General features: G+C 45.1%; 2 protein-coding genes across 4 annotated transcripts; one reads left to right on the forward strand and one right to left on the reverse strand.

Annotated features, from left to right (window-relative positions):
- Positions 1-8039: 8039 nt before the first annotated feature.
- On the forward strand, positions 8040-10756 carry LOC135397953 (uncharacterized). 3 transcript variants are annotated; one of them, XM_064629437.1, is made up of 7 exons: positions 8040-8141; positions 8206-8311; positions 8366-8390; positions 8466-8576; positions 8642-8709; positions 8764-8940; positions 10515-10756. In XM_064629437.1, exons 4-7 carry the CDS (start codon positions 8467-8469, stop codon positions 10712-10714), a joined length of 555 nt encoding a protein of 184 aa, XP_064485507.1. In that variant the 5' UTR covers positions 8040-8141; positions 8206-8311; positions 8366-8390; position 8466; the 3' UTR covers positions 10715-10756. The 3 variants fall into 3 exon arrangements, with proteins under 3 accessions (XP_064485507.1, XP_064485505.1, XP_064485506.1); XM_064629435.1 differs by having other exon boundaries at positions 8206-8301; XM_064629436.1 differs by having other exon boundaries at positions 8206-8301; positions 8642-8703.
- LOC135397952 (uncharacterized) lies at positions 10753-14607 on the reverse strand. The gene is made up of 6 exons (XM_064629434.1): positions 14499-14607; positions 14385-14444; positions 12059-12181; positions 11837-12007; positions 11613-11780; positions 10753-10974 (listed from the first exon to the last, which is right to left on the reverse strand). Exons 1-6 carry the CDS (start codon positions 14581-14583, stop codon positions 10781-10783), a joined length of 801 nt encoding a protein of 266 aa, XP_064485504.1. The 5' UTR covers positions 14584-14607; the 3' UTR covers positions 10753-10780.
- Positions 14608-72089: the final 57482 nt, after the last annotated feature.

The following is a 72089-nucleotide window of genomic DNA, read 5'->3' on the forward strand; positions in this document are numbered from 1 at the left end:
AGTGCAAACGCAATAACGTGCCTTCTACGCATAAAGACCCCGAGCTCACAATCGCACCATTCAAATCCAACTACCATGAAGCGTCGTTTGCTGATTAACGTGTATTCGCGACTCTGACTGGTAATGAATAATTTCAATTACTTAAATGACTTAGGTTCAGGTAGCAGGCTTGGTTGACTGTTATTTCTGGTGAGATTCTGCGAACAACCCGGTGGGTGAGTTAACTCCCGCGACATGAGCTACGTGCGGGGAAAGTCAACCCAAACCAGTAATTCATGGCTATGCTCCTCTTGTAACCGCTACTAATCTTATCTTACTACTACTAATCTAATCTAATCTTTCATATCGCACAACCTCTTTCAAAATTCTGAAAGACCACTGACGCCTTCGGATCTTCGGCCGAAATGAGACTACCTTCGGCCGTAATGAGACTTTGGCCGTAATGAGACTTCGTCCGTAATGAGATGTTACCGCTGCAGATACATCTTAGGAGGTGAACTGGGTCAACAATGTAAAAAATGAGTTGGATTTCCATTTTGTCAAATAGATTTGAAGAGATTGTGATGTCGTTGACTTTCTCACCGTCATGAAGCTGTCATGTCTTGATAGTATTTACATAACAGCCTATCAATAGGTTATTCTGACAAATAACTGTGTTTGTGGGGAATCATCACCTTGAACATGTATGAATATTATGAATATAATATTACTTTTTTTTTTAGTGGTGACGGCTCTCCAGAATGTGGAGAACTTAGGTGAGTGAACAACATTCAGAGGCTGCTGAAATGATGCACCCCTCTTTTCCTTTCCTTGTTCATTGGTCTTCATCGACTCCATCACATGATGTCGCAAAGCATTTGCTTCAGTACTCGCTTTTTTATTTCTTCTCAGGTGCCTCTTATAATGTGCTTGCAGTAGACAAATAACTGGGGCCAGCGGTGAACATATACATGGCACACATCAAGAGTCAGCCTTGGGAACTTCAGTCGGACTATGACTTCCTTCCCCGGTCAACATAGCTTGATGTTTTTGTGATTGGTTCTGTCTCGCAAATGGAGCTCGCAAACCTGTGTAGAAATGTTGAATTTTTTCAACTGAGGCCTTGTATGCAGTGCTGTACTTCATGAACTAAATATGTATTAATATATGTGTGCACTTCCTTATTTTTCTTACAAGAGCCAGTGACAGTTGAACAAAAAGAACATCTCATGGACACAGTTGACAACTTTTATGGTTACTTTTGTCATTGAGGCTTCTGAAGGGGGGGGGAGATATATTTATTAGACGAAAAGGAAAAGGAAAAAAAACTGGGAAAGGTCAGCCAAACGGGACGTCGGCTTGCTATTCCAGAAATAAGAAATAATAATAAATAAATAAAAGGAAAAGATAAGAATTAAAGAAGGATTAAGATTCCCTCGTTTCGGACACGTGTCATAATTGCTCTGGCACCCGGTCTCGTCGATCAAGCGTGCCACAACGCTAAAAAGTTCATTCAGTCATAACATAATCACGCACGCAGTGCGACGCGGGCATCTAACAATGTAAAATCTCGGGGCGTCGGCAGCAGCACACGAAGCAGCCTGACGAGGTTGTGTGACGTCATGGCGCGGGAGAGGGAAGCATGCAGAGGCCTTCTCCTATCTAGGTGGTGTTGCTATAGTGCGCCAAAACAGTGGTGGAAATTGTGACTAGTTCAAAATTAAACGAATATGAAAAAAAAACAGAAAAACAATATACTAGGCAAGTTGAGACATAAAGCACGACATCATACCATATAACAGATAAATAGCCAATGTCTCTGTAGTCTGTATGTAATTTATCTTGCAATTAAGTACACATGCAATACATAGGTATGCAACATGGCCACCCTGTTGTTTACTTCTGTGCTCCACGCGCAGACAGAAAGCAAGCCTCAACAAAGAGACAAAAATGAATGTTTTCCTTTTCTAGTGTAGTACGTCGTCACGATGTACCTAAGCGACTTGTACCATATCACCAAATTGCTGACTTCGTTGACCGGATTCTTGCCCGCAAACTTTTGCATCAGTATAAGCGCCAACGCTGTTTTTTTTTTTTTATTAATAAACATATAGCTGCCCCCCCCCTCACCTGTATGCCGATCAGAGGTGGGGAAGTTACTTTTATTCTGTAGTGCCCTACCGTTACTCACTACTTTTTCAAAAGCTAACGCGTTACGTTATTCGTTGCTGTTGCGGTATCAGGTAACGCGTTACTAACGCCTTTACTTCTGATAAGTAATGCCATTACTTTTGCGTTACTTCACCAGGGTCCTTATAATATGTAACACATTTTGGTTGGGTCACATAAGGGCATTCCGCAAATCAATCCAAGCAACGTTAGGCACAAAAAGCGGTCACATGAACACAACTTACAAGGAGGATTTATTACAACACAGAAATAGTTGGTGTTCAAAATTTTGCATTTGTGAGCTTTGCCGACCTTTGCCGTGACGTGATGTTTTATCTCACACAGTACAAATTTAAACACCCAATCCCTTCGTACTTTGTCACTTGTTCAAGGGGTAGAGGCTATTTTTCTGTCGCTTTCGCCCAATTCGTCCAAAAAGAATTCAAATGCAAATTAAAAAAAAACAAAGTGCGCTTGTCAGGTGTGGTATCTACGGCTCAGTTTGTTGGTCACGGTATCGCCAATTGCTTGCTTGGATCAGCCTTGTCATCCCTGCCGTAATTGATGGCATAAATTGTTCAATGCAGGTTCCCTCACAGCCGCCCAGAACATTTAAAAAAGTGTGTGGTGAATGTCAGGCGAAGGGACTGGACGCCGTCGAGGACATCACTGGTCTGCAGCAAACATTTTAAAGACAGGCGCTTCGACTGAACGGGGCAGACCGTTCGACTGAGGCCTGACGCTGTGCCCAACAAGTTCGACTTCCCAGAACACCTCCAGAAAGTAATAATGCATGCGTCATATGTAGAGGCCGGATTTATATGCACTAAAAGCTGGTTCAACACACATGCATGAAAAATTCATTAATCTTGCTCAAAATATGCACATCTAGAAATTCACGTGCATGCATTTAAAACACGCAACAAATTCACTGGGGCAAAAGTATCTTACTTTATGCAGTGTACAAAAAGCATGCAGAGTTGAAAGCATAGACCGAGAAGTTACTCGTCAAAAGGAACTTGTTACGAAGTGAGCGTGTGAAAAATGTAACTAAGTTAATAACGAAGTTATTCAGCCCGAAACGTAACTCGCAGTTACGGAGTTACGAAGTTACTTAAAAAAAAAAGAACGAGTTATTCCCAAGTTACTTCGGACACAAAACAGCACTAAACATGTGCAGCGCGTGTGAACAGTTGAGTTCGACCCTGCTCAAGTTGCCTGCGTTGAATTTTCGTTTATGTCCAACAATGCGAACGCTTTACATCTTATTCCCTGTGGGTACACAATGGTTCAGCTTCATTTCAATAGCAGCGGTTCTTACTTCCTGAACAGAATACTGTCATTGACTGAACATCACATTTTATGACATAAAATGCATTGGAAGAACCGGAGAGAAAGCAAGAAAACAAGTGGACGTGAGTGAAAAGCGAATTAAAAGTGACTTGGAACGTAGCTTAAGTTAGTTTGGCAAAGTTACCTGACAAAGAAGTCAGTTCCTCTGAAAGTTACCACGGCGCAAAAGTAGAGAGTTAAGTTATAAGTTACCAAAAAAAGGACCTTAGTTACAGTAATGAGTTGCCTCGAACTCTGGTTGAAAGTGTGTATTTGCATGAAAGTCTAGCCTCTATGAATCATGTTCCCTAGTTAAGAGTTTCAAGCGATGGTTGATGATTGGAATCAGCACTGCATGAAGGGCACTTTGCAAAGTAATAATGCATGCGTCATATGTAGAGGCCGGATTTATATGCACTAAAAGCTGGTTCTTTAACTTGGTTGGGTAACTTTAAAGCTGCAACTAGTCCAATATATGAAAACACTCCTGAATTATGCATTCATATGCAGTTAAAAGCCATTCTATATTGGATAGGACAGTACTAAGATGGGCAAAAGCACATAAAGAAAAGAGTATTGCATGAAAATTTTGCCTAACATACAAACTCGTATTAGTGAGACATACAAACACACCAGCCACATGTCTCTTTGGTGCGTTCCAGCATGTTTACTTTACTTAGAGACAATAAATAATTGTTCAACCTCGAATGTCTACTCATTATTCTTCCTGCTTAAGTTTGCGACAATATGTGTTTGAATGCAGCCCAAATGAAAACAATGTAATCCGACTGATCGAAGAAGTTTCCAGTGCTACAGCAGTACCGGACTGTACCACATTGCCAAGGAATATACATAGGTGACAGCCATGCCTCATCTGCGAAAGAAATTGTCAAGGTTGATCATATTCAACAACCAGTAATGCACTCTGCCCACTTACCTGGTTGACTGCTTCAAACTTGCTGTTGCAACTGGACTTGTGATACTTTGATGTTGGAGCTTTCACCACAAGACCTTGCTACTTAGCCTTTTTTTGACTTATTCACTCTACCTCTAGTCATTTTGAACTGTCTTTATCGCCATTTACCCCCCCAGTGCACATATTTCTAGTCGATATCTTTTTACCGTCATATTGCCTTTATATCACATAATATCATTCTAGTCCTTTGGAAGCGCTTTAGTGCCGTTCGGCATTTCGTGTCATAACTAGTCATATCTAAATTTCCTGAGCAAAGCATAATGTTTATACCCAAGCATATTAAGGTGGTTACATAAACAAACGTGCCAAACAATGCTGAATGCCGAGAGTCAATTCTGAGAATACTTCTCCCTGGCATTCCACCCCACCCCCCCACCCCCACCCCCCGCGAGCAGAAATGGAATGGGAGAAACACCAGAAGCAACACGCTGCACACGCTGACAGACGACAAAGGAAACGTAACACAACAAATACAGCACCACACAAAACCAGCAAATGACATAATCGAAGTTCAAAGTACAAAATTAGAACGACACGACCTCACACGAGTACAAAATAGACAGGAAATAACGCCTATGTGACGGGATTTCACACGAAAAACGTAAGGAATCCAATCACGAGGGATTTCGGCAGCCTACCGTGGCAAAACTTTAGCGAAGCAGCAAGGGAAGCGCTCACAAACAGCAAAACTTGTTACAGCTTACATGCATTCCAATGGGCTGTAATGGCACTTTTGAGCACCGTAATATGGCGGCCGGTTGGCGTACCCTTTCCCACGATACCCTCACGTTATCCAGCCTTTATACATAGAGATCAGTGGTTGTACTCGTCCGTATACACGATAGGAGCCACATGGCCACACACTTCTATTAAACTGTAAGAAAATGTACACCGCTTCTTCTATCTGGTGCACGCATACACAAACAAAAAAGCAGAAGCACAAGACTGCATATTTCAAAGAATAAAAAAAGCTACAGTGAAATCCTATGACAACATTTTGTGAATGACAGTAACAAGTAATCAGCTTTCTCACCCGGCTTAACACGTGCAGTGACCGATGAGTTCTTGACCCGCGGCGCTGTCCAAATAAACCCAGGCTCCATGTGGTTCACCAGACACTCTTCGCGAAGGCCTTGCCCTAAAGAAGCAAACATTGGCTCCTCTCGTAATCTGCGTTCTCTCACTAAGTCTCACAAGGAAACACGTTAACATGTTGTAGAGTGTTGCACGCTAACCAGACCAGACAGACGTTGGCAGATACGATACACTAAGGCAAGTCAGGAAGTACTGAATAAGTTACCCAGAAAAGCACTTGACGTACGATGTGTCATGAGAAATGTATTCAAGATGCGTGCAACTTTGTCTGGAATTTCCATGTATGAAAGCATACTTGGTCGGGGAGAGGAAAAAAAACACACACACACACACAAAGAACCAGAAAACTGAGGAATCGATTTGAATACAGAATCGGAGAGGCAACTCTGATGAAGTGCGTCAGGCGAGCTAGAGGTCGTACAAGTAGCGAATTACTGATTTTTATCAATCTAATATAATATTACGTGACTGCTTATTTTGAGGTTGCATTGTCGATTGAGCCATTCGGTGACGACGATAGCTGCTGGCAGCACTCTCTACGACGAGCGTCAGCAGCGACCTCTGGAGATTTCGGTGTCAGTGCCGATGCCAACGATGAGATGTCGGACACGGTGGTATATACTTAGGGAGCGACTTTTTCGGGTTCAATGCCTTTCTCAGATTCTGGGGGTAAAAATCGGGCGCTATTTTTACATCTGTAATTCGGGGAGAAATCGGGCGATAATTGTGCCTTCGGGTGTTATCGAGTGTTTTGTTTCTCCTCTTGTCTACTAAGTCCTTTCCTACTTTCTTTTTTTTTTTGTGTGTGTGTGTGCCCTACCAGCGATAATCTCCAAAGGCATCGACAGTGCTGACACACATGGGTGTATTTCTGGGAACGTAAGTGAGCCATTCTTACATGTGTGACACGTGGCGACCTTTGTTCGTCTTCAGTGAAAACGTCACTTCAGGATTTCATAGTGAACCGAATTCGGGGTTAAATCGGATTGAACCCGAATTGGTCGGAGGTTAGTTCGGGGGGGACTCAGGTTTAACCCGAAAAAGTCACTCCCTATGTATACACTGAAGGCAAGCCTTAGCCGGCCGAAGAGAGGCCTTGGTAGTCAGTGAAGTTTCACATCGCAGGAGCTCCAGCTACTGAAGCTCGTGGAACCTCATGACAAGGTCACGGAATCCCGGTCGAGTACCACTGGATTACATATAGAACCTAAAATATTTCAATGTCATTTCAGTTTACATATATTGCTTCTGCAATTATAAAAAAGCCACTTGCTGTTTGCTGCTTTATATACTCTGTGAAGGAAAACTTATAGAAAAAAAAATTCTGGCAAGGGAGTGAAAATATCTTCTTTCGTTTCCTTGCTGTCTGTAAAAAGCCGAACTACAGCACATGTTATGCTTGTTTGCATAGTGCGTATCTGCCAAAACATAGAACACACTGTCTGCCAAAGTACACAAATGCCATGTGACACGTGATGTTGCCAATCAAACTGCAGTTATTTTCTACTAAAAATACTGATGCGTTCTGTGAAAGCGTAGAAATTTTCTGTAATCTGACCAGCGTCATAACGGCACGGACTTAATGACAAACTGTTTAGTTGTTGACCTGTGGTGTACTTCGAGGTCCTTGCGTGCTGTCAACAGCTGGCCTTATGAAATGCAACTGAATCGCCGGAAACGTAACAATTTTATTGAATGTAGGATCCAAGGTGACAGTAATGTTCAAAGGTGACACTCGCTTGCTGTTTGTGAAAGATGTGACAACGAGGTTTCAGAGATATCCAATTGTTCTGGTGCCTAGGAAGGAAGAGTGGAAAGTGGCACTGGCGGGCGAGTCCAATAATGTATTCTACGTTGAAGGAGGTGTTGGACTCTTGCTACCAATTGTAGCGCCAAAAAGAAATTTGGAAACATCTCTGCTCGTATTCGTGCAAAAGGTATCAGCCCAGCCTGAGTCGAAAACACCTATTGTAATCATAATACGTGTCTTTAACCTGCGAGAGAACCATTATCATGAGCGATGCCACAAAGGTCGGTCTGGATTAATTTCGCCCACTTCAGGACACGGCACATCGTATTTAATGTCCCTCGCGGAAGACGACGTCTGAAGCATCTCGTACCCCCCCCCCCCCCCCCCCCCCCCCCAGGAACTTCGATCAGCAAACGGAGACGCTTCCAACTGATCTATCGGAGCCGATTTGAACACCAGAAAGATTGCATGCGTAGGAAAATGTGGACGGCATCTGTCATTGTTGAGCATCGCAAAAGTTACTTCTATGGGGCCATGTCAGTATTCGAGGGGTCTGGACAGAACAAAGTATATTCCTCTTGCATGCGTTAACACTTTACATGTCTAACATGCCTTAACAGGAGAAGATCACCACGTTCTAGGGCCATGCCATTCTACTAGCAGTCGTAATAACAGCATTGAATCTTCGTCGCATGGACACTTCATATTGCCTACATTCATCCTCATCGTTGCAGTCATCAGTTAGAAGAGAGAGCCCATAACCACAGTCAATCCACAACATAGCCAACACATTGATATATAGCCGGAATGCAAGGCTCCTATAAGGAGGACTGTTCTCAGGTGGGTATAGCTTTGGGCTTGCATGTATTTGTGATCATTACGGTATGTTGCGGTTCTAATCCAGACAGAAGACACGACGAAGAGCATAAGGAATTCCACAAGATGTCGAGCGGAGAAGGCCGGTTCACGGATATAAAGGAAAGGTTTCCAGTAATCGAAGGTGTGTGCAGGTATATCCTATTGACTTCCTTAACTTACGATATTGAACACTGCATTATTCGCAGAACATCTGGGCCACAGTGAACCCGAGTAAGTATTCTTGATTGTGCGTACTCGCATTCTTTAAACGGCATCGCACAGCGACTGGTGGTTTTTCGTCGACAGGATGTACGAGCGGCCTTTGCGGCTTATCATCTACGGTATTCTGGCAGTGTTCACTATCGCTAGCGTCTTGGGACTAATATTTATAAAGATGAGCAGCGACGCCACCAGTAGGTCTGCAATATTCCAACGTAGTCGGTTATGGGTATACTGTAGTGTTGACGGTGTGACCCTCGCAGGCCTCCCACAGTTGCAGAAGTGCCAAAGGAAGCCAGGCACCTTGAAGGCACCCTTCCTCAGGGTAGAGGCAAGCGACATTGAATACGAATTAATAGAACCAACAGGCGGTACCTGATCGCAGGTTGCCAAGGCTCCATGTACTTCCGTTGCGTGAACGACTCAAGCAGTGAACAGTATGGCATGGGGGACTGGTTGTTCGAATCAGGCACATGCAAGCAGTGGAATCCGCATCGACTGTGCTTGTCCAAATCTAGCTCTCATTTTCGTACTCAGAAGAGTTGCGTGGACGCATGTGAAGGTAAGCAATGATGCCGCTTTGCTTTCCGGGCACTCGATCCACAGGAACAGTGTCTCATACTCTGCTGGTACCGAACACTTCGGGAAAAAAATTATTCCGGGTATCCTATCTTGTACTACATGACAAAATATCACCTAATCACCAAAACGAAATGTTGTAGAGGAGAGTAATTCTGCACTCAGCAGTTATTTTTGCTTTTCTCATTCTGCACTTTAGTTGCATGACGCAGATGGCTGCCAGGATAGCAGACGCATCGTAAAGCATTAGGAGAGTCGTGTCACTGTTAGTAGCATTTGCAGATTGCCCCCGTTGTGCCTGGTGTGGACGGTTCGCAATTGTTTCCAAGCGTTGACCCGCGGACGAACGACTTTGCGAAAGCTCGCGGTACTCACAGGTAAAATGTACGGAAAACGCTTAAGGCGGACTCATGCGATCTAGTTACGTTCGCTTCCTGCGAGGGATGGCGGCACCGTCCAGAAATTGTTTTTTTTTTTTTTGCTTTTCTCCTGCGCTCTAAGGAAGTGATGTAATCGGCGCCAGCGTGACGAACGTGCTAGCAAACGACAAAACCATTATTTTCATACGCAGGGATCTGGAAAACTGCAGTAAGTTTCTCAAATTTGTTGATTGCAATCAATTCCTAGACTGTTACTCTAGGGGATGACATCAATTTGGCGCACATGTCGCTGCCGTGCGTACCTAGAGAGCGATTTTGTTGCATCTCGCATACTCCATTGTATTGAAAATTTGACAAACTATCATTCGCCAAAAATCAGTGGATCGCTTGCGGCCTTCAAATGTGTTCATTCCGTAGATAAACTCGAGAGGAACACACTTGTACCTGTTTCATGCAGAAATTTAGCGAGGCTTACGAGAATCCTGTGAACAAAACTGCCCCAGAGACATTCTCAAGAAGTGAGTCCGCCTTAAGCGCCATTCGAAAATGACGGCGACGTTGTTTCGCTGAACGAGGTTCGATCGTTACTGCATACCGAAACCGAAACCGCAGATGACAATGAACGGCGAGATAATACTGTAAAAGAGGTTTCGTCCGGAAAGTGCCCGATTCTTTTCCAGTTAGCCCTGAACGACAGAGTTAATAAGGATAATTTTTCTGAATTTTCGTTTGTCTTTTTTTTTTGCATTGACATCTCTGCACAAGGCCTGTTCCTATTGACCCCCCCCCCCCCCCGAAAACTTGTGTCATAGTGCGCCAGTCACGTGAACCCTAAAAGCGGAACATGACAGCAGAGCACGCTCTGCGCCAACCACTGGGCCCACTTATGGTTATTTCTTCTGGTTTGAGGAGAGAGCGGGGCCTTCGCATTTCGGGGCACGCATCCGATTTTCAAGAAACAAGGAGAGAGAACGACGCCTGAACGACGGCTGGTTTTGAACGTGATTTACGGTGAAAGTATCTTTTGAGAGTGAACGTACCGAGCCGTCAGAGAGATATGCCTGGACCATGCGGTAGAGATAAGGATATTAGTCACGATATAACGGTGGTAGCGGTACGTTTGGTTGTGTATGAAGTTCCTTAGAGGTGGTCTAACATAGTGCGGTACTTTTCACAGAGGAACAAAGAGAGCCGCGCTGCTTAGGCGATGTGACATCGTCTATGTTGGGTGAATGTTCCCCTTCTTCAACGGAATGGTGGTACTACGACAGACTGCTTCGGTTGTGCGTTCGCTGGGAGAACGTCTGCCTCTACAATGCATTCCGGAGCCTCGGCCATTGCAAAATCGCTTGCATTCTCAAGCATCGCCACCTCTAGCATCGTCGTCTCTCAGACACAATAAAGACTACTTCGTGTGCACCCATAGAAGTTATCTTTAATATGTCACAAAGTACGTTTCTGGAATCGGCAGCGTCGCTCACAGTCGACTCTGGTCTTGAATGAGGTCGTGGCACAGAAGTTGTACATCTCACAGACGCGAGACGCGTTGTTATAGTAATATAGGTAACGCATGTGGTCGAAGGCACACGGTGATACACGCATAGGATCCATGCACCGGTTCGACCTTGTCCTATTGTCTGCAAACGGAGTTTCATGCACTTTACCAAGAGGTAAGTATGATACTGGCATGCAACAAAGAACGTTAACAAATCATTAGATTTGAACAATCCAAAGACAACCACAGCGCGCTAATGCCATCGCTAGGACTATGGTCTTGGTGACTCATTGAGCAACCTCTTCAGGAACAGCGTAAACACAGTAAAGCGTGGCATCTGCGAAAATTAACTTTCAGCTGACTAATATGTAGTGCGCCGAACAATATCCCGTCTGTGCGTTACACACAAAAACATGCTACCATGACGATTAATTACGAGCGGACCTCATCCCTTCTCCGACACATTTCTCATAGCAGTATTCATAGGCAAAAAGTACATTCTCATACTGGCTCTAGGTCTTTCGTTGACTCCTTACTTGCAAGCACCATTCTTGATTGGGACCACCTTCCCGGTTATTTGACATTAATTTTTTCAACTAATTTATTCACAGGTGCCATTTACGATTGTTTTTCGACATGCATATTTCGTGACCCCGTAAGCTTTTGCTACTAACCTAATATTTCTGCTGATTCTTCCGTTTTTGTGCTCCCCTCTGTAACGTGCTATGTCGTGAGGGCGCATAAGTAAACAGTAAAATTCACGTCACAAAAGGCACTCACTGTTGCAACTGGCGAGGCATTCATCCACTCTTTCGAATCGATTCCATCCATGTAGGCAACCGTTCTCGGAGTCCGGTAGGCTGTGACACTGGCCATTGCTGAAATAGTACTGGAACACCTTGTCTTCTGTGGTGCAAAGTCGAAAAGATGGGTAGTCGCATTGGCCACCTGCGCAAAAGTACCATGCGGTCGGTAAAAACAAGCAATACGGATGAGAAACCAACCTCTGCATGCCGTGTCGCAGTTGGCATAAACCGAGAAGCGGTCCTTGTGGATGGGGCAATGCGTATGCTGCAGCCACTCAGTACAGAAGGGGCCGACGGGAGAGAGAGCTAGGTAGAAAGAGCGTCCATGGGCCCGACTACATGGTGCCACGGACACCCGGAAGCACTCGTCTGCGCAGAGAAAGGCATATGTTTCTATTCACTCAAGCGGACGCTACATACCGGGTATCTGAGACACGTCTTCCAAGTTGGTGTGCACTTCGTTCCTCCTGCTTGGCCTTCGTGACGCCGATGTTAAGTGCCGCTCCCTTCCGGGTCCCGTAGTTGTAGGCAAGCTTGCAGTACCTGAACAGATTGGAACAATACGTAAAGATTGGACAACGTCGTCTCATCTCCCTTTTTCTTCTTTCGATAATCGTAATAATTTTGCATTACGTCCATTTACTTCTTTCTCGCCCGTTTTTCATGTCATCACGCGCGAAAGTGCTTTCGCACACGAAGCCCCTACTTCTTCGCTCTATGCACTTCACAGAGTTTCATCATAAAGGAGAATGGAACATGAAGGGAATCGAAACCGTCGCAACGACTTCGTTACCTTCCGTTTCCGCATTGTTAGAGTGCGAAGGGGAGTGGGAGGAACTATATTCTTGACCGGCAGAGAACAGGTGTACGCTAAATGGCGACGCGCGAGAGAAAACACAAGAGCCGTTGTCGCGGTATTCTTTACGACTCAACGCATATAACATTGTATTTAAGTTATAGCTTCCAGTTATCTTTTTCGATTATGTAATCCAGCGGGTGTATCAGCTTGGAGTTGCTTCATGGACTCCATTCGGCGAGCGAAATCACAATGACGTCTTATGATAAATATAAATAAGCAGCGCGAAAGCATCAGATGGTCAACAAAGTTTGTATCTAAGAGCAAGAGAGGGACGTAAAAGCCCATGACTTTTCAAATTGTTTCCAGAAATATGAACCCACTCATGTTGTTGAACTGTACGAAGGTTATTTCCCTATACAATTGGTCGTGTGATGATTTTTTCTTTTTTTCAAATCACGAGGTTGTAAGGAAGTGATTTCGTTGAAGCCATATTGTTGAAGGTAAAAACCTCGACATAGTTACTTTTAACGAGTTGGCCTCAGCACTGTTAACTATTATGTATTAATAAAAAATCTGAAAATTTTCAGGAAGGAATTCCGGCTTGCCTCCTAGCCAACAGCAGACGCCGTCGCGCATATCACTGCATAACAGTAACATCGGACATATGCGGTGTGTTTTCATTTTGGTGTACTGCACGGTTTGTACCATAACGTCACCAGAATAACCCCTCTCGGAGCCAACCACCTGCCATCGTTCACTCTCATGATTTGTTAAAAGCAGGAGGCGAAAGTGAGTACGCCTACATCACAAGTGACAACGGCGTCATTCCATGCAGTGGTTAGATTTGAGGTGTCCTTGAGTGGTTAGCATTATGTGGTGAAGCCAGTTGATGAACCTAACCTATCAAGACAGCCTTTATGGTACACGTATACTCTAAAAAACAGGACATCACTGCCAGTGCATAACGCGCTCTGTGCCAGCCACTGTGCCGAGGGGTGCAGTCACCGCTTGGCATCTGACGAGAGAGCGGACGTGCACCCTTTGGTGGAGATCAATATACATGTATCCATTTTGCTATAAAAAGTTGTATGCCTCTGCATTTTCAACAAAGCAGAAAGAAGAACGATGTCATTCTGAATGACCGTTGATTCTTAGCGTGTATTGTAGTGGTGTTCCGCTTTTAAAGCACAGCTCTGCATGTTTGGAACTTTATTAAATTCGCCGTGTCTATATGTGTACGGGGTGGCACCAGATTTATCTGCCTGAATAGGAAGGAAAATAGTTAAAAGAAGAAATATGTTTCGCTTGTTCCACTCAAGAACGCAAAGCTTTGGAAAACATTACTAATTAATCTTTACGGAGTCGAATCTCAGAACCTCTCTTGCATATTTTACGATTCATATCAAATAGATCGAGAGGTCGTTATTCTGTTTCGTATGTCCTTTCAGCCCACCTTTATCTTAATTTCGAGGAAAACAAAGTAGTGCTGTGCTGCTTTTAGTCCACCACAGAAAAGTGGACAAACCCGTTGAACTAGGCAAGCTTCGCCTTGACGTGTTCTTTGTTATTTATCGGCGAATGATATGTAAACAAAGCTATAATACGACTTAGAAACAGTGCACGAATGTTTCGATATGAACGTGTCCTTCGTACATTTAAACACTAGGATTTTGCTGTAACTTGTTTTGCAGATTTTCTTTCCCCACGTTTTTATGTTAGCCTCCTATTATTTGATCTTATTGTTCCGCATTGCGAACGTAAGAACAACGCCACCATTGCTTGTCCCGGTTACCATCTTATTAACGGAGAAACAATTAGCATTAAAGTAATCTAAGCGTAGCTTAAATATATATTGTACTTTAATTACTTATCGGGAGCGCGATCCACTGTGGGTAAGACGACTAGAAGGGTTGGGCTTCCCTCCACAATGAAGCACCGATGACTCACTTGGTGATCGTCGAGAGATCTCCGGAATGTAGTCATCGGGCGGCTTCTTCCGGCCGGTGTCTGCGCATACGCCGGGCGTCACACCATGCACCGCTCATTATACGTTTCTCTTACTCATGGTCTTTAACTGGAACAGCACCAGGGACATGAGGAGGGCGAGCAGGAGAAGAGAGGAAATGAGAGGCGTTAATACACTCATTGCGCAATGGAGCCACTTTGCGAAAACCACTGGTACATCTTCTTCCTCGTTTGTCGCCTTGCTATGGAACTTCCGTTTCAACATTCATGCAACACAACGAGGCACGCTATAGTATATATGCATTGGCGTGGTGGTGGCATTTCAATGGTTCTACGAAATATGTTTGTTTGTGCCACTAACGATATTAGCCACGAGATATAGTTTGACCTGTACAGGGGGAATGTAGACACAGTTATTTCCGTGTCTTTCTTTCTTTATTTATTTACCCTCAGGTCAGAGAATTACAGAGGGGAGTGGCAAAATAAAGGAACATACAACGAATTTACATACAAAGTAATTGGTCCAGCAGCTTGCGGAAGCTGTTAGGGTCCCGGACGATGACGGTGAAGGCGGGAAGACGGTTCCAGTCGTTCGCTCTTCTGGGAACAAATGAATTGGCGAAGTGATTTGTGCGACTAAATGGAACAAGTAGTTTCTCTGAGTGGTCGAGGTAGTTGGAAATATGATGGGGTGGTGAGAGCAGGAGATACCTGGGCCGAATGTTGTGGTAGTAAAAATTGTGAAGCAATGTGAGGCGAGCTATTTTGCGACGAACAGAAAGAAGGGGAAGGGAGGCTTGTTTCTTGAGTAGCGTTACGCTAGAGTGTCAGGAGTAGTCGGAAAATATAAAGCGAACTGCTCGATTTTGTAAGCCTTCTAATTTGTTAATAAGAGAATCCTGGTGCAGGTCCCAAATAGATTATGCGTATTCTAATTTTGGGCGGACTAATGTAACATAAACCAACCCAACATGTGTCATCTTCTTCGTCAGAAGTATTAGATTGGTTTCTTTAATCTGCCGTCATTGGAGATTATTGTTGGCGATAACAATTTATTTTACCAGATTTGATAAAGTTATATGTAGTACGTGGCAAAAGTTCCCTATGGACAGACACAGTTGATCCCATAGTTGCCAGGTGAGGATATTTTTTAAGAGACTTTTGTGTGACGTTAAGTGAAAGACCCTGAGTATTGATATGTGCGTGCTAGCTGAAGCCTGCCTCGTGAAACAGAATAGTATTACAAGCTAGAAGACCGCACTGTAGATTACACTCACAGGAATATCTTTCCTTGGCGGTGCTCCCCTTACGCAAAAGAGAACATAAAACTAGAATTAGAATCAGTTTCCACCACTTGGAATGTCTATCCCTTGAAATTCTCGTTAAGCATATAGTAACTCACTCATAGCAACACACATCAGCACAGCAGTTCAAGAAGATGTACAACGTGTTGGTTGAATTGAAACAACATATGCGCCCGTGCGCTTCGATAGTCAACCTTCAACCCTGGACTCTGCTATCTGCCTGACGGCACCATTTCTTTACTGAACATGGTTGCACGGTTGGTAACAATGGTGGGGAAAATATAACAGAATGCGAACTGTAAATCGACTTAAGTCAATTGGGGTAGTTGGTATAGCAGATCGTCCTACGACTGGAAAGCGGTGGGCAACACACGGACAAAAATGACTACGCAGGGTAAATGCCTGCCTACAACATAGACGTCAAAGGAAACCCCTTTGTGTTGGAAATACACTGATGTCCTCGTTTGGGGAAGTTTGTAGTAAGCGTGAGGTCTCAGCTTCGCCATCCCTCGCGATTCCTTCCCCGTACTGAACTAGTAGTTCCAACTTGTATACGTAAGTGGCATCGGTAATGTCGCGCTGAGTTCAACGTGTCGGAGTAGATCTTCATAATTGTACGACTGGAGTGCAAAATGTGAAGCGCTTTCTTTTGGACAGCTTCTAGGCTGAGAGAGTCAGCGTTACTTAGACTGTTCCATATTGGGGATGCGTATGCGAGGCGAGGCTGAACATAGACCCTATACAGGCATACTGTGTGTCAAACAAGCTGACATTATTACATTCACTTAAAACGTGACGTTTTTCGCGTTCATGAAATACGTCCGTGTTGGGAGCGCGTTTAAATGCAGTAGCATTTTTTAACGCACTTTTCGGCCTCCGTGAAGCGTACCGTCAGTCGAGAGAGGCTCTTTCACTCTCACGATGCGCTATATCCCCTTCGTTTGTTTCTGTATTGCGCGCCTTGGCTGATAAGAAACGCTTCGGCGGGCGGGGATTTAACCGCTTGGAAGGTGTTTACGATAGCGATCCCTAAAACACGATAAACCAGACACCTGATTCCATTGAAGTGGATGACATAATGGTGTGGACCTTTGGTTTGACGGCTTCCTTTATTGTATCGTCTTCATTGAGTGCTTGCGACCTATTCAAGCTCCCTAGTGTCTGCACAATACGTTTCATGTAATGTCGTCAGTCAATGTCGTCCGACAGCGCGGAGTTACAGTGTAAACGACGTGCTGCGGAGCATTCGCGCAAGTATAGAGTTCGCAGATGTGCAGCCACCGCTGTGGGAGGTGCGGACGCGTTCGCAAAAGAAACTGAAGCGACGGGCCGCCGAGAATGCCAGGAAACGGCATGCGGCAAAGCGCGCTGCCGTTGCTGACTGTGAAGCGACAACCCAAGTGTGCAAACTGCGGGGGCCCTCATGTGGCTTCGGACTCGCGGTGTATCCAGAAGAACATAGCCACTCGACGTTATCGGGACGCCGTTTTGCCCAAGTCTGGCAGCTCCGACAGAAACCAAGCGGGTGTTCGCGTCCCGCCTGCTCGTCCCGCGCCTAAGCCTGCTAAGCCCGCCAAGCCTGCTAAACCGTCTTCGAGGCGCCCCCGTGCCCCCCAGGGCGTTACACTTCCTACATGGCAATTCCCTCCAATGGTCAGCCGCGGCACAGCGGCGTCTGCCACCGACTCAACACAGCCTTTGAAGGCGGACACGGATAATTTGCGGCCGGCTTCTCCAAACGTTTCCTACGCGGATGCAGCCAGCCATCAACCGCAAAGGTCTCTGCGGCGGCCTGCAGTGTCGAGCGAGCTGAGGCGTTCAAGCTCTATGGTTAGGAACCGGGATGACATGCTCAGCGCACTGCTGCCGCTGGTTTTTGTCGCTTTGAAGGCTGTCGTCGCCGCTTTCCCTGGTGCTTCCCAGTTGCCTGAAGTCCGGGCTCTTCTGGCAGCGGACAACCTCTTTTTGCCACACAATGCAGCAAGCGTGTAAATCTGCTGCCATATTGCAGTGGAACGCGCGTGGCCTTCGGAATAAGCTACCCGACTTGAAAGCATTCGTCCTTCGGCATCAGACACCAGTACTTGCTATTTGCGAAGCGTATGTCCCGCAAGACTTTCGACTTAGTGGATATATCACTTACACATTGGACAACACATCTCCGTCTCGAACCATCATCTGCGTAAGAAATGACCTGACCTCGACACTAATTCGCTCTCGACGTGACCCATTTGACTACATTGAGTGTAAAGTACGCATGGGCCGTACCGTATTGACTGTTGTGAGTCTGTACATTCCCCCGTCGGTTACTGTGATAGCTCGCAGTATTAGGGATATATTTGCCTGTCTCCCAGCCCCGTTTGTTGTTGTTGGTGATGTCAACGCACACCCACCAACGCACACCTTCCCTTGTGGGGTAGCAGAAAGGTTGACACCCGCGGCAAAATCTGGGCGGACGTTATAGAGGATCTGCGACTGCATCTTCTCAATGATGGGTCATCTACGTTCCTCGGCCGGTGTTTTCGGTCGGACTCTCTAGACCTCTCTCTGTGCTCCAAGGATGTCTCCAGGTACCTGTTGTGGGCGGTTGGCCTGGACGGTCGGGGAAGTGACCATCTTCCCATTTTCATTGGTTTTAAAAAATTTCTTCAGAAAGAACGGCGTAAAGCTGTAACGATAACGGATTGGTCAGCGTTTCGCGCCTTGTGTTCCACCAGCACCCGACCTGACCTCTCAGCAGACGAGATGGCAGGATGCATCGAGGAGGCCCTTCGTTCATCAAGCAAGTATGTTAAAGTCGTTCCTGGACATCTCGGCTCAAACCCTAGGGTTGAGCAGCTGCGGGCATACCGTCGACGCGCCGAGCGCACTGCTCGTCGGACTGGGTTGCTCAAAGACATCCAAGAAGCCCGCCGCGCGTGCAAGGCAGTCACTAAGGAGCTGGCTGCGATTGATCGTAAGCGCTGGAGGCAGTTCTGCGGATCGTTGTCGTCTTTTGACAGCCCTGCGAAGATCTGGCGAGTGGCAAGAAGTTTAAGCGAACCTCCCACGAACCAGCATCCTTTAGGTGCGCTTGCGCTGTCCTCCTCAAAGTCCGAAGCAGAGGTGGCTCAGGCCTTCTGCAACACCATTGCCGCTCCTTCGAAGGCTGCAAGTTCAACATGGTTTTCTTCCCACGTGACTACGTTAGTCGAACGGATTCAAGCTGCGCCCATAGTCACTGATCCGGACATGGATATGGATTTCTCACTGGCCGAGTTCCGAAGCGCGCTGCTGCTGTCTCGTGTTCGGTCCTCTCCTGGGCCGGATAATGTCACCTATAGGGCTCTCCGCAACCTTGATCAGAAATGTGGGAAGTATCTGCTGGAGGTATTTAATAGATCATGGAGGTCAGGGAAAGTACCCGACAGTTGGAAGCGCGCACGTGTTATTCCGCTATTGAAGCCAGGCAAACCACCATCGCAGCTCTCCTCCTTTCGACCAGTGAGCCTGACTAGCTGCCTTGGGAAGTTGATGGAGCGCATGGTACTCGCTAGACTGGAGTGGTGGCTCGAACATCGCCGCGTCTTCCCGGAAGAAATGTCAGGCTTTCGACGGCACAGAGCAGCAATAGACTCGGTACTCGATCTAATCACTTCTGTGGAAGACGCAAAGGTGCGCAAGAAGACTGTGCTGGCTGCCTTCCTCGATGTTAGGCGGGCGTACGATACTGTCAGCCACGCTTCTGTCCTCCATGGCCTTGTTGATGCCGCCCTGCCTTTCAGAGCTCTCTCATGGCTTACTGATTTCCTTCATGGACGGGAACTGTTCGTCCGCACAAGCCAGGGGGATACAGACTTTGTCAAGCTGACCCATGGGGTGCCCCAGGGGAGTGTTCTGAGCCCCATCTTATTCAACATTGTTATGGCTGGCCTTCGAGGTTGCGTCGGTAGGAAAGTGGCTATCTCCATCTATGCCGATGACATTTGTATCTGGACCACCGGTAAATCCCGTCCTGCCCTCCAGCGACGCCTCCAACTCGCTCTCGATGCTATCCAGCAGTACCTGTCCCTGGCGGGCTTAGACATATCGACGGAAAAGACAGTAGTAATTCCTTTTACAAGGCGGAACATGAGGCCCTTCCAGCTTTCCGTGGCAGGCATACCGTTGAAGCACGTGTCTCACCATAGGTTCCTCGGTCTCACTGTTGATGCTAGGCTCTCCTGGCGGAGGCATATTGCAAGCTTGGAGATCAAGATCCACCGTTGGATTGCAGTGATCCGTCGCTTGGCAGGCATGAGATGGGGCAGTGACACGAGCTCTCTGTTGGCCGTCCACAGGGCTTTGGTTCGAGGGTCCCTCGCGTATAGTTTGCCGGTGCTTAATGGCCTGCCGACATCTTCTGATCATAAGCTGCAGTGCCTCCTGGCGCGAAGCCTCCGTGTGTGCCTCGGCGTCCCCCGAGCAGCAGAGACCCGAGCAGTTATTGCCGAAGCGAGGGACTCCCCGCTGGAGGTTCTTCGCTACGGTGAGACCTGCCGACTTTTTCTCCGCCTTTTATCCCATCATCGGCGGCACCCGCTCGTTTCGAAGATCTTGAGGCGCAAGCACTGCAAGGTCCGCTCGGTGATGACTCAGTTGAAGCCTAGCGTCCCGCGTTTCGTAGTGAAGACAGTGGCTTCCAGTGCCCCTCCATGGTCTCTGTCAAGCCCAGTCACCTGCCTAACTGTTCCTGGCCTGCATGGAAGGAAAAGGGATACAGCCCCGTGTGTCGCCAAGCAGCTTACCCTGGGCATGATGAACGACAACTACGCGGCGTCAACGTCAGTTTTCACTGACGGGTCATCTACTCGGGGTGGATCATCCTCGGCATTTGTCATTCCATCCCAGTCAGTCTCCTGTGGTCACCGTCTTTCTCACAGAACATCGTCTACGTGTGCCGAGCTTTACGCCATCCTATTTGCTATGCAAAAAATATCCGCCAGTCCAGCTCAGTCCTGGGTCGTCTTTACAGACTCAAGACCCGCGCTCCAGTGTGTGGCCAACTTGGGGATACGTGGACTCCTCGGTCCTGTTGTCTTTGACATCCTGCAAGCTTATAAGAAGGCGACCATTGTAGGGCACACTGTAATATTGCAGTGGATCCCCGGACATGTCGGTATCAGCGGCAACGAAGAAGCAGACAGAGCCGCATTGAACGCCCATCAGCACGCAGCTTTTTCCCCGATCATGATGTCGTCGGGCGACCGAAAACACCTCCTCTTGACTCTCACCGGTCCCAAGATGCAGGCTCAGTGGGAACACGACATAGCTCACTCCCTTCTCTCTGATGTAGACCCCACGCTTTCTCTCGTCCTTCCTCCGCGACTACCGCGCCCATTAACTGCTCTCTTCCACCGCATGAGGCTCAACGTTGCCTTTACACCTGCCTTTCAACATCGTCTCGGCTCCACCTCGTCTTCCCTCTGCCCCACTTGTGGAGTGCACGGCGACCTCAGCCACGTCATCCTGGCTTGCGGGCAATACCACCACGAGCGTGCCCTAATGGAACTCTCTATGCAACGCATCGACAAGCGGCCGTTCAACCTAGCGAAGATCCTCGGTCCGTGGTCGAACGCTGCCCACCAGTCGCAGGGCCTTCGTCTTCTGGCGGAGTACTTGTGCTCCACCGGTCTGGCGACGGCTCTTTGAAAGCCCCATCATCATCCCCTCATCCTCCCCCAACGCGAAATAGGGCAGTGTACCGCCTCAGCGGCGGTGAATCGCCCAGCCCATTACCATCCAATGTATGTGTGTGTGTGTGTGTGTGCCGTTGCTGCCGAAGGAGGGGCCGTTACACCGGCCGAAGTCCAACGTAAACGTCGGCGCGCAGAAATCCAGTGTGAGCACCGAGCGGCACAGGAGACGTCGTTTGGACAACGGGGGGATGTGAATGTGCCGACCACACGCAACGGCACAACGATAGGATGTGTGTTCGCGAGAAGTGTTAGTGTGCGCTGCAATGCCTACATCTCCTACTACAGCATTCACGAACCCATTCTCTTCATCGTCAAAATCGAGGACCACCCAGACGAAGAGGAATGGTCCGAGTGATCGTGTACGGTGACACACATACGTGAGGTTCACAGCCTTAGGAATAAATAACGAGTTTTAGCAGAGCGGAAGGTCTTCACGATAACGCTTCGGAAAACACGATATCTCATACCCCTGTCCCACGGCCAACTGAATGGCATTCCCGGCGAATGGCAGTTGCACTGAATGTCATTCGTTTGTATTGCATCGAGCTACACAGAATATCATTCGCAAATGATGTCACTGTCGACAATGCAGACACCATGGCCGAACATATACAGGGTGTTTCCTTTTATCTGCAACAAATTTTCGATTTTCATAAAAAGGGGAGTTGCCTTTGGGCGGTTTTACTTTTGTCGTTGGATTACGCGGCGGGGCTGCTACTATGAAACCAATTTTTTCTCAATTAGGGGACTACTTAACAGATATATTTTAATCAACTTTTTCATTATTGACTTTAGGGAGCAAATTGCAATTGCAATATTAAAATATGATCACCACATGTTCCTTTCGAACGACTGATGAAGCACTAAAGTAATCTCAGCGCGTGCTATAGACCTAAGTATTTCACCTCGGCGGTCTGCGGGAAACAGAAAGTGATCGCCAAAAGAGCGCCGGTGACGTCGATATATCCGCCATTCAATGCAAGTGTCACTCGCTGGGAATGACATTCATTTTGTTATTGAATAAAGTTGTTGTTGCCGTGTGACAGGGGTATCAATCGCCTGATTCCTTCGAAGTGGCTTACATCACGTTGCTGATCTTTGACTGAACAGCTTCCTTTAGCGTATCGTTCACGTAGAGTGCTGCCGATATGCTAAAACCCCAGAAAGTGTGCTTTCGCATGCGAAAGGGAGTCGTCGTCCTTCGTCTGCTGTAGTCATGGAGGAAGGAAACGCAGGAGTTGCGAACTTGGTGAAAAGCAAACCTCCGAACACGCGATAACAAAACTGCACGCGCGCGTTCATCACAAGCCGCGTTTACATGAATACGACACAAGCGTATCGTATCCAGTTGTCGAATCGATCCACCCATGTAAACGGGTCAATTCGCTGGGAGAGCGTATCGTATTCAACTCGTTAAATAGAGGTGGATCAAGACGGTGGATGCGCATTCAAAGTGTGCATGTAAACAGACGATGCACATCGAGGGAAGAAGTAAGGATTATGGGAAGCGGCGTTCGTCTGCGGGCTAGTTGCGTCGTCTGCTAAGTCCGGATCACTGATCTCTATGTATAAAGGCTGGATCGCGCATAGGAGAGGGGCTCGTGGGGGAGAGGCATGCATTGGGGCCGTCATGTTGGGAGGCCCTAAAGCGCTGTGTGTGCCCATAGAAAACAATGTTCCGCAATGAGGTAACGGAGATTGTGAGTATTTATTGCGCTGCGGGCGTTGATCGTTCTTTGTCATCACACAATTTTGCAAGGTGCCAGTATACTGATGTATCCTAACAGTGTTTCACAGGTGTCCTGCCGTTCGATTCTTAATTACGTAATGTTTTGCATTCCGAAACTAGACCGTCATTGCAGTTGGGGATTGGGGATTGTACTACAGCACGTTTCCCAGCCAATATTTCAATAAGAAACAATGTGAGGTTAACAACAACAATGTATATAATATCCCGTGCTGCGTTCTGGACAAAAATTGTTCCATAACGAACGGTCCGGGAAAAGATATACTCGCATGGCAGAAAGGGGTCGTTCTGTCAGCCGTTGTTTTAGCAGTGTATGCGTTTAGTATGATTTATATCAAGCATTGCCGCAGAAAGAGTTTTTTATTGAACGACAGCGGTGCATTGCCTCGCAAATATGGACACCCAAATAATTACTTCACGCAATTAGATCACGCTCGTTAGGACAGTTAATCAGGTAGTGATGTAAGCTTAATCAATTAAGTTACTTAGAAAGTGGTAACACCTCCTTGAGACACAGGACTTATCTCTTTTTGAAGTGCAGCCTTTCTATGTTTGTTTGTTTCTTCCTTCATTTGTTCTGATTATTTGCAGGCGCGGTTGTGCCAAACTGAATGTCCTTCTCGAGTACTCACATGCTTTTACTGAATACAACTGCAGCGTGAGCAAAGCTGATTAGGGACGGGGGCCTGCTATCCAGTGCTGACTTTCTCATGCTTGTTATGTGGAGCACGTTCCAAAAAACGCAGCTGCACATCTGAAACTCCAATCAGTATCATAGTCATCTAAAAGGGAGCGTCGTAGCACCATTGTAAGACCAGACACGCTTTCTGAAGATCTTCTATGGCACCTTCCGCAGTTTGCGCAGTTTTGTTCAGCATCGAAGTCTCTCATTGAGAACACTTTGCATTAACTGTGACTCCCATCTTACATTTTGATGTGCAAGGGCCCTCTTGCACTACACACGTATGGTATGCAAATTGCAACAGGACGATTTGGAGCTTGAAACAGTTGTGATTTTGTCATTTTGGCCCTCGTGTAACGTAAACAAAAAAGTCTTAACACGATGTGCTTTTGTAAAGAAGATCACTGATGATGAGTAAAGAGAATATACATTTTTTCAAGTTCAACATTTATTTCTTGCACTTATGCGTTTGAGGATACAATGAACGTGCAGGGAGGTCGCAAACGACTACATTTATTGTTTTGTGACCTTCCTACAATGACAATATATATTTTAGGAATGACAATGGACAGGTACGCTCTCTAAATTTGTACCACTCAATTTTAGGTTGGAATGAGCAGTGAATAGCAACTTCCTCCTGATATTTTCTCATATATGCTGAATTTTAAATTTAATGTGATCAAATATGTGATAATATAATAGTAATATATGAGAATATAATCTGTGATAAATGAATGTGATCAACAGTAGATGTAAACAACATCAGTAGCCAGAGAAGTGCATTCTCAAGAAAACATTTTCTTCTTATAGCGTATATGTGCATGCCTATTAACTGAAACAATTATCACAGTTCCCTGACAAGTTTTAATTTCTGAGAGTGTACTGTAGAGGCGACTTCGATCTACAACAGTTCATACAAGGTATTATATACTGTGAATACCATTAAAAATCCCATGTGACACATATGCCTTTATTTTCGGGGGTGCTGTGGTAGTCAAAGTTTGTGGGCATTACTCAGGTTCTGCACCCATTTCTTGAATATGTCGAGGCAGATGTGAAGTAACCTGTATTGATGATGATTATTCCAATTTTTATGGTGCATCGACAACAAAGGTCATAATACATCAGAACATTGGTGTGGATGCAACTAGTTAAAAATAAATATGTTGTTTAATAAATGCATTGGACAAATTTTAAACCATCAGTTTAAAACAAGGTTTACAATCCCTGTATCTTCTAAAATTGAAAAGATTAAAAACTATTCTAAAAAGAATATGGGGAACTCTTCTAAAAAGAATTATAATTATTATATTGCTGGGTGAAGAATCCTAAGGTGTAAGGTGTGTTTCTGATGTGAACATGTAAGAAAATGTGCAAAATTGAGAGAGGCTAACCACAGTGCGTGCACTGAGGTGGTTCCTTCCTGTGAAGTAGAAACCAGTGGATGAGGAACATGATACTTACCTGTACACCCAGCCGCATCACACTGCATAGGCGATCCTCTGGGTAGCCCCATGCGGAAATCTGTATTGAGAGACCACTTTTGCCTTAAAAAATGCTACAAATAGCACGACACGCTACAAATTATTATCGTAACAAGCTGACGATTAGCTCAGACACAAAAGCGTTATTCAAGTCGCGCCACACCACCGTTACGTAGGATTCTTTGTCACAAATCAAACCAAGGCAAACAATACCAATACATGAAAAAGGGTGACAATCTTGGTCTCGTTATGACGTAATACCAAACTTGTAAGCGAAGGTAATTCAAAGAAATGAATGTGGCACTTGCTTTCGTAGAGAACACAGTGTACCATGCTAGCAATGCATGCAAAAAAGCGCTCGAGTGCTCGCACATATATTGATGACAACACTACCAGTGTAGTGTAACATGTTCTTTCAAGCATATTATGCATTCAAACTGTATTTGCCACCGGGTAAAATGCAAGTGTGCTCGATTGAACCTCGGAAGAGCGATCGAGCAACCTGCATCCAGTGCTCGTTTTGGGCAAAGTACGGTTGGTACGACCGTAATTGCAAGAAGTTGCCATGATCGCTGCGGCGACTGTTGTGGGTACAGTAAGATGGCGGCCGGTTTCTTCACGCTCGCGCTCCCTATCCGCGATCCAGCCTTTTACAATCGAGATCAGTGGTCGGGATGATCAGGGATGGGCATAAATACATTTTTTGAGTATTTAAGTATAAATACAAAATACTTTGTTGAAAGGGATGTTTAAATACTCTTCATAAATACTTTTCAACATGAGTATTTAAAATCAAAATATAAATACAGTATTTAAATACCGTAACTATACTACCATAAATATTGTGACAAACATGTCATCTGGAATTGCAGAAATAAAGGTGATCATAACAACAAGTCAGCAACGAACAATAGCATTTATTTGTCAGATTATCATGGAGATTTTAATATTAGAAGTTTCTTGAAGACTATACCTCTTAGGCATCTTTTGTTCTGCCGTACATTCGGATTCGCAAAGAAGAACAGCATATCTCCACAGGTGCCACAAAAATGCACTTGAAATTATTAACAGGATTGCACCAAATTAATCGATATGTTGGCTGGATTACGCGGTACGTGCTGTCCTCTTAACACATAAACAGGACGGAGTCGCGACAAGTTTCACGCAGGACTACGTATACGGGGTGTCTCAGTTAAATCCCCGGGCTAAATAACTCGCGAACCGGTGCACCAATCGAATAACTTTCTTTTTTACAAATATCTGTCCGATACCGCCTACAACCCGAGCACCATGTGAATGAGTTGGAGGCGCTCATTATTTAAATAAAAATTCAAATGAGTTTCATTAAAAAACATAACTTCTAAAGCAGGGCGCCGTCGGCATTAAAATGGGTACTACCCATTTTGGGACCTTCAGTGGACACCTTTTAGAGAAAAATCTGCCACCGAAGCGGGTCATTTGTTGCAGTAATTAATTGGTTTCGGTTTACATATTTTTGTCGCGGCTGGCAGCGGTGACGTAATTCATTGGTGGACATGAGAGTGGAAGAGCGTCCTTTTGCGCTTCATCGCGACCAGCCGCGATAAAAATATGTAAACCGAAACCAATTAATTACTGAAACAAATGACACGCTTCGGTGGCAGTTCTCTAAAAGGTGTCCACTGAAGGTCCCAAAAGGGGTAGTACCCATTTTAATGCCGACGGCGCCCTGCTTTAGAAGTTAGCTTTTTTCACAAAACTCATTTGAATTTTTATTTAAATAATGAGCGCCTACCGCTCATTCACGCGGTGCGCATCTTGTAGGCGGTATTGGACAGATACTAAAAAAAAGAAGAAAATTATTCGATTGGTGCACCGATTCGCGAATTATTTAGCCCGGGGATTTAACTGAAACACCCGGTAGACTATGTCTGTGTCGTAACCTGATTAATATCATATCACCGTCATCAATATGGGGGTCCGTACTAGACTGCTAGCGACTCCTCACTTTATAAGAAGCTACGTGCGTGTTCTGAATTTTATTTGACTCCATAATGCTAATGTCAGCGACACCATCAAATGCAGTGCCTTTAGATGGAACCCAACGTTCTGGTTCTTTTATTCACTAGTTTCATGAAAATCAATAGGAAATAAGACTGTGAGGGCATGCCCTCCCCAACCCAACCTAAGAACCCAACCAACCTAACCTGCCAACCCAACCTAAGAACATTATGGTGATTAAGGCGCTCTGTGGAGTGAGAAGGTGCTAAACCCGCCGTTCCTTGACATGCAAGGAGACGGACTTCTCATTATCAGTCCGTCAGTATTCGATCGCACACAACGTGTGCTTCCGAAGTCTGTGATTGCGCCAGCTACGGAGTCAAGTCATGTTTGTAGATGTACCGCGCCGAATTCACGAGGTCATCCCAGCAGACTCAGTGCGCAAACAAACGTGGAAACGTTTATCGATCTTTGTCAGTGTGTGCTCCCAGCAATCAGAGACCTGAACAAACGCATGATCCGCAAGGGGTTCAGACGGTTTGACGAAAGCCCCTTTGAGCGATTACATCTGGCCGCCGCGCTGACCGGGACCTTGTTGCAACAAGATGGATACGCGACAAGTAATTTGCCAGAGGCACATTTTTGCCCCAAGATTGTCGCAGCGGCAAGATAGGATCGCTATATTTGCGGGTGATGGAAACGGTCTATCGCATCCTTGCGTTAACTACCTAGGGGCCGGCCACAATCTCGCACAACACGCGGCCGCTCCTCCAATGAGTGGCTCCTCCCTCCGGCAGCTTTCATTAGCGCCTTCTTTTGACGCGAATCAATTTCGAAGAACACGTGCAAAGAAGGCCCGGTAATAGTGTTTCTCACCTGAGGCGATCGCATTTAGCGCTGGAATTGATGAGACATAGTTCACGCTCCCTGATGAACGTGTATTTTGCAATCAGGTTTTGCTACTGTGCTGCGACAACAACCAAGGAAAACCGGCACCTCGGCGTCCTTGGTGCAATGCAAACGTGTTTAATGAGGCGCAATACAAGGTTCAGGGGGAGCGGTTCTGAACAATAGTACCAAACAAAATACCAAAAAATGCACTGAAAAACACCACGTTCATCATGATGCAAAATAGCTTTGTCCTGGCCTTACACTTATTTTTTCTCGTTCCTAGCAGAGGAGACACAGTGTTCGTCGTCGACAACAAGCTACGACTATCCTCAACAGAAGAACTAAGGCTAGCTCCTTCGGCCGGAAGCCGGACTTCGAGTTGCTGGACGACGTGTCCGTCTGCAAGTGAGCCACTGTATCCAGCTCGAGAACTTCCGAGGGCGATGGACGAAGACGATTCAGAGGACCATGACTCGGATGTGGAAGAGGCGTCATCAGGTGGAAGAGGGGTGTCTGATCCCGTTTGAGCATCACGCAAATAAACGTACTGCGTCACACTGGCAAACTTTGACGATGAGTCACCGGAAGACTTTAAGATGGCCGTATCCCCTCCTTCACGAAGCCGAGTCTCTTGCATAACTTGAATCGCGTACTGAGCACTCTCGTTCCCCCAACCGCCAGTCATCCACTGTCTGTAGGGTTCTTCCTTCGGCTTGAAGGTAGCTGAGCTGGACAAACGAGCGTAGTACTCTGGTGCTGATTTTCTCTGTGGTTGAGGTGAAAAATATCTCGCCTCCGAATACTGTTCAGGAAAATAACTTTGTTTCGGTAGGCTCTTGCTCATGCAGTCTTTGCGAGGAAGCGCCGTGGAGCCCATGGAGCGTGCAATCCCTCTCGGGTACGGTCGGGGAAGGAAGGAGCTTGAGTCAGGGTAGGAGTACGTCGGATCAGCCATGGCGTATCCAGACATGGCTCGCTTAGCAAACTCTTCTTGAGCGGCCATGCGACCTGAAACCCTTTTCTTACTGATACTGTCGGTGGGTATGACACCAACGGAGTAGGAGTTCTCCGTCATCATTCGACGCTTTGTCGGTTGTGCTGGAACTTAGACACGTATGATGTGCGTGCCGGTGAAAGATGACGATGTGCCTGCTCCGCCATTGTTAATGACACATCCCAGGAACATCGCTTTGGCCTGGGTCTGGGTGACCTAGGTTCTTCATTCTTTCGATTAGACGTTTCCTCTGTTATTTGTATGTTCTGCAGTGAAGCAATATATGTTCTATATTTTCTTCGACATCACAGGTGTTGCACAGCGCATCTTTACTTCGTCCTGTGATGTAGAGGACGTCCTTAGTCTTGGCGCTTCGAGTTCGCAATCTCATTAGAAGCTAAGTCTCTTCCCTTATGAAACCCCTTGTTATCCATAGGGGGGAGCTGTTTGCATCGCTGTCCTGGCATCGGGTTGAAAGCGTCACACATGTTGATTTATAGCAGTTTGCGTTTGAGCGTTAGTTTGGAATAGCGGGAAGTGTAGGAGGAAATCTTGCAGCCTCCTTTGGCTAGTGTGTCGGCTCCTTCATTTCCAGGTTGGCCCTTGTGCGATGGTACCCATTGCAAGGCGATTATATTGCCCCTGATCTCTAGTTCTCTTACGATTTCGAGAGTTTGTAATGCAACAGGATGGCCTTCGTATTTGTTGGATATTGTTAGGAGGGCAGCATTTGAGTCTGATATAATTGCCACGGGGCCAGGTCGGGGTCGGAGGAATGTGGTCACATTAAGGAAGCGTTAACTGCAGAGAAGCGTTGAAACTGTAATGGGATCTGAAAATCTTATAGATGGCAAAATAATTTGTGTTCAGGCGCATGTGCTTCTTCCGCAAGATAAGGATGGTTACTCGGCTAAAACCAAGGAACGTATTCGCTAAGGATAACAAATAAAAGTACAGGGTGTGTGCAGAAAAACATGACCCGCATTTTTACATGTAACTCGTTGTCTACTTAGCCGTGGAACTTCTGGTGGCGCACGACGGCGTATTTATGCGTGCGAAAGCTACAAAAAAATCCTGGAAGCCATACTCAGTGTAAAAAAATAACCAGAGCGCGAAAACATGGGCTTCCATGCATTAGAATAGGGCGGTCATGACAGTGCACGGTAGTGTATTTCGGTCTCATGAGAGTTATGTGCAGGCACCGCTAGGGGTACTGCCGATGAGCATCCACGTGGGACATCGTTTCGATTTATGCACCGATAGCTCCCCTAGCGGTACTTGAACACAACTCTCCTACGTCTACCGTGTTGCCCTTTCACATACACCCTGTTGTCCACCATGTTGCCCTATTCTGATGCACGGGAGCCGACGTTTTCGTTGTTCCGTTTATTTTTTAAGCTGAGTATGGCTTCCGCAATTTTTCTGCAGATTTCGCACGCATAAATGCGCCATCGTGCGCCACCGGAAGTTCGTTAGTTAGGTAGGCAACAAGCTATGTGCCTAAATGCGGGTCATGTTTTTCTGCACACACCCTGTATACCCAGCCTTTTTACCAGTCGAAATGTTAGTTACCTCTTCTGTTCTGGAGTGTAAGGGTAACACTGTGTCAAAGAACGTATCGTAACATGAAAATGGCAAAAATTACTCTGGTAGAAAGAGCATTTGAAGTCTTTTTGCCCTTTTATCGCTTTCTTGTTACTTTCTCTTGTTCTTTTTCATTATTATTTTTATCGTTCCTTTATTTCCCTTCCTTTATTTCTTCTCTTACTTTATTGTTTCTTTGTTTTTTAAGCCGGTAACAGTGACGTTCGGCACTGTTCACAACCTGTGTGAGATGCCGTCCTAGTAACCGCCAACACATCATCATGCATCATGTTCTAAAGTGTGGCCTCTTTGAACGCACACAGCCTGAAGTAACCCAGGGGTAACACAGTTGCGTTTGACGAGTACACCTCTAAACCTGCAACTGAATTACATTATTGGCTCAGTAACTTTTCCTGTGATGATAATACTTTCAGATCCATGTAAGTTGTCAGAGTCGTAGTTGTACTGTAATACATTTATTTCCCTGAGACAACGAAAACTTGCGGCCGCCTCCGCGAAAGAACGAAATGCGAATCCCTCACCATTTCTTCTTCCTTTCAAAACCCTATGATTCACACTCCCGCAACTTCAAATGATTGCGTCCTCGCAATCTGCTGAGGTGTCGTAGTCGAGTCGCCAAATCGCCAAGTCGTATAGTCGCCAAGTGTCGAAATGTCGCCTGTCTCTGAACATCTTGAGCTGAGTGGCGGTTGCTGTTCGAGCTCCCTTCCGAGCGTCGTCGAGGTTCTTCTCAAGAATGTATATGCCGTTGGCAATTCCAGACACATGGTATGGACCCTCGTACAAGGTGTCAAACTTTCCTTCTCGTGTTCCTGTACAATGCCAGACCTTGTCACTAATTTTGAAAACAGTATTTTGGTATTCGGTATCGTGCGTCGTATGTAGGTTTCATGCTTGTTAGGTATATAGGTCGTGAGGTGGTAATTAGCTTCTTCTCGTATCTGTGTGATATTAGAAGGTTCGTCAGCGATATCGACATCGAGACCACTGCCGATCGTCTTGCGAGGCATCAAGTTGTACAATAGCTCCACCGACAATTGCACCGACAAAGATGCTGTGAATTCCGCCTGCTTTTCTTGAACAGCCTTAACCTGAGCAAACGGCTTGGACTGCCCCGTATTTAATTTTTGTAATAGCTCCATCATTGTATCAAGACGGTCGTTCCGGTCGCTGGTGGCAGCAATGTGGGGGAGGTAAATATTCTTTCCAGCACCGCGTGTCGAAGATTTCCGGCGCACGTTAAAGAATCCCAGGTGCTCGGAATTATCCGCGGTTCTCCCCCGACGGAGCATGTCGTTATGCTAATATATAGGCTGGCTCACTTAAGTGCACGTCAGTTTCCGATTGATATTACATTATATTGCCAGATCTTCTCCTTTTCATTTTTCTGCCTAAAAGCGTACTTGTCGAACGTTTTTACATCCGCACTCTAAAAACTGAACTTCACCGCATAGCACGCTCTGTGCCAACCAGAGTTGCGGAATTAAAATTCCGGAACTGGAATGATTCCGGAGTGATGCCCCCTTTTTAGCGCACCGGAACGGAATGGGAATGGAGTTAGGTCACCAGCTGTTGGGAATGGGATTTGAATGGAATAATGCCTATTTGGGGCCGGAATGGAATGATCAGCGAATGGTGTTAAATTGCTGGCCTCCAGCATGCTGAGTTTTCAGCGGAGGTCACTCAAAGTAAGTGTCTGGCAACCATTCAACCGAAGGTCGTCTATAGTTTCGGATTACAACGCAAGAAAAACGTCCGGACTTCGGACGCTGTACGTGCAGGCAATCTTGCTCGTAAACGCTCGTCGCGGCGCTGGTTCTTGTTTTAAGATGTTAATGTTGGAAACAGAGGAACATAAAATTCATCAAAATAAAGCAGTATACGATGTTTTGTGCGTTGGCTGTTGGTGGGATATCTAGTATCGCGTTACATGTAGCTTTTTTTTTTTTTTCACTTATCAGTGCACCAGTTAATAACTTATAGTGCATCACTTTAGCCCCGGAGTGGGAATGTCCTTTCCTTGAGTGGAATGAGAATGAGCCTCGCGTCGTCATTCCGAGGAATTAAAAGGAATGGAATTTCGACTCGCGACTACTCCTCGGAATGGAATTGGAATTGAATGGATCGACCCATTCCGCAACACTGGTGCCAACCATTGCTACGACTGATAGGGTTGTCACTTCTGATTCGAGGAGAGAGGGAGGCGTACGCCTTTTTGTGTCAATTATCATGTATCCAAATCGACACAAAAAGGCGTACGCCCCCTTTGTCTTCGAATCAGAAGCGATAACCCTATCATACTTGGCAATGGTTGGCGCAGAGCGTGCTATGCGGTGAAGTTCAGTTTTTAGAGTGCACGAATGTCATGTCACGGCTGCCAGGAAACCCGAGCCGTCGCGGAGAGACGGCCCATAACTGATTAGATTGGATCGCTCTTTTCATTGTCGCCTTAGGAAGTTGAGGTCAATTATCGCGCGCACTCAGAACTTAACTTTCGGTGGCATATTCCGTCTTTCTACTGCACCTCATCCCTTCCCATGAAACGTCGTTCCGCCCAAGAGATCGCACCGGGTGCCCCACCTATGGATCTGTCGTGTCCACATTCCAGCGTGTCAGATAGTTGTTCCCTGCGGTGCGCGGAAGCTGGTTTCGGGGTTAGCCGGAAGCAGCACGTGATGGTAGATACTGCTAAGGGAGTGGTCAATCTTGCCAGTCGATATAAACACCCGCTGCTTGCCATTTGCACCCTTCGGATCGCTTTTTCGATGGTAACGATCAAGAATATATCTTCCATTACCGCATGCACCGCTGTTACCCACCGTCTACGCAGGACGCTATAGCGCAGCTGGCCTTCAAGGTCCGAGAGTTGAGTTTGAATGTAAAAAAAGAGGGATAAATTGGATTCTTCACCTGACAGTATTTCGATGTATTTGGTTTATGTCTCGTAATTGGTCATTTCGACTTCACTAAACAGGCGCAAAACTCTGTACTGCGAGACAACATAAGGGTATACAGCGTGTTACACCTAAAGTGATGAAATATTCTAACTGGCGACGTACTCGCCGGAGGACTGTGGAACTTTCGGCATTTGCCTTCTGGAAACTTCATCGTCATTTAGAAAGGATTTTGACTATTTTTAAGTGAAGGAAATTTATTTTTTCAATTAAACTTTGAAAATAGCCTAGGGAACCTCACTTTTTTTCACAGAAATATGAAGTCCTCCACGGATAACCGCAGACACAACAAAAACTATGCACAGTATCGCAACAGAAATAGTCCAAAAAATTTGTAAAAATTACGCTTTAGCCCCGCCTGCTTGATTTTCGCAAAGAAGCGCGCGCTAAATGTGCGTCTAGTGGAGGAAGTGTCCCCGCCTTTTGCCTCTTTGTGATAAGACGGTTGTCGCCAGCATCAAGGTCAAAGCGGGGAAAGAAAGGTGGGTGATTTCACGCCGTATCAGGCAGGGTGGTCCAGTCAACCTCTCCATTTTTTTTTCAAACATATATTAAAGCTTTGTCCCTAGGAGGCATATTGACGCTTAAAATTTTGCTTCAGAAATGGTCGAAGTTACGTTGTGAACGACGTTAAGTTACGAACGTAACTTCGACCATCTCTGAGGCATTTTCTTTTTTTTTTTTTTTTGTGATATGCTGTTTTAAGTCGTCATGAAGAACGTTTGTGAGTAAAATGAACGATGTAACGAGTGGGAATATATGGGATGCGCGCTGTCGAATTTACACATTTTCGGTAGACTCCCCTCACAAAAAGACTGTTGGGTGCGTTGCCCCAAATCACAATACGATGTACTTGCTATGAGAAGAAACGGCATTTCGAGACGAATGCAATGATGTAGATTACTTTCGGGTACCACAATTCGGAGACGACTAGTGAGGTTCTCAAAGCGTGCCATATTTTACAAATGAGGCAAGTTTGCGATTTTTTATCTCCTCAAAGCAAATCTTAAAAGCTTCGGAACTTAGGATGCAATGCTATTCACCCCTGACAATATGTGAAAAAAATTCTGCTGAATATGTCAAATAGTTATGAAGATACGTGGCGTGAAACTTCGTAGAAAGCGCAATGGTCGAAATGTGCACATCTGAATGATCGTTCATTCAAAAATAACCACCAATTATTTTCAACTACTTTCAGCGCCAATATGCCTCCTAGGGACAAGGCTTTAATATATGTCTGAAAAAATAAAATTGGAGAGGTCGACCGGGCCACCCTGCCTGATTCGGCGTGAAATCACCCAGGTAAACCAAGAGGCGGGAACACTTCCTCCTCTAACCGCATCCCCCGTGCGTTCTTCTTTGCGACAATCGAGCAGGCGGGGCTAAAGCGAAAAACTGACTCTTTTTTTTTTTTTTCGAGTATTTCTGTTGCGATACTGTGCACAGTTTTTGTTAGGGCTGTGGTTATCCGTGGAGGACTTCATATTTCTGTTAAAAAAAGTGAGGGTCGCTTGGCAATTTTCAAAGTTTAATTGAAAAAATACATTTCCCACAATTAAAAATTGTCCAAAGCCTTCCTTAATGGTGGCAAAAGTTTCCAGAAGGTCATTGCCGATAGTCCCACAATCCTCAGGCGAGTACGTCGCCAGATAGAATTTTTTATCATGTTAGGTGAAACACCCTGTATCTGCCAAAGGCACATTGAAAGTGGGACATACGAGAACATATATAGCGGACGCCAGGCAGAGTGGGAAGCTCATTCACACGTTCTGTTAACGCTAATATTTTACGCGTTCGCTTTAAAGGTACTGTAAAGCAACACCGATCAAATGTCATTTGGTGTGGCTATTCGATAGTCCAAGCCACCAGGACAAAAACTGCGCAAGTTTCATTCCAATCAACGGTGCAATTAATTAGAAAATTACAATTAAAGATTACGGGCAACACTGTACTAGGTATTCGAAATGAATTCGTACTCCTGACACATACGGCGGCAACCACATTGCATGCGTATAACACTCGGCTCGACATAACAATCCACCACAATCCACCATAAAAATCCGCCCCTGTAATCCACACAACGATCCACATCTGAGGATAAACGGATAAGCGAACTGAAATGAAATGCTGAGCCGTTGAAAAAAATGTGTCAGACGTTCAAGAAGCCAGACAGCGTCAGGACTTGTTTGTCCACAGATTCACAGAGAGAGGTTGCTCGTTCGAAAGAGGCCGCGAACAGAAGGAGCGCGCAGGCGCAGCAGAGAAGTAGGGGAGCCTCCATCGAGCAGCGGCCAGCGCTGGGTTACTTTGCAAAAACAGGGGTTAACAGGTTAAACTGTTAACATGGGTTTCAGAATGCATAAGTAAACAGGAAAACTAATAATATGGTTACTAAAACAACGAAGTTCCGATGTAATAGTGTGTCATACCAATTTTCAGTGTTGCACGCTGTACGGGGGTTGTTTGACACCAGGCGTCGCACCACTCCACTACGCCGCATTTTTCATGTAAAATTAAAAATATTTATAGCGCGTTGTCGGTCGTATGGTTCCGCATATGGTATTTAGAAGCAACAAAGTCTCTAGTCACATCACCGGCATATCATGCTTGTCTACTGCTTTGCAGTACCTTTAAAACCATGCAAGGGCTCGCATAGTCTCCAGCGAGTGTTTCGCAATATGACCAGTGTTATATAAGCAGCACTTTGAAGCACACTTTTAAAACAGAACTTCACCGCATAGCACGCTCCTCGCCAACCACCATTCCGAATGATATCATTCTGTGTCCTGATTCGTTCGGAACAGGGGGAAGATCCATTCAGGGACCTGTATAATGTGTCACAGTTAGGCGTTTCCTCCCATTTTCAACCAACCAGGACACAAAATGATATCATTCGAAGTGACCCCGAAGCGTCACGCGCGCACGCGTAAACGAATCAGACTCCTTGAGATATTTATTTATTTATTTATTTATGGTACTACCTCAAGGCGCCCCATTGGGGCATTACATGAGGGGGGTAAGCGAAGATAGAAGTTTACACAAGTAGAAAATAAATTACACGGAAATATTAAATACACAAGAAATTGGCTAGTTCACGCTTGAATACAATGAAATCGTTAATTATGACAATTTTCTGAGGAAGACAGTTCCACTCCTTGGATGTGTACGGGAAAAATGAACGAGAAAATTGGTCAGTGTTGCATAGAAAATGGTCAACCTTAAGAATGTGGTCATGTCTCGGCGATGTATAGGAAGCAGGTGTGATGAAATTAGGTCGTTGTGAAAAAACTTGTGAAAAAGACACCGTCGAAGAAACTTCCGGCGTAACACAAGATCAGGTACACTCTTAAAAATGAACTTCACCGCATAGCACGCTCCTAGCCAAACATGATCTCGAATGATATCGTTATCTGCCCTGATTTGTTGAAAACGGGAGGCGTACGCCTTTTCTGTGACAATTATGAATAGCATAAGTGTCACAGAAAAGGCGTACGCCTCCCGTTTTCAACAAATCAGGGCAGATAACGATATCATTTGAGATGAAGGTTGGCTAGGAGCGTGCTATGAGGTGAAGTTCATTTTTAAGAGTGTAGGTCGAGAGATAGCTTGATCGATGAAATGCTAGAAAGATAGTAATAGACATTATATATGAACCGTGCGGCACGGTTTTGGAAAGATTCCAGTAAGTTATTTAGTGTAAGTAAATGTGGATCCCAGATAGAGGAAGCGTACTCTAATTTAGGACGAATAAGGGTAGTGTATGCTAGTCTTTTAACAGGTGGTGGCGCATGCTTTAAATTACAGCGTAGGAATCCAAGTTTACGGTTAGCTTCGTTGGTAATTGCATTCACGTGAGTCGTCCAACTAAGATTCGAAACTAGATGAATCCCTAGGTATTTATATGAGTGAGAAATTTAGAAATAGGACAATTATTTAAGGTGTAATGAGCTTTAGAAGGTTGTCTAGAACGCGTGAAAGAAACGTGCGAGCATTTAGACGTATTAAGGGAAAGCTTCCAGTTAGAACACCACGCGAAAATGAGATCAAGGTCATGTTGAAGTGCTAGCTGATCAGTAACAGAAGATGTGCTGCGGTAGAGAACACAATCATCTGCGAAGAGGCGAATATTTGAAGAGAGGGAATTAGGAAGATCGTTAATAAAGATTAGGAACAGAAGTGGTCCAAGTACTGACCCCATGGGGTACGCCGGATAACACAGGTAATGGAGAAGAAAGGGCATCATTTACCAGCGTTGTTTGGTAACGGTCGTGGAGGTAATTTGAACCAGCTAAGAACAAGGGGATGTAAGTTAAGTAGCGATAACTTATAAAGAAGACCTGGGTGAATGACAGTATCGAATGCTTGGGAGAAATCTAAAAATATGGTGTCCGTGCGAATGTTATTGTCTAAGTTAAACTGAATGTCATGTATGAAGCAAGCTAATTGGGTGTCACATGAGTAGCCCTTTCGAAAGCCGTGTTGGTTACGGTGGAAAAAATTATTTGACTCAAGATGGGTGGAGACACGCGAGAAGATTATATGTTCAAGGATTTTGCATGGGACACTAGTTAAAGCTATCGGACGATAATTCAGTGGATCCAACTTATCGCCTTTTTTAAAGAGTGGAACCCTCTTAGACAAACTCCAGTCTCTAGGAACAATACCCGAGGCAAGAGGTTGAGAAAAAATTAGAGATAAGTATTGGGATGAGATAGCCTTTGTGTTCTTTAACATTTTAACATCGATGCAATCAAGGCCACAGGCGGACGACAGCTTCATATTTTCAATGACATTCTCAATACCAGTAGGTGCGATATTAATTAGACACATAGGAGGAAGTTGGTACGGCCGCAACAATGATGGTTGAAAACGAGAATCATCAACAAAAACACTAGCGAATGCATTATTAAAAATGTTACAGGAAACCAAATCGGGAACAACTGAACCATCAGCATCTTTCAGAGAAATCGCCTGGTTTGACTTGGGGTTAATAACACCCCAAAATTTCTTTGGATTAATTGTAAGCATGTTAGGAATATCTTTGCATAGAAGCTACGTTTCGCATTCTGTGCGGTCTCTCTGAGAATCTTGGCACAGTTGCAGTAAAGAGCAAATACTGACTCAGAGCCGCTTCCTTTCGCCTGTCTGAAGAGCCGCTTTTTCTTGTTACTCAATTTTTTAAGCTCCGACGCACTGTTAAAAAAAATGTATTATTACGAGCAGTTGTCCGTTAAAACTGACGGACGCTCGACTGCTTCGTACGGGCGGTGCATAACGTCCGTTTCCACTGGAAGAGTGTGAAAAGCAGGTTTTTGACGGTGTAATCATCTGCATCTTTATAGCACGTTCGTCCGTATGCTTCAGACACGGGTAGAACGTCCGTATTCGCCCAACGCTCTTTGCGTTACAGAGAGGGGTACTATCTTCGAAATCCTCCCACTAGAGGACACCACAGCTGTGCCGTTGACCGTTGACCTGTTTTCCTTTTCAAATTTTCAATGGCGGTGACAGCGACAGACGCGTATCGGTCCTTTGTTTTCCTTTTTTCTGCCAGGCCCTGGTACTTGTGCCCTTGAACTTGTTCAGTGCTTGCGCCACCGAAGGTAAGTAACTGACCCTGTACTCATTGTTACTTAAATAGCACAGTGCTCATGAATGTGTATCGCAAAAACATGCCGGCTAAAATCAACATAAGCACTGACTTCTTATTCCCCAGGCTGTGGTTCGTCTCATGCGCGTTCTTATATCCTGCACTCACAACCCGCTGCAGTGTAGGTATATTCAGAAGTTTGTGTATTTTCCTAATTGACAAAAAACGAAAGCCCGAATGTAATCACAATTACGCCATACACAACTCGGCAGCATTAGTCAGCGGCTCATTTGCATGTCATTCTTGTAGTGCAGCAAAGCTTTATCTTTGCCTATATGATTGTTACCGTCTGATTGACGTGACTTTTTCTTCTTTTTGCAGACTTGGATAGAGGTTCCAGATTTTAAGTAGAACCCCTTTTCTATTTTATATTACTTGAGTCCTGGGGAATGTGCTGCCGCAGCCATTAAGCTCAGGTTCATACATTGTCGTTTCAGGTGGTGACATGCTCAGACAGAGCACTTTTTTCTCGACGTGAAACGAGAGGTACCCCTTGAAGCTGTTCGGATGTTCCTTGATGCTGCGATGCTTATGGTTCTCTGCATAATTTGTCTTGAACATTGAACACCCATGATGCATGCGAGCTTCACTGGAATTCATTATTGAAAGGTACGTTCAAGGACAAATGAATGTAATACTTGTCCACTGAATATTCACCAACTAAGCGGCATGGTTTCTGACAATGTCCTACAAAGCCAGCGTGTGTATTCCACTACGCATGATACACTATTTCATTAACGATAACGAAAAGCAGCATCTGCAGGCTATGACTAGCTGTACCTGTCAACAGAATTCTGCACTGCGAGTGTAGCGAGAGTTTAAATGCTGCCACGATTTAAATCTGAATGAAATGGAATCCCACTTTAAACCACATTTATCATATCCATCGCCAAATCCAGAGGCTGGCAACATAAAAAAAAAAAAATCCTGGAAGAACAAGCCCAGCTAGCCAATCTAAATCCTGATACTTCCACAGAACTATAATGCAATCAAATTTTGAATCCTCTATTAGATGCACTATTCATTCTGAAGCTAAATTTGCTTGCAAAATCTAGTTTATATCTAAATTCACTGGAATTTTTCCCATACTTGATTTTAATTTGATTTGCTGCATCCTTTCAAATCACCTCCAATTTGTTTGGTCAAATTCACATCCCTCACGCAGACTGGTATACATATTATACTGTGAAGCCAATGTACATCTCATTGCTTAGTCGGCCACTGAAACTGCAATTCACTAACGGACGAACGTTTGTCAGCCTTATATACGACATTTGTAACTTACTTAAATGCTTCGTGTTTCTTCCTTTAGACCTATCATGAACCAGCCAGAGGAGCGGGGCACAAAACAAGCCAGGAAGACACATCCAAGACACGTCCGTTTTTCTACACTCTTAAAAATGAACTTCACCACATAGCACGCTCCTAGCCAACCATCACCCCGAATGACAACGTTCTCGCCCTAGATTTGTTGAAAACGGGAGGAGGAGCCTATTTTGTGCCGTGCATAATGGCATAGGCTCCTCCTCCCGTTTTCAGCAAATCAGGGGCGAGAACGTTGTCATTCGGGATGATGGTTGGCTAGCAGCGTGCTATGTGGTGAAGTTCATTTCTAAGAGTGTACGGCGCTTTCGTAACGTCTTGCAACGGAGCATTTGTTCGTAAAGAAACTGTGCTCCGTTGATCAGAAAACGGACAAATGTATGGCAATATCATATCGAGTAAAATTCCCGTTTTTCTACTGATTTATTTTTAACAGTGCGTATACCAAGGCTGATTTGTTCAAAACAGGGGGGAGGCGCCTATCTGGGACAAGACAATGTGTCCCAGACAGGCGCCTCCTCCCATTTTCAACAAATCAATACACAGAATGATATCATTCGGAATGATGGTTGGCTATGAGCGTGCTATGTGGTGAAGTTCCGTTTTAACAGTGCAGAGTATCTAGGGCATTTGATGAGGTCTCGCTGGAAGAGCGGAGCCTCTAACCGACGACGATAAACTTTTGCATTTCGGCGGCTATGGATGCCAAAACAGTCGACGCTACCGATGCAGGTCTAATACCTCCAACGCTCTTCACGCCAAACCTACGCAAGAATATAAGCAAGATAGTCACAGGGAACAGGGTTCACAGTTCAACCTGCCGCACCACGTTCCACGTATGGTGTCTGTGACGTAGCCCTGTTTACGGGGCTGACGGTACACGACCAAAACAAATCGATGGACTCAGCACAAGGTAAGGGAAAACTCCGAACAGCAACAGTGCAAATAAATATGGCTTTAATATCCCGAGCTATATACAACACGTATTTACAGAGGGGAAATGAGATACAATCTATTCGCGTCAAGCCACGGAATTCCAACACACAGCTAGTGGGAGCTCACCGCCTTGAAGTCCGTTGTCTTCATGTGAAGCGTACTGCCGACGAAGTTGGTGGTCTGGGTCCAGGGACTGGGACAGAAGCGTTCGTGGAGGATGGCTACACACGGCAGGAGAACGTCAAAGCCCGGGAGCTGGCAGGCGAGCCGATTGAGGAGGATGTGGGTCACGGCAGAGGCAGTCTTCCGGCGCAGAGCCTTGCGGACTGTCTCACAGGAGGATTCCGAAGATGCCGTCTTTTGTTGGGCGTCCGCTTATATAGCAGGTGGTGTCTTTGTCCCGTGGTCCACTTTCGGGTCTGGCCTTGAGACTTCCAGGAAAGAGACCTTCACTGTCCCTTTCAACTGCTGGGAAAGTTCCCCAAAATAGTTCTCCTACGATTCCGGCGATCACGACAAAATGGCCGTCACATGTCCAATGAAGTCCATTCGCCCACTGGTTTGTTTTTTTAATTTACAGAACACGCAGCATGCCACCTTTTTCACCACACGAGTTTTCAAAAGGGGACACAGATAAAGCCGGTACGGTAGTTACTCACAACGCTTTCAAGCACTCCGCAGCAGGAGTGACGGAGCACTCGAACACTCAACTAGAAATGCCTGACGAGATGCACCAAGGTGTCAGTCACCTTTGGGATTTCCTGTCATCAACAGGCCTCTCCACCCTACTTTGGTTACTGGAATCCTCATCTCCATCATCATCTCTCACTACCTACAAATGGCACTGGGGCAGCTCCCAGCCTGCTGGCCGGCACCAGCCGCATCTCATCATCTATCTATATATGTGTGTGTGTGTGTGTTTGTGTGCCTGACGAGTGCTTCCAAAAGGCAGGCTCAGTTGATGGTATTTGTAAAAATAATACAGGCGATACTCTAACGTTCACGTGACATCGAATTACACTGAAAAACAAACCTGCACTTGGATCGTCCTGTCTCAAGTACCTACATTCTAGTTATCCTAATCTAGTAACTTATTTTACGAGATGTCGTGACGATAAACCATCGACTACAAACAAATATCAAATGAAACCCCAGTTATATGTCTTATACACGCTTAAAAATCACCTTTCTCTTTAGTAATAGAAAACTTGGAAAACCGAAATACACGTAGCTCTACTTACAATAGAACTGACACGGTTTGTATGCGGTGGGCAGTGTCGTCAAATGCACAAAACGCACAGCACAAAATGCACAAAACGCGAGATATGGTTGTGGATAATAGGCGTGCGACAATTCTTAAAGATGCATGATTCTTTGAAGGATTTTTCTCATTGCAACTTGATACAGGGGTGACAACACCAACAACAATAAATGATGACGATGAGATGGGAGATACAGGGGAGATCCTGAACACATCACCGAAGTTTTGCGGCAGAGCGACGGTTTTCTCGCGGAAACGAAGTTGCGGCGCCGGAGCTGATACACCTGGCGACGCGCAACGGTGAGCGCCGGCATCAGTGTCCTGCGGAGAAACTCGATTCTATCACCGTCGGGCCCGATTACGCCTCCCACGACGTCATCGGTCGTAACAATATGTTCTTTTTACAGCGATAGCTGTATGAGGGATCTTGTTTGTCAAGGACTGTGCAGGTCCTGACTTCCGACTCGGTGCACCATTGTTGGCGTAGCGGCAAATCGGAGAGCACATGAAAAGACGTCAGGAGCCACGCTGCGTCCTTGCGCAACGGAAGTTGTGTCCTTGCAAAAATAAAAAAATAAAAAAGACGACAGCCGTGCGGGGTAAAAGTACAAGCGCCGTCAATGTATCACACGCTATGTGGCGGCCACGAAAAGTGTGTATGGCGTCTGCACATAGGGAGTGGAGGCTTGGCACGCCGCTGTAGAATGCAAACGGCGAACGAACGGCAAAGCAACGAGCGAACCATGTCGCTCGGGATGGCGGTTGGCGATGATCGTGCTGTGCGGCGAAGTTGTGAGGGTAGAACTTATTGGATGCCCTTCGTACAAACCGCGTTCACCTTTCCGGTCTATTTCCTTTTCAATGTCTGAATCGACTGAAGCTCCCGTGTCGACGTGAGGTCAAGAGAGGCCACCAATTCAAAATTGCCGAGCCAACCTCACTTTTGTTTTTACAGAAGTATGAAGTCCTCCACAGATAACCGCAGGCCCAACAAAAACTATACACAGTATAGCAACAGAAATAATTTTAAAAAATTGCCGCTTGTTTGACTGCCGCAAAAAAAAAAAGAAAAAAAAAACTCGCGTGTAAGGTGCGGCGATAGGAGGAAGTGTCCCCGCCTTCTTTTGTGTTACTGATTTTAGCGCTTTGACTTTGGTTCCACGGACAGCGCTTTTATCGGAAAGAGCTTCCCAGATAAATTCCTTTTTCGTTTGTGACTGGCAAATATGACTGAAAGAGGGTCATATCTCGTGAGTTCTTTGTAACAAGACGGTCGTCACCAGCATCAAGATCAAAGCGGGGGAAAGAAAGGTAAGACAAGATCTGGGGACACTCCCTCCTATCGCCGCACCTTTCGCGCGCTTTTTTGCGACAATCACGCATGCTGGGCTAAAGCAGCATTATCACTAATTTTTTCGACTATTTCTGTTGCTATACTGTGCATATTTTTTGTTGGGTCTGCGGTCACCCGTGGAGGACTTCATACTTCTGTAAAACAATGTGAGGTTAGCTTGGCAATTTTCAAAGTTCGATTTAAAAAATAAATTTTCCTAAATTGAAAATTGTCCAAAGCCTTCCTAAATGGCGGCAAAAGTTTCCAAACAGTAATGGACGAAAGTCCCACAATCCTCCGGCGGAGTACGTCACCAGTTAGAATTTTTTATCACTGTAGGTGAATCAATCTGTGTAGTTATACAGTTGTCACAAAAAGGCGTACGCCACCAGAGGAGAGAACGATGTCATTCGAGATGATGGTTGGCTAAAAGTGTGCTGTGCAGTGAAGTTCCGTTTGAAGAGTGCACCAAGGCATTTGACTGAAGTCTCATTCCGTATCACTGCTATTAATTATTAATCTTTTGAGGAGGGCCTTCCTCATGAAAGACTGTCGGCAACCATAGAACACTAATAAGGGTACGGCCACATGTATGAGGGGTGTTCAACAAGGTTGTGCCTCATATGCACCAAATGCTCATAACCTCCAAACGCTCAAAACCTCCGAACGCTCATATGCACCGAAAAAAAGTTGGTGGTTTTGAGCGTTTGGTGGAAATGAGCAGGAGGGGAGAACCTGCTCATAAGCACCAAACGTCCAGAACATCCGAATGCTCATATGCACCGAAAGGCGGGCGACCACAAAGGCCGGGTCTTCCTCTCCCGCTTTTGGAACGGTTACGCCCCATTTCGTCCAAACGTTTATTTCGTCCAAGTACTCACAACGTCCAAATATTTAATTCGTCCGAAAAAAATCGGACGTACTGAACACTTGGACGAAATGAACAGGCGGGGAGAAACTTGCCCAGCGCGTCCAATACCCGTACCGTCCAATAGCCCATTTCGTCCAAATGGGGGAATTCCCAAAATCTTTCGGCAGGCGACTGCCTGGCTGCATTCATGAAAGCACAGGCCATTTTGACACTGGGTGAATGGCAGGTGACTGTATTCATGAAAGCAAATGGATTATCGATCAAACTGGGAATCACAGAAAACACAAACCCGTTCACAGGACCGCTGACCTACAGTGACCGTCCAGTTAACGATGTGTTGTTTTCTATAACTATGTTCTCGCTAAGTACCGCGTTTCCCAATGTCAGTGATCTTTCTTGGAAACATCTAGGGATCTGAAAGGAAACTTGCGGTCCTTTGCCTTTACGTAGACTACTTCGAGCGGCAGTGGCTTACCAACGTTCATCTCTGGAATTAGTTTGCGGATGAGGACGATCTCCGCACAAACAATCACGCCGAAGGGTGGCATAATTCGCTGCGCATGAAATTCAAGAGCCAACCCCACATGACGTTACGGACGGCATAAGGCCCAAGTGACCAAAACGTCCACATGTTCATAAGACCCGAAAAACAATTGGGCCTTTTGCGCATTTGGGTCAAATGAGCAGGACAGGATAAGGTGTCCAGAAGGCCCAAATGGTCATATGGCCCGAAAACCAGAAAGGAAGACTCACAGTGTATTTTTTCGACCGTATTTTTCAGTGTATAAGCGCCGTTATACATTGAAAGAAGTTCTCTGAAGAAGTCCTGCGCGTCATCTAATGTCATCATATGCGCGTCATCATCCTGCGCAGGACTTCTTCAGAGAACTTTTTTTATATATAACGGAGCTTGTACACAGAAAAATGCGGTACATTTATCAGTGCGAGTTATATGCGAGAAATATTTTTCTGTAAAATCGCTTTTCAGGTGTGACTGCGCAGGAATTCCACACTTTGCCGAGAATCGCTACGGCTTGGTATTTTGCTCGGGACTGAGATTTATTATGTTCATCAAGCAGTGCCCATTTTGGACAATTGCACTCGGTCACTCAGTGGAATATGCTCCTTCTGCAGCGCGCATCTCACGTGAACACAAACAATGCGCTTCTTCCGTTTTGTGAAATGTAGTCTCCAAAGAGTTCAGTTACAGAATCAATTCGAAGGTGTCCGCCTATTTGATAGAGCGCCATTTGGTCGAACGGCCCCGAAAAAATGGCCCCGGAAAATTTGGTGACGGAACTAATGGTCTCGAAAAAAATTACACCGATGGGTTAGAGCGGAAAAAACGGTCCCATGCGTAGGCGTGGTTTGCGACGTTCAGACCCCTCCGTAATCGTACCTTTGGTAGCGCATCTGGAAGAGAGAAACGAGGAGTAAACCCTTATCTCCTATGCAAATTTCCTCCTGAACCCCTCCAGAAATATTTTTTTCTAGCTACGCTACTGCCGTGCCCGGCTTGGATACCTTCGCAGAAAAAGCGCTACATATTGTGCGTCATAGCAGTATTCAAGCGAAAGTTGAAAAGCTTTTAATGCGGCAAACGAATCAGTTGTTCAATAAATATATTAGGCACAGAGCTTACCAATCTGTACCGAGCGAAATATTGAACGCTGTAAGGATTCAATATTTGTTTGTATTTTACTTTTTCTCACATTTATATCTTATTTGCTTGAAATTTTTTTCTTCATTTCAGTACTTTTATTAATATTTTTAGTTAAGTTACTTTCATTAATTTTTTTTAGTTCAGTTACCTTTTTCTCCTCTGTCGCATTCAGCATTTAATTAATATTGCGCATATGTGCAAAGAAAATACATATCTAGGTCACTCCTAGTCTTCCCTCCTGGTTTTCGGGCCATATGACCATTCGGGCCATATGAATATTTTGGCCTTCTGGACACCTTACCCTGCCCTTCGCATTTGACCCAAATGCTCAAAAGGCCCAACATTTTTTCGGGTCTTATGAACATTTGGGCGTTCTGATCACTTGGGCCTTATGCACACTTGGGCCATATGAGATGATACCAAATACAGCTCAGGGGAAACGATGCTGGGAAACGAAGCACCCTTCACAGACGTAACAGAGCAGTTTGCTCATGTCATCAAGGCATACCTGCAGCGCGTGTCCCATTTGCTGGGCCATGCTAACTAATAAGTTAGTTGTTCCAAGGAAAAAAAAAAACTAAACGGATCAGGCTGAGCATTTGTTTCTCGTTTTACTCGGTGTATAACATCTTTCAGTGGGAATGTTTAAATCTTACCATCAACTAATAAGTCAGTTGTTGGAATGAAAAAAAAGAAAGAAAGAAAAATAAATAAACAGAGCAGGCTGAGCATTTGTTTTTCGTTTTACTTGGTGTATGGCACGGCATCTTTCGGTGTGAATGTTTAAATCCAAAAGATGTGGGTTCGATCCCTACAGCTGGCTAACCTTTTCAGTGACTTTCATCTTTCATTGTTTAAATCCTACCTTCAATCGTAAACGAAGCAATTGTTCACTCGCATTCGGAGATCCCCCTCCCTTTTCGGACGAAACAAGCGTTTGGACGGTACGGTTATTTGGACGGGTTGGTCAAGTTTTCCCCCCTTTGGTTCAGTTCGTCCAATGCCCACTATGTCCAATTTTTTTCGGACGTGCTGAGTACTTGGACGTTGTGAATACTTGGACGAAATAAACATTTGGACGAATCGGGGTGCTACCTTTGGAACAAGGTCGTAGGGTGAGAAAGGTGGAATGAATGGCGATTACCAAGACCGCTTAATGTGTCAGTTCGAAGTTTATGTAACAGCTTGGTCCTGCTTGTATGTAGCCAGAACGAATAGCGCCTTCTCGTTTATGGATTTCAATTTGAGCTTTATTTTCATAGACATGGAGGCAGCCTAGGACAAAAGACTTGATTCTAGCTCGAAAGGCACTCGGCTTCCAGGGCTGTAGCAACAAAAAGTGTGGTCCCCTCCGAACATATGTCCGGGTTCACTTACAGTGCAGAAGCTGGAATACGATATTTATATAGGGTTTATATTATGCATACATAGGCCTGCAGTGAACATTTGCACAAAACCCTTCTTTCGAGCCTTGTTCTTCGCAAGTTGGTTAATCAATGCATCATAGTCCAGAGATATGATAACCATGTTTTCGGTTGACTACGAACTCAGAAAGCCTGACATCTCTTACGGTTAATTGAGCACAGGATATTCTTGATCGGTCAGTTTCATTGTGCTGAGACTTCTTTCAGCATCAGCGACAGCAGCTGGTGTGGTCAGAAAATAGAGTGCTGACGCAAATGCATCGTGTACGTTAAAAATTGTTTGGCGTCTCTTTGTTTGGCGTCCTCTCTTTTTCTCAATGACACAAAAGGATATTCCATTATAAGTTCGCTGGCATCGATGTCTACCATTTTTACTTCAAAATTTTTGCTGCGATTCTCCAGTTCAAGTTCCCATTGACGCTGCCCCAAGTTGTTAGCGTTTTACAGAAAACCAAACAACTTTTACCACTCCACGAGTTGGTTGACAAAACAGAAGATATGGCCTGGTCAGTGAGAATAAGAAACTGAGATTTGAATTTTCGTTCTGTAGAAAGACGACTCTTCCTTTTTATTATTTTTTTTTCACTTTTAGGAGAAGGTAGCAGACATTGCAGAACTGCTTCATGATCTTGTCGCGTTGTCTGTACTCCGCAAAATAAAGAGAGGAACAGAAAGAACAGACGCAATTTGTACAATACAAGCGGTGCAGCAAATGGAACCGCTTTTATGTTCCTCATTAAATGGCGTCCAGCATTTATTGTTCATTAAGATTAATGTTAATTTAAAAAAGCATGTCTTCCAATTTCGAACAAATGAGGAGTGCGAATGATAGCACTTTATTGGCTATGATTCGGTTTATCAGATGTCCACAACGACGCTCCTATATTTTTGGGCGCACGGAACCGCGCGGGACCATTTCTTCCGCCACGCAACCAGGGACCAATTTTTCCGGGACGAACTTCTCCGGGACTATTTTTTTCCGAAACTCCATCCAACATGCTCTACACATTCTCGCTCCTATAGTTATTCTACCTTCGGTCTGGAAGATGACTGGTTTGGTTCTTTGGATGATTGGTTTTCAACTCATTTCTGTTTGCCCACCGTTTTAGGCATTCAAGAACGACATTATTTCCTCTTATAAGTAGAACTCGGAAATTTACGTGCCAAAACCATGAAAATAGACAGATATTTGGACCCAAAAAAATACCTAAACAGGCAAGAACATGCAAAAACAGACACGTTGTAGCACATGCCAAAACTACTTCTAATGTACGCTTCACGACGCAGACTTTATACTGTGGAACTGTAGCGAATGCTACAGAACAATTCGATGACGCCAGTGCCTGACTGCGACGCTGTGCAGCGTCAATCCTCCTTCCTGCACCGCTAGTTCAAGCTCACTGGGTGTTATCGTTGAACCTCTAACATATATTCTGTTTAATGTTATTTCTTCAGTTTATTTTTACTACTCGTTTTCTCTCGTGTTTACTCGTTTATGTAGCTTAAGGCGCTACGGAGTCGACGGCGTTCCATGTTGATATCCGTTCATCGGCCACATTTTCTCTTACACGTTTTGTCAACCACACTCTACCTCAGGTAGGCGAATTTAATTCACTGTGGTGACGATGAAAGGTCTCGCCGTTGTTGGCCTCACAGAGGTGGGCAAAGTCACGACTGACGGCCTTGGGGAATGTGCATCCTGGTCGACTTCTATAGGAACTGTGCCGATATATGATTTGGTCGAAATACATTTAATCGAAGATCGAAACGGCAGCGGTCGTTTGATCGATTTTTTATTGGTTCACTTGGAGTGTTGAACGCCCGAGTTCTAAATGCCGTTATCCTAAGCAACATTTAACTGCGTGTAACCCGTTTGCTCGTAAACACATTCCTCATGCTAACCCACTTTGTCAAATAATAATTGATTTCAAGTATTAAACATTCTTGGCAAATAAATAAAAATAAATTAATGACATTTTTCGATTATTTATTCCTGTTGAATGTGGATAAATTTTAACAATGTATTATTGTTTCTGAAAATCAACTGACCATTGTATAGGAGAAAGAACAGTTTTAGTTTATTTACTTTTCGCCTATGTGCAGGTGAATCTAAATTTAGTTCTTGCAACAGACATGTAACCGAAGAAGTCCTTCGAAACCTAGACAAGATAAGCAGGGCAGTAGATCTTTGTACTTTCTCTATTTTTTCGGATAGCGTGCATGTGTAGTGACCCAGATTGCAGATGCATACACTAAACGAGGTTGAACTAAGGTTTTATATGCTGTTAATTTAATATCTTTCGTTGTGCCATGGCGAAATTTCCTTCTTAGCATCCACAGACTTGGAGTGGCTTTCGCGCACATATGCCTATCCCGTTTCAGACCGTTCCCTTTAAATATGTCACCAGCAATGAGAAGGGTGCTCAGACGAAACACAAACCATCGGCTGCTCCCAACCTGGGGCAACTTTCTTCAACATGTGTCCGACTGGTTCATAAATTACAAACGTCTGCAAGCAACAAGCGGTCTCCCTGCAAAAAGAAAAAAAGAAATAGAAATAATAATAATAAAAATGAAAAAAAGCAAAGTACCCTGATTGCCAGCTCCGTATGCTCGAGTCAAAAGTTACAGAAAAAGAGGTGCGGGTGACACAGTGCATGCAGTTTTGAACTCCCTTCGAACAAACGTCTTTCGAACAAACGGCGTCGATCAACCGGCTTTCGATCAAACGGTTTTCGACCAAGCGGCATTCGATCAAACGCCTTCGATCAAACGTCATTTGACCAAATGGGCGGACACTACGGCGTTCAAACACCCATTGACTCACGATAGATAAAAATTAACTTCCACAAAAATTCTTTCTGACTACATACAAGCAGGACCAAGCTGTTACATAAACTTCAAGCTGACACATTAAGCGGCCTTGGTAGTCGCCATTCATTCCACCTTTCTCACCCTATGACCTTGTTCCAAATGCGGGAGAGGAAGGGTTACGCCCCATTTCGTCCAAACGTTTATTTCGTCCAAGTACTCACAACGTCCAAATATTTAATTCGTCCGAAAAAAATCGGACGTACTGAACACTTGGACGAAATGAACAGGCGGGGAGAAACTTGCCCAGCGCGTCCAATACCCGTACCGTCCAATAGCCCATTTCGTCCAAATGGGGGAATTCCCAAAATCTTTCGGCAGGCGACTGCCTGGCTGCATTCATGAAAGCACAGGCCATTTTGACACTGGGTGAATGGCAGGTGACTGTATTCATGAAAGCAAATGGATTATCGATCAAACGGGGAATCACAGAAAACACAAACCCGTTCACAGGACCGCTGACCTACAGTGACCGTCCAGTTAACGATGTGTTGTTTTCTATAACTATGTTCTCGCTAAGTACCGCGTTTCCCAATGTCAGTGATCTTTCTTGGAAACATCTAGGGATCTGAAAGGAAACTTGCGGTCCTTTGCCTTTACGTAGACTACTTCGAGCGGCAGTGGCTTACCAACGTTCATCTCTGGAATTAGTTTGCGGATGAGGACGATCTCCGCACAAACAATCACGCCGAAGGGTGGCATAATTCGCTGCGCATGAAATTCAAGAGCCAACCCCACATGACGTTACGGACGGCATAAGGCCCAAGTGACCAAAACGTCCACATGTTCATAAGACCCGAAAAACAATTGGGCCTTTTGCGCATTTGGGTCAAATGAGCAGGACAGGATAAGGTGTCCAGAAGGCCCAAATGGTCATATGGCCCGAAAACCAGAAAGGAAGACTCACAGTGTATTTTTTCGACCGTATTTTTCAGTGTATAAGCGCCGTTATACATTGAAAGAAGTTCTCTGAAGAAGTCCTGCGCGTCATCTAATGTCATCATATGCGCGTCATCATCCTGCGCAGGACTTCTTCAGAGAACTTTTTTTATATATAACGGAGCTTGTACACAGAAAAATGCGGTACATTTATCAGTGCGAGTTATATGCGAGAAATATTTTTCTGTAAAATCGCTTTTCAGGTGTGACTGCGCAGGAATTCCACACTTTGCCGAGAATCGCTACGGCTTGGTATTTTGCTCGGGACTGAGATTTATTATGTTCATCAAGCAGTGCCCATTTTGGACAATTGCACTCGGTCACTCAGTGGAATATGCTCCTTCTGCAGCGCGCATCTCACGTGAACACAAACAATGCGCTTCTTCCGTTTTGTGAAATGTAGTCTCCAAAGAGTTCAGTTACAGAATCAATTCGAAGGTGTCCGCCTATTTGATAGAGCGCCATTTGGTCGAACGGCCCCGAAAAAATGGCCCCGGAAAATTTGGTGACGGAACTAATGGTCTCGAAAAAAATTACACCGATGGGTTAGAGCGGAAAAAACGGTCCCATGCGTAGGCGTGGTTCGCGACGTTCAGACCCCTCCGTAATCGTACCTTTGGTAGCGCATCTGGAAGAGAGAAACGAGGAGTAAACCCTTATCTCCTATGCAAATTTCCTCCTGAACCCCTCCAGAAATATTTTTTTCTAGCTACGCTACTGCCGTGCCCGGCTTGGATACCTTCGCAGAAGAAGCGCTACATATTGTGCGTCATAGCAGTATTCAAGCGAAAGTTGAAAAGCTTTTAATGCGGCAAACGAATCAGTTGTTCAATAAATATATTAGGCACAGAGCTTACCAATCTGTACCGAGCGAAATATTGAACGCTGTAAGGATTCAATATTTATTTGTATTTTACTTTTTCTCACATTTATATCTTATTTGCTTGAAATTTTTTTCTTCATTTCAGTACTTTTATTAATATTTTTAGTTAAGTTACTTTCATTAATTTTTTTTAGTTCAGTTACCTTTTTCTCCTCTGTCGCATTCAGCATTTAATTAATATTGCGCATATGTGCAAAGAAAATACATATCTAGGTCACTCCTAGTCTTCCCTCCTGGTTTTCGGGCCATATGACCATTCGGGCCATATGAATATTTTGGCCTTCTGGACACCTTACCCTGCCCTTCGCATTTGACCCAAATGCTCAAAAGGCCCAACATTTTTTCGGGTCTTATGAACATTTGGGCGTTCTGATCACTTGGGCCTTATGCACACTTGGGCCATATGAGATGATACCAAATACAGCTCAGGGGAAACGATGCTGGGAAACGAAGCACCCTTCACAGACGTAACAGAGCAGTTTGCTCATGTCATCAAGGCATACCTGCAGCGCGTGTCCCATTTGCTGGGCCATGCTAACTAATAAGTTAGTTGTTCCAAGGAAAAAAAAAACTAAACGGATCAGGCTGAGCATTTGTTTCTCGTTTTACTCGGTGTATAACATCTTTCAGTGGGAATGTTTAAATCTTACCTTCAACTAATAAGTCAGTTGTTGGAATGAAAAAAAAGAAAGAAAGAAAAATAAATAAACAGAGCAGGCTGAGCATTTGTTTTTCGTTTTACTTGGTGTATGGCACGGCATCTTTCGGTGTGAATGTTTAAATCCAAAAGATGTGGGTTCGATCCCTACAGCTGGCTAACCTTTTCAGTGACTTTCATCTTTCATTGTTTAAATCCTACCTTCAATCGTAAACGAAGCAATTGTTCACTCGCATTCGGAGATCCCCCTCCCTTTTCGGACGAAACAAGCGTTTGGACGGTACGGTTATTTGGACGGGTTGGTCAAGTTTTCCCCCCTTTGGTTCAGTTCGTCCAATGCCCACTATGTCCAATTTTTTTCGGACGTGCTGAGTACTTGGACGTTGTGAATACTTGGACGAAATAAACATTTGGACGAATCGGGGTGCTACCGAGAGGAAGACCCGGCCTTTGTGGTCTCCCGCCTTTCGGTGCATATGAGCATTCGGATGTTCTGGACGTTTGGTGCTTATGAGCAGGTTCTCCCCTCCTGCTCATTTCCACCAAACGCTCAAAACCACCAACTTTTTTTCGGTGCATATGAGCGTTTGGAGGTTTTGAGCGTTTGGAGGTTATGAGCATTTGGTGCTTATGAGCTACTACCGTTCAACAAATAGTTCTACACTCTCCTTCTGCTGGTTTTATTAGACAAACAAAACATTTGACACGCACAAGGTTACTTTGGACTTTAAGTACCACAACGTGTAGTTCCACTGTTTTGCGTTAGGTGGTTAGGTGGCCGTGATACAGTTAGCTTTCAAAATGAAGCTCCTGAGCGTCATGCGTCACACTTGTATGTATGTATTCACACTTGTATGTATTGCCACGTCATATTAAATTTTCCTCAAACACAAACAAAAACAAGTAAATGTATTTCTTTTGGCGGAAAATGAGACAATCATGAAAAGATTCACGGGCGCTAGACGTGACAAGGGTAAAAGCACTGTGGGTCATATGGGCTGTTATATTCGAGACGCCGGTTACCCTTACTGGGGACAATTGGAGTGTCATAATAAAAAAACTCGCTTCGTAAATTGTGGTCACAAGATGTGGCCAAGCTTTTTGGTTTCGATATTATCAAATAAAGGAATGTTGTTATTCAGAATTATATTTGGTTGTGAATGTGTTATGCGTTCAAGTTTTGTTTTATGAGTGTAAACACACGCCGGCGGAATATTATTGAGAACATTAGGCTCACACTGAGTCAATTATTAATTAACGGCAACCGAAGTGAATAATACGTCTTTGGCATACTCACATAAGTCGCACTCACACAAACATATTGGATGTAAAGTAACGTAGGAGACGACGTATATACAGTCAACCCTCGATTTATGAACCTTCGATTTATGAATTACCAGCGGCATGGCCGAGTGGGCTAAGGCGTCCGCTCGTTGGTGGTAACCAAGGTCGTGCTCTAGACTGGGAGGTGGTGGGTTTGAATCCTACCGCCGGCTGTGCTGTCTGAGGTTTTCCCTGGGTTTTCCGAAGACTTTCCAGACGAATGTCGGCACAGTTCCCCCTGAAGTCGGCCCAGGACGCATACTAACCCCCCTGTCCCCCACTCCTTCCTGCTATCCTCTCTCCGTCTGTCCACATCTGTACGTCGCTCATAGCCACAGTTGCTTCGCGGCGCTAACACGCAATCAAAAAAAAAAAATTATGAATTCCCTCGTTTTATGAACACGAGCTCGGGGAACCAAACTTTTTCCATTCATTTTTCCCTCGTTTTATGAACCTCGATATTCGAATAATGAACAGAATTTCTGGGAACCAACTAGGAGTTACCCAGCGTTTTTACTCTCAATATATGAACGGATCGTTCCGAGGTCAACGGAAACCTTCAAAGGGATTATTCCGTGGTCTTATGAATGACGCCTGAACGGACAAAACGTTTTCCAGGTATTGCACCCTTGGTTCTTAACCCGTCGAAATCCGAACAACAAAGGGGTTTTCTGGGGTCGCACAAGGTGCGACCAAGTGTTCCTGACCTCAGTTGATAAATAAGGTGGCCACTGTCACCCGGAGAATAATAAACGGAGGTTAAAAATCGCGGAGAAAATCCGAGACCAGTCCAGTGCGAATGTGGTGACATATCTTCTTTCCAAGATTGACACAGCGGAAGGCGTGGTCCAAAGCAAAATTAAACAATTTAGTATTGCATAATAAACAGTGTGTGAATGCGCTAACGTCTGTCCTTTGTGAGATTGATACAGCAGAAGGCACGGTCGAAAGCAAAATTACACAATATATGGCATTATAAACACAATCCCAACTCGGAAATACTGTTCCATTTGCTCGATAGTACTCAGTTAACGGAATTTTCGATTTATGAATCCTCGATTTATGAACGATTTTTCGGGGAACCGAGGGTGTTCATAAATCGAGGGTTGAGTGTAGTTGCTCTTCAACCACTAATCTCAAGTCAAGTCTCGAAGTCTCGAATCTAACCTCTGTCTAACCAGACAGTTTGAACTCGAAGGGGCGTGTCGACCGCTCGAAGAAGTCAATAACATGCTACGCGTTCATCAATCCTTGGCAAGATCATGGCCAACACATTTAGCTGCAATTAACGTTCTAGAGACCTCGTCCGAGGAATTTGCCACGGGCCTGCCTATTTCATAAACGACTGGGTGAGCCGCAGGAAATGAAGAACAACTCCGCAAAAGGATCCCTCGCGATGGTAGAACAGATTCCCATTTGGGAGCAATCCACTTGAGCTCAATTGAGTGGCGAGCGCCGTTCACCGCTTACTGCGCAAAAGTCGTCCGAAGGCATCTTTAAATGGGGATATTTATGTACGATTCGATTGCTGCGTCCGTGCGCCCCACCCAGACAATGACAGACCAGATCCTTATCCGTGGCTTATGCTGCATAATGACACGCTATTAAGAAAGTCAATAGAGTTGTTTGGGCGAAATAAACGAGCTCTGATTGCATGCTCGGGAAGAGGTTTTTCGAAGAAGTCAATGAACACACACATCTGTCGGAGCAAACGAAGACATTGCAGAGTTTGTGCAGAGGCCAGGTCACTTATAGTCAAGGAACGCTTCGAAGCGTAGTCAGTGTCTCTCCTGACAAGATACCTTTAAGAAGGTACCCTGTCACAGCCACAGGCCACTTGCGTGTACAATCTGTATTACATAGAATTCGCGGCATGTAACGTGGTTATATCGAGCGTTAGACAATGCAGTGTAGTTCTGACGGGCAATGCAAAGTTGATGTGCGAGTGATTTTCTGGAAAACTGAGTGTGATTGTGATGAAAATTGTGAGCTATAGTCCCGAGAGCTTGCGTTATTGAATGACCCCATTTTATGAGATTGCGCTTCAATTTAAATTTACGAGCAGATCAGGCTACCATGAACGTGCCAGCTCACTCAACCCAGGGTTCTGGGTTCGAACCTTTCCCAGGACGCTGGGTATTTGGCGTCACGCGCTGCACGTTGTTTAAAGAGATGTTCGCCTCGAGTGCTATGCTGTGAAGTTATGTTCTTAAAGTGCATAACGCTATTTTCTTCCTTGTCGATCACTGACGGTGATACCGAACACGCCTCACGAATTAATGGCATAAGTTTTGTGCAGTTCGATAAAATACACCGCGAAAGCAGGTCCGCATGTTGTGAGTATGGTGGAAGACACACTCTGGAAATTCATCGGATTCATTCGGTGGAAGATTCTGAAGCAACGATATTTAGTTCGTAGTAACTCACAATATCAACCCCCCTTCTCCTTTGTTAGTTTCTGACACCCTGCCGGGTAGGCTGCAGCTGCAGCGGTCAAAGAAACCGACAGGGTAATGCCACTGGCTTGCGTGGCTGGTCCCCTCGGCCACCCCTGTGTCTGTTATCGACGATGGGTTCCGGATTCCGGGAATCCTCCGCAGACGCAGCCCTCGTTGGTTTCACACGAAAATGAGACGAGGCACTGGTTGACTCGTAATAACGACAGTGGTGAGTACGGGACAGTGTTCCCTGAGAGCCGTGTCGTCTTTCGTTATTTACGACTCTCGTGGCATACGTGGGCAAACGTGCAACACGTGTGCCGGCACATCCACACGTATATGTATACATTTGTATTGTACTGTGAAGCGTCCTGGAGTGTGTCACGAATTGACAGTTCGTGGAATTTGCCTTGCACGTGACTGGGTGTCCCGTGGGAGAGTGGGTAAGATGAAGATGTATATAGGGAACCGCCATACTGGTTGAGAGGGTCTTTGGATTGTGAGCGTTATAAAATAAAGATCGTGTACAGTCTCCACGCCTGGGCCTGGCCTGTCTTCTTGCGACTCCGCGACGGACTTGCGGCTGCACCTGACCACCACTCCATCACTTCTACCACCACCCCTAGTGGGAAAACCTAACTTCCTTCTTTTCTTTTCTTCTCCCATTTTCCTTTTTTTTTTTTTTTTGAATAGCAAGCCGACCTCCGTCTGGCTGATCTTTCCTTTCTTTTTTCTTAATAAACATATCCCCCCACCCCCCTAACCCCTTGGTGGTCTGTGATATTAACCGCATTCTAGGGGCACTGGAGTAGTCTGCTCCATTTGTGGAGGAACAAATTGGTGCATCTAATATTTTCTCACACCATTCCAACACAGTTTTCGAAAAAAAATTCTGTGACTGAAGACGTTCAGACGTGTTCTGACACGAAAACGCATCCCCAAGGACATCATGCTAACCATGTTGCCATGGGCGCAGGTAGCCCTAGATACGCCACTGTTTGTTCCACAGACACTTCACGCTAACGCCGAGCACGGCGGCGGTCAATGCTGACACAATAACGTGCCCTTTACACATAAAGTCCCAGAGCTCACGATCGCACCATTCCAATCCAACTACATACCATGAAGCGTCGTTATTTGATTAACGTGTATTTGCGATCCTGACTGGTAACGAATAATTTCAATTACTTAAATGACTTATGCCAAGGTAGCAGGCTTGGTTGACAGATATTCCTGGTGAGATTCCGCTAACAACCCCGCGACCTGAGCTACGTGCGGGGAAAGTCAACCCAAACCCAGTCAACCCAGTCAAATCCAGTCAACCCAGTAATTCATGGGTAACCGCCGCTTCTTGTAACCGCTATTAATCTTATCCTAGCCATTTTTTCATTGTCTTTCCATGTCGCACAAACTCTTTCAAAATCCTGAACGACCACTGACGCCTTCCTGCCCACTTCAAACACTGTAACACACACACACGGAAGCTTCTTTTAACCTGCCTGTTGTGCTTCATTCGCACTAGTCGTTCCTGAACCGGTTCGGGAACCGAACCGTTTGGAAAGAACCGGTTTGAACCGTTATAATTGCCTTCTGGACCTGAACCGGATCCAAACCCTTATCGCCGAACATAAACCCGAACCGGACCGTTAAACGTTTCGGTTGGACTCTCTGCTTTCAACTCTTCAAGACGGGCGAAAAACGTGAATGTTTTTGAATCTCTATAGTCAAGTGCTGCATTTTGCATAGTTTCTTTGTCTCTACAACTTCTGCACTAGCTAAATCGCGAGAAACAACGAGCGACGCATATATGACTGCAATTACGATGGTGAGTAGTTTATGATTTGATATTTATGCACGTTTATCTGATTGTGTAAATCTACTCCTTGTTATTACTGTTATTTAAAATAGCGTAAGTGCACACTAGCTAGTGGGGAACTCTAAGAGCTCCTGCTCAGGCTTGTAACTAATTTTGTTATGTGTCTTGTCTTTTAGCTGGCAGAAAGTCATAAAAATGGAGGACACTTGCAAGATACTATGAATCGTGCGGAATAAGGGCCAGCGCGACTGAAGTGAGAAACGCTGCGTGAGTGTTGCAGGAAAACATTTACAATTTTATGCATGGCATTACGTGTACTTTTGCAACATGTTTCTCTACGGGGTTTTTCAATGAAACTAAAATATTATTATTATTATTATTGTTGTCTTTATTTACTCATGCAAAAATACATGAATACTGAGGGCCTGGCAAAAAGCAGCAAAGCTGCTACACAGTTCCCACAGAATTCCCAGTTCATTCACAATCGGGTATGGACAGCAGCACTTTTTACTGGCTATCAGGCGGGTATAATGTTGTGAAGTGCACAAAATCGGATTGCAGATACTAAAGTAGGAATGTGGGAACTTGGCGTTGACTATTCATCTCAAAGCAGCAACACAAGACACGGACAGCAGTCATATTCACTCATCGTTTGTGTCTTGTGTTGCAGCTTTGGGATGGACAGGATTGCTGGCAGTTGGTGAGTCTAAATCATCTTCAGGTGAAATAGCATTGATGTCTATTAGTACAAATTCGTGACGTGTATTTTTCTGAGATACCAAAAAATCTGTTCAGTGCAATCTACAGAACACAAAAAAGAACGCCGCCGAACCCCATGGGGCACCCAGAACTGATGTAAATCCGTCCATATTTTATGTGCTCACGGTATATTTATGTTTATTCATTTTGCATCTAGGTGGAAAGAAAAAGACACCGCGACAGCGAAGAATTCTCTGAGTCGGACGTTTCGGACTCTGAATGTATTGTGTCAGCTGCTGAAGTAAAGAAGGCTAATGAACAGGCCACATACTGGCAGCAGCTTTGTGAAAAGAAAGAGGAGGAAATATCACATCTTCCTTCCTGGCTTCTGTACATATTCCAGGCTAGCAGCACATGCTGGCTTTCCTGCACAGCCACAACAGCAGTTCAGAATAGAAACTGATACTGAAACCTGGCTCGGCTTCAATAAACTACTTGCAGGTGGGTTCCGAAGGAACCTCGGAATCGATTCCTGGTTCCATAACCGCCTTGCAAGTGGATCCATTTGAAAACGGAAACGTGTTTCTAGCTGGAAAGCAATTCCTAGCTGGAAATACATTCCAAGCTAGCAATCAATTCCTGGTTCCATAACCGACCTGCAAGCGGGTGCACTTAGGGAATTTTTTCACCTGGGTGATATGTTAGGGTGAACTATGCTTTATTTTTAAACGAGCACAGGGTTACAGAATACACCTGCGTGCGCCATCTTGTATTTCTTGATGTCTCTCTCACTCTTGCTTCCGCCTGTAGGCTGTTGCCCTAACATGCCCACTACAGCGTTGAATTGTCCTCAATTCAATTGTCACTGAGGTCGTAGTCCTTCAAGTGCTGGGGAATTTTTCGTTGGCGTGGGGTTCTTATAATCCTGGAGGAGAGAGAGAATAATGTCTCTCTCACTCTTGCTTCCTCCTGTAGGCTGTTGACCTAACTCTCGATACTCTTGTTTACCCTCGATAGTACTATCGGTAATTTTCCTAATATCGACAGTCGACTGTCGATAGTACTATTGATAGTCTGTGGGCAGTCTCCTCACTATCGATAGTTTTCTCACTATCGAATGGCAACTGTGGATGGTCTCCTTACTATTCTACTACTACTGCTAAGGAAACTACTCCTAGTTTCCTTACTGCCGATAGTTCGATTCTCATACGCCTATCGATAGTATCGACAGTACTACCGATAGTTTTGCATCACTGAGGAGCGGCCCTGCCGACCACGGGCGGGCGGGCGGGTGTGCCAGCCTTCGCAATGCATTCTGGAATGCTCCTGTCTATCACATGACCGCTCGGTGTGAGCATGGCAGCCAAGAGCATGGCAGCTCCTAAAGCGGACAACACGAGTTGTGGTTGTCCTACCGTTCATCTCAGCACGGTGATGAACGCGCGCGTGCAGTTTTATTGTTGTGTATTCTGATGTTTGCTTTTGTATTACAAGAACCGGCCTCGGTGGCTCAGTCGGTAGCGTGTTCGCCTTGTGATCCCGAGATAGCGGGTTCGCACCCGGCCGAGGACGCCGGCAACTTGGTGGCAGGGTACAAGTTGCTTAGACACGCTGTCTTCCGCGGGGGACGTTAAATACGGGGTGCCGTGTGATGAGCTTTCATCGCACGTTAAAGAACCCTCAAGTGGGCAAAAGCAATCCGCACACATCACACGACCGCTGTGGCATCACTCATGATCTCAGTTGTCACGCGACGTCACACAGTTTTGACTCGAGCGACCGCCAGAGGGGTCCCACGCACATCTGTTCTAGGCATAGAAATCGTAAGGAGTATGCTAGAATCAAACCTCCGTAACGGACACGTAAGGGCGAGGGGAGTGCCGTATTGAATCAGCTACTGTTGCCGCGGCTCATGCAAGAACAGAATCCGGTAAGCATACACCAAACATAACGCCACAATAGATGGGTAGAAATCCAGCGAACCGGTAGAGATGTAGGAAGGTAGTTGCCTCAGGACAGAAGCCGCCGATATTTCGAACAGAGACTGTTCTTCTTCTGGGCCAGAAGGCCAGAAGCCTGGGCCAGAAGAAGAACAGTCTCTGTTCGAAATATCGGCGGCTTCTGTCCTGAGGCAACTACCTTCCTATAACGCCACAATTTGTTTTTGGACCAGTGACGCACAGCCCTAATCCATGAAATCCTAAGATTTGAAAGAAAGAAAAAAAAACAGACAGGAAGTAACACAGGCACGACACGGACGCCACATGGGGACGCCGTCTCCGCCGCATCCTCGACCAGCCCGACCAGCCTTCCCAGACAGAACACTATCTCCCACGGACGTCCGAAATAGATCCCAATGTTCATGTCCGGAAATTAACCTCCGTGAGACTTCTCTGGGATATTTACGGAGGGATATCTGTAGCCGTATATCCACAGGTGATCCTGCCGCGGCTGTTTCAAGGAAAAGTCAGAATCAGCTGTGTGATGGGATGCTGTATGGATCATGTATTGCAAGAGAGAGAGAAACGCGGGACGGTGTAGCACTGCACAAATTCGACTTTTCATGGACCAACTCACTTTCGGCTCATTCCAGCTCAAACGTCCGAGGTCGGTCGCTCGACCATGTGGGATTTTGACGAAATTGTTCTGTGGCCACTTCACGCGCACAAGACAAATGAAAAATATTTCGGTCCCAAACCTAACCGCTTCTCCGCTAGGTGGCTCGAAACTTGCGCGCAATCCGCGAAACCTCGCTCCCTTTGCGCGGCTCTTGCGTGCCAACCCTTCAACGGATCGCGAAAGTTTTACGAGATACGCTTGGAGAAGGGTATGTCTACTTGTGAGCGTGTTTCTAGCGGTTTTGAACCTAAAAGACCAGAGAAGAACGACTAGCCAAGTTGCACAAAACCTGCAATATTGATTATTTTTTATGCCGCGTAACGTATCACAGAATTCCGAAATAATTTTTATTTTGCTTAATCTCCACAATGTGGACATTACGTCAAAAAATTTCAAGTTCCTAGGTGCAGCCGTTTTTTAAATAAGAAAGCCGAAATTTCAGTTTTTTCGCAAAAATGCTTAAATAGAGACGACAAAAAAGCTAACTGCGGGACGGTCTAGAACCTCAAACGTAGTATCAAAGTGTAGATCTATGCCTCTAGTTTGCAGAAATAAAATATCTCAAGGGTGTTTTTTGTTGTTAGGAACATACAATTTTTTGAAGTAGAGCGCAGTAGGAGCCATGCCACACGTGAGGTTTCCGGGGTCCGGGCGCTTCTTTCGCCCCACAACCCTTAAAGGGACCGAAAAGTGAAAAATAACCCCCATATTTTTGCCCACTGTCGTGCACAACATCATTGTTTGATAAGACACAGAAAGCATTACTTCTCAATTCGGCATATTTTTTACGTATAAATATTTTGAAGATTGCCGGAACATGGACGGTGCTGCCAGCGAACGGCGAAAAAGAGCAACTTGGGTTTCGGGTCAGGGCTCCCAGGGATTGGTCAACCCTTACCACGTGAGAGTTGATTTTGTAGAGAACAAAGTTCACGCACATTATCTTACAGCTAAACGACATTTTAAAAATGACTCTCACTTCCATAGCTTTTACGTTAATAAAGCATTACGCTACTTCGCCGCTAGGAGCTACGATCCGCCGCCCGCCGCGCCATCTGCAAGGCCATCTGTGTTATCGCGTTTATTGTTTACGTCGTGGGTGGTCATGTTGGTCGCGCGAAGCACAAAGTATAAGTGAATGACATGTTCGTGGCTGTTGTGTCAATTATTCGAGAGACCTACATATGCCTGGTGTAGTTTTGGTGTTGGGGGATGCAAAAATCATGTTCGTTCACCATCGGCGGCGGGCGTTTTCTACCACAAGATTCAACAGGAGAGTGCGCGAAAACGAATGTGGTTCGAAACACTCGGTTATTAGATGTAGCAGTCGTGTCGTGTGTGCTGAGCTCATTTTGCTGCCGATGACTACGAATATGCCGTAGAAGGCGAATTGCGAAGACGTAACGATTGCACTGATGCTCAGTACCCAGTGATTTTGGTTCACCGAGGTGAAGAGTTCAACACGACGTCTTAGGTACGTACAGGCGTCACACATGTATAAATGATAATATAGCGATGACGTATTCCATTTAACTTATGTTATCCTACTTGTCCCGTACTCAACATTGTCAACATCAACAAATTTAATTTTAGGGGTCTTCCAGTGTTGAAGTGGCGCAAGACCGCTTCGTGTGTGTGTGATCCAGGCACTCAAGTTGACATGACAGAAATAGCTGAAAGCAGGTATGCAAAGTCCACAGATGGAAGCACTAGATTTGTTGCAGACTTTGTGACATTTTTTGGAGTCTTTGGACAGGTGCAGAACATTAGTATGACGTCAACAATAGAAGAAACCGATGAGTACTACTAGCTTGTTAGAAGGGTACTAGAATACTTCCTGTTGAGGTGTAGTTATGACTTCATGACTAAGGAACGCTAATTAATTTTCTAGAGAAGCATCCTCTACACTTGAATGCCCTATGAAACCGCGAACGTTCATTGTCTTTGAAGCCCCAGTACTGGAATTGTTCAATGTGTGTCAGAGCTGTAGTGAGCCATGCAAGGTTATCACATCATATTGGTCCTAAATTTGCAGAGTTCCCCTATCTCAGACGCAACTGTCATTTCTCTTTATTGCTCTTCCGATCTTACCTTCTGAGAGATTAGTGTGGTTCACCATACACTGCATGGGCACTGCCTTTCTCTACTCATGCTTTCGGTTTCTTGTTCTGTTGAATAAATATTCACTTGAGTTTGCAGCCATCACGCTGTCTACTGTGTTTGGCCCTCATCTATACTGATGTGCTATAACGGTATAGCACATCAACATGCCAACAACCTACCAACAACTACCAAACAACCTTGCCTAGTCCTACTTTTGGATGGAAACTACACGATGTGGTAACATCCACATATATAAAGTTTTTGTCGACGGAGATTTGCTGTTTTTGTACAACCTTCATTGTACATTTCTTTTGTCTCACTTAGCATGCCTGAAGAAAAGTTCTCATCTTCATCAAGATGATAGTTCCTGTAATCTTTTCACCAACAGAGAATACAAAAGTGAACAAATGGTAAAATATAACAGATTGTTAAATTCAAAAGCGAAAGACAAAACTGTTTATACGTCTCTTGTTTATTTTGTTGCAGGTTTTACAACTCTATCAAGTATGTCAAAACATCAGAGGGCAGGAAGTCCTACTCTGTTTCCTAAATCCCTGGACAATAAATAGGAAAGATATAGTAGTTTGAGCTGTGACAAAACGTTGCTTCTGCTCTTATATTATATTTCAATCAAGTGTTACGATGCATTTGTAGTGTACACTGAAGCCAGTTTCAATTTGCAGGGCTGTCAAAAGTACTTTACAAAAGTACATCTCTATTACAGTAACAGAGAACTTATGCAATAAATTATTTAGCCATTTTGGAGTACTGTGCACACCAATGGTGCATGGTTAACTTTGAACCCAGATCAAGGGTTAATAATAATTGAAGTCAGCCCTCAAGTCCTCCTTTACAAATGTTAGTTGGTGACGTGATAATGAATCAGTCACAAGTACTCCGTTTAGCAAAACAGAGTTAATTAAGTGTTAAATCCCGATCTTGGTTCAAATATTAATTGACATTTGGAAACATGGTCACTAAGAAGTGTACTAAAAGGTTATGGACACAGTTCAGCTGAATGACACTGATGAAAATTATCTTACTTACTCCTCACGTATACAATTGAGACATGAGTATAACCTAGAAATACATCTACGCCCACAGGTTACTTAACCCTCCAGGAACAAACTAGTAATTATAATATGCTGTGACAGCAAAGAAAAAGGAATGAGAGAAACTTGCAGCAAGCACGAAATGAAAATATGCTGACATCAACATTTCTACAAGTCTGCTAACTGATGGGAAAGCATCCCTAATTGCATGCATGACGCAGATCGAGAACCAGTGGAGTACTTTCTATTGTATTTTCTCGGAGCACCCCATATCCTTCTTGTGAATGGAAGACCTCCTCCAACCAGGTGGTATAACGGAATTTCCTGCAGAAATAAGGGTTCTCCGTCCAGTTTGCTGTTCAAGTAGCGCGTAAAGACCACACGGCGCTGCCGTGTATATTGCCATGCTCTTCGGTTTCTCGGATGTATGTAAAAGACACTTGCAGTACTTCGGTGTCAAGGCACAGTAGTTCGAAATATTCGTTAGTTCTGATACAATTGTCTGTCTGCCTTCCACACGCATTCTCTACCTCTCAGCAGCAAAAACCGTAGTATCCATCCGTAGTATCCGTCGGTTTGCATTTCACACATGAACACCTGCACGACGAAAAAACAGCGCTTGTTTCGGCTTACACAAGTGCTTCTCCCTGATACATGGAAATTTCACAAATCAGTCCATGTTCACGGCACGGTGAGCTACTGCTGAGGACGAGTGTGACTCAGACTAATCTCTGGACGAGGAATCTTCTGCTGCGAAGAACACAGTTCTCGAATGCGGAATTCCAGCACACTCATGTTCAAGAGGCTCGACATTCTCGACGTAGAAAGTGGTCACAAATGCCCACTGCCATTTTCGTTTTCGCCGGATTAGCGCCCGGAAGTGCGCGTGTTACATGCGTCCTCGACAGATGGCGCGGGGTCATGCAATTGTTGACAGACTGCTCGGTTTCCTACTAGGTCCCTGGACATGCAATTATGGAAAATTCGATTACAGAAAAACTACAGCGATTTCAGCGGAGTTCTTTGATATTTGAACTTTTGAAAGTTCAAGCTTTTCGCTGAACATAAAGTTTCGATAGGTTTATATTCACTTTTCGATCCCTTTAACTGCTGACTCTTATACACACGTTAATGACAAACGGATAAAGAAAATAACAAGTAGCAAGAGACTTTCCTAACCAGGTCAACCTTTGGGCCAAGCTGACGGAAATGCTCTTCGTGCCCTGAACTCTCTATTTGTGATTCGCAAAGGGATCTGCGCAGTTTCTGGACCATATTGCAAATGAATACTTACTGGTGTAGAAGTAATAGTAGTGGTACCCACATATGCCGTTGACGGCTGCTGCGCTGCCTAGTTCGAGACTGCTGTTCCTCGGTAAGGCTTGGAAACTTAATACTCGTGATGCTGAAGAGGGGCCTGCACTTCTGTGGTCCATATGAGCATGTTTGCGCAATATCGGCATTCTCATCTTCCAGGTCTTCCGGCGGCTACTAACCCATGCATGATCCGTCGTGAAGTGAAAAAAGCGAACTGCACAGCACCTCAGATTTGGGTGTCCGCATGATTGACCTTGGCGTCGCCATAGCTTGCACGATGCCACGAAGTCGGTGTTCAGCACGTTCAAGGGTGACATATATCCCTTCACTCTTCTTTTATTCACACGCACCTAATTGACATCAGAAGCGTGGAACAGCCAAGTGTTGTGGGGGAAAGGAGCGACCGGAACTCGGAAACCTCACGTGCGGCGTAGCTCCTGCACCGCTCTACTTAAAAAAACATTGTATATTCCTAACAAGGAAAAACACCCTCGAGATATTTTATTCCTGCAAACTAGAAGCATTGATCTGCACTTTGATACCAAGCTTGAGGGTCTACGCCGTCCGGCAGTTTGCATTTTCGTCGTCTCTACTTGGGCATTTTTGCGAAGAAAATGATATTTGAGATGATATTTTTTATTTAAAAAATGGGTACACCTAGGGGCTTGAAAATTTTGAGGTAATGTCCACATTGTGGACATTACCATGGATTAAACAACGTGGATTACGATAAACATTACATGGATTAAACAAAAAAAAATAATTCAATATATGACATGTAACGTGTCATAAAAAAATCCTCAATATCGCAGGTTTTGTGCAACATTGGCAGTCGTTCCCGTTTGCTGTTCTATGTTCAGAATCGCTGGGAACCCGCGAAAGTTTGGAGCCACCTAGCGGAGAAGCGGTTAGCTTTGGGACCGAAATGTTTTGCATTTTTCTTGTTCCCGTAAAGTGGAACGCCACAACAACAACAACAACAAAAAAAATTCGTCGAAATCCCAGATGGTCGAGCCACCGACCTCGGACGTTTGAGGTGGAATGAGCCCTTCTCAAACCGAATGAGTAGGAAACACAGACGTTATCTCAATGGTGACTTAATACGCACAGCAGTTCCTCATTTCAATGTTGTTTGTGTACGCAATCGAAACTAAACTTAGACATTTCACCCTTCATTTTGACTCACAGGCGAACAGGGCTCTCGAATGTGTAGAAGCTCGCGACAACACGAATGTATACAGGGTGTTTCAGCAAAATCCCCGGGCTAAATAATTCGCGAACGGGTGCACCAATCCACGAGCTTTCTTTTTTACAAGTATCTGTCCGATACCACCTACAAGCTGCACACCGTGTGAATTAGTGGGAGGCGCTCATTATTAAAATAAAAATGCAAATGAGTTAAGTAAAAAAGCGTAACTTCTAAAGCAGGGCGCTGTCGGCATTAAAATGGGTACTACCCCTTTTGGGACCTTCAGTGGACACCTTTTAGAGAAAAATCTGCCACCGAAGCGGGTCATTTGTTGCAGTAATTAATTGGTTTCGGTTTACGTATTTTTTTCGCGGCTGGTCGCGGCGAAGCGCAAAAGGGCGTATTTCATTGGTGTAATTTATTGGTGTAATTCATTGGTGTAAGGACGTAATTCATTGATGGATAATGGAGTGAAAGAGCGTCCTTTTGTGCTTCGCAGCGACAAGCCCCGACAAAAATACGTAAACCGAAACCAATTAATTACTGCAACAAATGACCCGCTTCGGTGGCAGATTTTTCTCTAAAAGGTGTCCACTGAAGGTCCCAAAAGGGGTAGTACCCATTTTAATGCCGACAGCGCCCTGCTTTAGAAGTTACGCTTTTTTACTTAACTCATTTGCATTTTTATTTTAATAATGAGCGCCTCCCACTAATTCACACGGTGTGCAGCTTGTAGGTGGTATCGGACAGATACTTGTAAAAAAGAAAGCTCGTGGATTGGTGCACCCGTTCGCGAATTATTTAGCCCGGGGATTTAACTGAAACACCCGGTATAGTGTCTGCTTTCTTTTAGGGAGTGAATGCCACTTCACTCAATGTCTACAGTTGGCAATACGAATGCCACTTCATTTCCAAAGCTTTTTTGCTGAGTGGCCCAATCACTTGTTGTTGTTTTTGCTTTTTTGAAACACTGCGCTCATTTTCTCTGATGAAAAATAAAGCGGAGCAACAGAAAATGGAACGACCGGCGACGGTGGCAGATGTTTAAAAAATGGCAGGAAGACGCTAATTGTTCTACTACAAAGCGTATACTGACTCCTAAAAAATAAAGTAGCATTCGCTTGAGATACATATGTTACATGCTGTTACAATAAATTGCAATGAAAAACACTGTGCATTTTGAATACGTCTCTGTTAAGGCTGATAATCTTGCTAAAACAGCTGTGGGGGCATGTGCTGTAACAGTCCCATACATGTCCCTGCTATCACCTCTGAGGATCATAGCAGGACTTCCACAGGATACCAAAACTGCGGCCACGCGGAGCTCCACAGGACGTCCTGTACACGTCAACTCCCCAAGATTGTCATATCCTGTGGACATCCGGATCTCCCCCTCAGGTTTTCCACGGGAAATCCATAGGAGAGCATTGTTCCCTCTCGGTTGGCTACAAGCCTGGAGGGGCGGACCGTGACAAAATCCGTAGCCAACAGAAACAGCGGAGCAAGTGTTGCCAACAGTGTCCGGAAGTGCGCCTTCTTCCACGGGCTAAAAATACGCGACGTTCCATCGGCTGATTCAATATGGCTGCCTCCGAACGCATCATGGAGGCAGGAAACACAAGGAGCAGCTCTTCGCTCCAGACTAGCGTAGCCACCCTCTAGCGGTCGCTCGAGTCAAAATCGCCATTGCTTCCTGTCCACCACGTGATCCCCTCTAAAGTTTCGGTTTTGCAAGGCTTTGTTTCTCTCTAGCTTTTTGAAAATAATTTATTGTGAAAATGTGAGCACCATCGTAGAAACGACGAATGGTATTGTGTTCCTGTCCCGGCTGCGGCTCTCGTTGAACTGAAAGCAGCTCTGTCACGGGAACGCGTTTTGTTCGTAAGTACAAGGTAAGTTGTTTTAGTCGCCCGTGTATGTTCGAGTCATCTTGAATTGTTCATTTTGGACCTCAAACTGTGCCGCAGATTCATTTCATATCTTCTGTTGTTGTACAAATCACCACTTATCACAAATCACAAAACCACTTAATCAAACAACGTACATACGTTGGAAGTAACCATTCCCACACGTGATGTTCCCGGTTCCGCGTACTCCTTTTGCGTTCTGCACACTGTGACTGGTCTTCTACTAAAACAGCAAACATTCGAACACTCAGAAAGAAAAAGCAAGCACGCGTTCAACGTAACACTGCCATCTGGACTCTGACACAACTACAGCTCGCGTCGTCTGCTCTGCTGGCGCCATGCTGTCTGGAGGGTCACGTGAGCGGTCACGTGGTAGACAGGAGCATCCCAGAATGCAATGCGATGCCGGCTATGCTCGTCCCGATAGAAAACTGTCGGAGGGGCCGCTCCTTGTGTTTTCTTCCTCCATGGAACGCATGCATTGAGAGAGGGAAGAGCCCCGTTCTTTGCTCTCCTCCGATCCTCCTCCCCGCCTTTCCTTCTAGCCTCTCTCCGTAAGATTTCTATGGTTCTAGGCTGCCTCGATGTGCCAACGACAACGCAGGAGGAGAAGCGCGCGAAGGCTGTTCGAAACGGCCTGTGTTTCCTTCCTCCATGATTACAGAAGACGAAGGACGACAACTCCATCTGGGATGCGAAAGAAGCCCTCTTTCGGGAGTTTTAGCAGATCGGCAGCACTCTATACGTGAACGATACGGAAGAAGATGTCAAGTGAAAGATCAACAACGTGATATATATAAGCCACTTCGAAGAAATGAGGCGATTGATACCCCTGTCACGAGGCAACAACAAAAACTTTATTCAGCAACAAATTGAATGTAATTCCCAGCGAATGACACTCGCACTGAATGACGTTCGTCCCGTGTCACACGGTAGAACCAAATGGCAATACATGCCAATGAGTTCGAGGAACTCATTTGCTTTTCCCTCTTGCACGGACTGCGTACCCTCGTTAGGAGAGAGGTAGCAAAAACAACAACGATAAACAGTTTGAAGAAATTAAACACGAGCGAAAAGTTGTACTCCAATATTTTATCACGAAATTTTTGGCATGAGGAAGGAAGGCCCAACACTGTCCTTTAGAGAACTATACCCTCGTTTCCCGTCGCCATGTTTCCAAGTGTGGTGCAGATAGGCTTCGTACTTGTCTTTGCTTGTTACGCCCACTAAGCGCCGTCGAAAACGCTACGATATCGTGAAATGACCTAACGCTTCGCTTGCTTCGAGAAAAAGAAATAGAAATATATCGAATGTACCTGAATAATGTTCTATATGTTCGGCCTTGGCGTCTTAGTTATCCACAGTGACATCATTTGCGAAAGATATTCTGTGTAGCTCGATGCAGTACAAACGGATGACATTCGGTGCGACGGTCATTCGCTGGGAATGCCATTCGTTTGACCGTGGGACAGGGACAGTGCCGGAATTAGAGTGGTGTGGGCCCGGGGCAGCTTACGTGGTGGGGGCCCCTCTGCCCCCCGCCTGCTAGAGACGATTCGTAGGCTTTATAAGTAAACGTGACAATACTCACAGAAGTGCTTCTGGTCGCAGTTGAAGACTTAGGGCAATAATAATATGTGCTCTTTTGTTTATACTTTTTGTTCATGCGAGCCCATGTCATTTGTCATATCCCTCTTTCCCGTGAAAAATATACATTGGTGACTGTAGGCAGCAGCGCCATCGCGTCAACGAAATAACTCCAAGAGCTGTAATGTAAGAGCAAATTTCAATGGCTAGCATAACAGGCCACAACTATTATTCTAATAACCCGATATCGATTTGAAATGGTGTAAGTATGCATTGCGGCAAGGTGGTTTGACCATTAATTATTTTGTGTACGCGGAGCGTTTTGAACAGGCACCTGACTAGGTTTAAGCTGATTCTCCTAAGACAAAATTTTCTTACTTGAACGATTACTGCCCGTGAGTCTTCAATTATTGCTGGTGGTACATAAAAACGTACAAAGCACAGTAGTAGTCTGTTTATTACACTTT

The sequence above is a fragment of the Ornithodoros turicata genome, chromosome 6, assembly GCF_037126465.1.
Source record: "Ornithodoros turicata isolate Travis chromosome 6, ASM3712646v1, whole genome shotgun sequence".
Classification (NCBI taxonomy): Eukaryota; Metazoa; Arthropoda; class Arachnida; order Ixodida; family Argasidae; genus Ornithodoros; species Ornithodoros turicata.

What these genes read in the sequence shown, in the direction of transcription:
- LOC135397952 (XM_064629434.1), bottom strand. Translation starts at nt 14,583, where the DNA reads ATGAGTGTATTAACGCCTCTCATTTCCTCTCTTCTCCTGCTCGCCCTC. An exon ending in GTTCCAGTTAAAGACCATGA is followed by an intron (nt 14,445 to 14,498) that starts GTAAGAGAAACG and finishes GCGTATGCGCAG; the next exon opens with ACACCGGCCGGAAGAAGCCG. An exon ending in GATCTCTCGACGATCACCAA is followed by an intron (nt 12,182 to 14,384) that starts GTGAGTCATCGG and finishes CAATCTGTTCAG; the next exon opens with GTACTGCAAGCTTGCCTACA.
- LOC135397953 (XM_064629435.1), top strand. Translation starts at nt 8,244, where the DNA reads ATGTCGAGCGGAGAAGGCCGGTTCACGGATATAAAGGAAAGGTTTCCA. An exon ending in CTGGGCCACAGTGAACCCGA is followed by an intron (nt 8,391 to 8,465) that starts GTAAGTATTCTT and finishes TTTCGTCGACAG; the next exon opens with GATGTACGAGCGGCCTTTGC. An exon ending in AGCAGCGACGCCACCAGTAG is followed by an intron (nt 8,577 to 8,641) that starts GTCTGCAATATT and finishes TGACCCTCGCAG; the next exon opens with GCCTCCCACAGTTGCAGAAG.